The following is a 72,089-nucleotide window of genomic DNA, read 5'->3' as shown; positions in this document are numbered from 1 at the left end:
CTTCCTGGAACAGGTCACCTGACACATCGCTACAGTCTAGCACCAGGACCAGCTGGAGCTGCTGGAGGTCAAAGGGGTCCCTGTCCTGATTCTGTGCCCAGGTAGAGGACAGGATTTGGGCCACGGTGGTCTTCCCACTGCCCGGCTGCCCCTCCAGGAGGGAAGTTTCCCTGGTGACTGGAAGCAGAGTGTTGACCCTGACAGGAAGGCCCTCTCTGAAACAAAAACACACACACGTTTATCAGAATGACTCCCTCTATTTCCTCTGACCTATTACAAAATCTAAATTTCCAGTTTACAGTTCACACCCACACCCGGTTCTTGACAACTCACTTGTTTTGCAACCTATGTGGTAACACCTCCTCATAGAATGTAGCGCAGCGCTGCCTCACGTCCTTGTTTAGGGGGAGTGCAGCATAGCGCGCTCTTACAACCTCCCTCAGGTTCTCTGTGCTTTCTCTATGCACTGTAAGCACAGTAGAAACACTTGACTATGAGTCACAACGACTGAGAAACCATGTTGCATGTTTATGCACATTGCCAAGTTTCCGTGGTTGTGCTGACACCAACACCGTGCATCAGCAAAAGTCGCTGCGCTGTCTGAAAACGGTTGAATATGTGAGGAACATTGCATGCGAGCAACATACACTACCCTTTAAAGGAATGCTACACTCCAGAATTTACATTCCTGTGAACTTGGCCATTTTAGGATGATATCTAACATGCTACATTGCACCTCTCTGGAGATACAGTAGGAAATAACATGGATACATATTTTTTAGATGCTTCATGAAAAAGACCTGGAAACCCGATCTGAGCCAAATATGAAGACATTCAGACATTTACTGTACATGTTCATGACAAAGTATACAGTATATTCTGCTGACATGTGCTCAAACTAAACAGTGTTCCTTCTTATTGAGTTAAGTTTATCCTTCAACTCCCACTGTGCATTGCGTACTGTAGTTGCTTCCGGGCCCCAAAGAGAGAGCATTGCATTGTGGATTTGGAGTCACCATGAGCTCCAACAGATTTCCACAGAAATGGTCACATGTTGCTTCCTAAATTATTATAGTGATAACATGCAACATTAGTTCATCAATAATATTGTTCTCACATATTAGCATTATTTAACAAGGTAGATCTTAGAAATGTGTTGTTTTGAGTGTAGTATTCCTTTAACCGTACAGACAAAATGGGTGGCTAACTGGCGATGATAACACTATTACACCATATCATCTCATCTCTTCTTGTCTTCCCGTGAGAGATAAATCAACAGCTGCGTGCGGTGCCTCTACACAGTGTGTAGTTGTGTGCACATTTGCAGAACTATACTGTTCAACTTGGTTGAACGCAATTGGGCTATTCTTCATTACACTAAATATAGACTTACTTAACACTAGGAAAATGTGAAATGTGAGGTCTAAACACAGGCTGTTGACAGTCTTGCAGTTAGTTACCTTCAGATATATAAATAGCTGTCTGCTAAATGAACACTGTTATTGTACATGGTGTGGAGTAGTTAAAGATGACAGAGAAATATCAATAGACCAATCAATCAACCAATATCTATTATGTTTGGCTAATTGGACATATGGAGCTAATCAGGCTGATGCTCCTCTCATTACTGAACAGTGTGGATTTCATGAACCAGACTTACATGCGGTGGTAGCTAAATCACTCCCCACCAGGAGGTTCTTCGTGCTTGGGGTGCCCGAAGCCCTTGACCCTGTGATCACAGTTAACAGTCAGAGTTAGAGTTGACAGATGTTGTTGCACAAGTATGTTTGCTGAACTTGCTATTTTTCACTGTTTGGTAACTTGGAAAGAGGGGCTTCCCTTGCCCTCTATTCTTCTTTTTATAAACCCACTTCTCATAATACTGTACCTAATAATACTGTACTAACCACACTAAAGGGGATTCACAAATAGTTTTTACAAAAATGTTACTTAACTTTTTACTGAACTTTTACTAAAATTAGAGATTGATACAGAATTGTGGATGGTTCCTCAATATAGCAATTCTCCTTTTTTTTTGCATTAATTCTGTATCACATCTCTAATTTTAATAAAAGTTTAGTAAAAAGTATATAAACATTTTAGTAAAAAACCTATTTGTGAATCCCCTTTAGTAGGGTTAGTGGGGTGTTTCCACAGTAGGCGGTAAACACTTTTAAATAATAAAATAAAAATGCACAATCATGCCATCACATGCTACATGTATCATGTGACTGAGTAAAATCCCTCTGAAAACTCCTGTGTCATCACCATTCTGGTCTCAACAACATACCTGTAGAGTATGTCATTCTGGAGGTTACATACTTCCTCTTTTAAAGTGTCTATCTTAGGCAACATGAAACAGCGGAAAGCCCTCAGTGCAAATAATATTTGTGTGCAAATCCAAACATGGAGTATCAAGATGCAGTATCAGTGAGAAACAATAAACACCATACAGAGATGTCATCTTTCTGAGGAAAGTAGCCCCCCGCCCCCATTCAAACCCTGATGCCAAAGAATCTAAAAAGATAAACAGAGTGGAAGTAAAAAAGACATAATCCAGAATAGAATACCTTTGCGTCTTCGATAACAGAAGATGGCAGAAAAGATGATCCCGGTGAGTACCAGTGATATGCTGAGTGTTATAGCAAGGCCATTAGATGATGTCACATGAATAGCAGGTATGTCATCTGTGAAAAGATTGAGGAGAGAGAAACACTTTCATTTTTGCTTCAAAGGAATTGCCATAATTGGCATTTGTACAGTATTCATAATTCTCTGCTAAGATGTCCACGTTATGTGTATTTACATTTGGGAAATAACCAGATACTACATTGGTGCAAAGAACACTGGTGCAAAGAACCCAAAATTGGTCAAGTTTAAAAACAACCATTGACACAGAACATGAGTAATTCTGGCAGAAATGTATTAATTAAGTCGTTTTTGTTTATAAATAGCTGCCACAGATGTCACTTTGGCAGCTATTTATCCACTTAATTGCCATCTTAACAATCTAATTCCCTTATGAAATCAATAGCTATCTCAATGAAATGATGAACAACCTCCTGTCCAATAACAATCTAAATCTGAAAGTCAAAATGTTGTTTTATCAAGAGCTGTCCATATTTATGTTCAATGATTCTCTCATTTTATTACGTGGGCTTATCCAAGAGAGATGTTTCACTGAACAGAGAGGGAAATTTCCAAGTATCCATGCTGTGGGTGATTGAGGAAATCAACAGTTTCATAAAACCTTTGATCGGCTAAATAGCACTCCTACATAACAGAATATGAGGGCGAAGCCACAACCCCCAGTTTCCATCGAGAGATGAAATAGACCTTGTTGTGTTTGTTGTCTCATCACATTGGTGTAAAGGGGATGTTTCAACGCTCAGCAGAGGCTGTGACTCAAGACTTGGCAAGTGGTCTTATGGAAGGTTTTACTTACGATGACTGTTATATCGTGACTTTATATCTCCATTTTTGTCAAAATTTAGTTTTTTACATAATCTGATCCATTAGATGTTTATTAATGCCTGTGTGGTGTTCTTTTTTTAAATGTTGACATTTTGGAGTTAGTAATTCATAAAATACAATGGTTCCATCTCACAAAACATAATGGAATGTAAAAACGTTGACGCTCAATATCTCTGAACTACCCTAAATGGAGATAGAACCTTATCATTCTAAGCTCACCATGGTGGATCACTTACTTAGACAAATGTACTTATTGTAAGTTGCTTTGGGTAAAAGCGTCTGCTAAATGACTTAAATGTAAAATTGGGGAATACTGTACATTCATTGGATATTATTATACCTGGGATGGAGAACCTGGCTGATGAACCGTACCGACCCTCCCCCTCCTCCATGAAGACACAGGTGTAGTTGTCCTTCTCAGAGGCTTTGACCTTTATCTTGCTAGAGACATGGAAGAGTTGGTCTGGAGTTCTTGCAGTGGTGATGTTGGCCGTGAGACTCCCGAGTCTCCCGTCTGTCCAGCGGACAGAGGCAAGGGGGTAGCCCTGCGATTCACAGGCCAGCTCCACTTCATCCCCAACAGGCCTCTCCATGCGTTTACTCACGGGCTTATAAGTGGCTAAGGAGAGATGAGAAAGAACTGTAAATATTCATTCAGGCACTTAATGACTTACTGCAGAGTTTCAGGATGAATTCACATCTACAATGACTGGAAATGACATTAGGCCTGGAGGGACGTTCTGTGATAGTGAAACCAAGCGAGATGCAATGCAATGAGCCCATCCTCCCATTTCTTCCTCAACCAGCCTCCACTGAGTGAAACCCCCATAACCCCCATACCTCTAACAGCCAAGGTCATCTGTTTGTGATCAGCTCCTCCCATTTCTACAAGGCATTGGTATGTCCCAGAGTCGGTTATCCTTAGGTCATACACCTCTAGGTTGGCCATCCCCCTGGCCAGCTCCTCTGAGTCCAGTCGTACCCGGCCTCGGTACTGTGGATCCTGGGAGGTGAGGTCTTCGCGTCCGTTCTCCAGAGTGTACACCTCGACAGAAGGAGCGGGTACGACACGATGCCACCTCACTGACAGGTTAGAGCTGGAGTCCACTGGTTGGAATCTGCACTGCATTGTGACGTTACCGTGGAACTCTGCTACGTGGACCAGGCGGTCTACCTCTACTGTGAACACGGCTATGGAGAGTCCAGAAAGACACACATGTACAAACATAGACAATCAGATATCCCATACTAACCAAACTCTGGAGGTCAAATGAGTATGTTAGGCCTAAATAGTAAATGACACAAACATCTACACTTAGTATATAAAAAATTACTTGAATAACATACCTGAAAGAGTTGGCCATGTGACAACTTGTAAAATCAAAAGGAAGGACCAGTCCATTTGACCTAGAAATAAATAATACATACAGTATATCATTTTGGGAAATACTGCATCATTGGCGGGAATGACATGTAGCATGTAAGTAAGTGGAGGTATGAGTAGTTTACTAAAGAAGAGCAAATACATCAACATACTAAATCTGGTCAGAACTGGTTTTCTGTTGACTTTCTTTTTTTTAATTAAAAAAATAATATGATCAGCATGACCCAGCTATAACTCTGCATGAGTCAGCTGGGATAAATATAGTATTTCTACTTCCTTATACTGTAGCTTTACCTCGTGGTAATGATTATGTAAACACACACCCCGACACACACGCACATTCCGGTATGCACACAGACACACTCACAATCAGAAATTAATCTGAAGTTAATATACAAACAAATATAATTATTAATAATTATACATATTAGAGCTCAGCATAGGTCAATGTGTTTCATATGATCAGCTTTGAATCAATAAATCCATAAAATATAATAGATTTAGAATAGATTTATCCCTCAAGAGGCATTATGTTCTAATCTATGCTATGAGTCTCAACAGGCTGTTGACATCTTAAATTAGAGCTCTGCTTGTGGACCTCTGCAAAACACCCACTGTCCTATGAGTCTACTGGGAGCATTCAGACTACACAGTGCATGGGAGATTCTATAGGCTACCTCAAACAAACCTAAAAAAAAAAAACTCCATAAACAATGAGTGAAATGCAAGATCGATAATACAGAAAACAATCACAGTCTCCTAACACATAAGGTCAAGTTATTTTCAAATTAATTGTACATTTTTGCTTGCATTTCTTACATATCCTAATAATGCAACAACATTAAACCCTGTCTCTATTGTTCAAACAATACTAAATCATGTTTTACAGCACACAATTAAACTGCAGCCGCCAGCTACCTTCTCAGATGTCTTCCTTTCCTTGTTCTAACTGATGTTTCCCATCAGAGTGGCCGACAGTAATAACTCTACTCCTCCCTGACGTACAGTAGGCTATATCTCCTCCCACGTTTGTCTGGGAACTCCACCTCTCCGTTTACAGTGTTGATGAATCTAGCCTATTCGAGGAAGTAATCAAATTGTATTAGATGTACAACGGTTACAGTTACAGTTAGCGCTACTTTGTGTTACTGGTAATATACAGTATGAAGAATTTTCCAGTTCCAATTGTGTGAATGATGTAAGCCAAACACTTACCAAGCACGTAACAACAAACAGGCAATGTCATGCTCAATAAGCATCAATAATGACTGCAAAGAGATGTCTTTATTGTTCTCTTTCTATTTCTTTTACCAATCATCATAAAATTAAAATATTAAAATAAAAATATAAATTAGACACTATTACACACACACACACACACACACACACACACACACACACACACACACACACACACACACACACACACACACACGCGCGCGCGCGCATACACCCACACACACTATTACACACACACACACACACACACACACAAATCTACTTGAAATCAACTTAATGTATATAATATAATGTATAATCACACAATCACACTTTTAAAAGCACATAATCACCAGGTCTCAAAGCAAGGCAAGTTTATTTGTATAGCACATTTCATACAACAGGGGCAATTCAAAGTGCTTTTACATACATCTCATTGTAACCTAATGAGTTCAGTGAGTTACTTTACTTTGCAGAAACATGGGATTCTAATGACAATGTTTAAGGTTACCATATAACCTGTATTGCTTTGCCTCACGCAACTCAAAGTTTATGGAAAACTGGAAATTTGGATAGCATACCAAAAACGCACTATATAATACTTTAGAGCCATTGAGGATGACACATTGTGGGGCTTCCCAACAGACAATGAACCATCCCGGTCCCGCAGAAACTGTTTCCTTGTAGTTTCTGCGAGAGTCCACCATGCAAAGTGTTTGTATTACGAATGGAAATATGAATGTGTATTATAGGCAATGTTTATCGTCTCTAATCATGGGACATTTTCTGGGTCTGCCCAGGAAATGTGTTGGTACACGTTCATGCATCTAGTTACTAGTTACAGTTACAAGTTACAGTTCAAGGAAACACATTCAACCGTTTACAGTAAACACAGAGTTAAATGCATTTCCCCACTAACATGTTTATGAGTAGACTATAAGTGGCAATATGATAAGTTGGTAAAAGTAGTAGGCTATTAATGTCACTCAGGACAACATGACTTCCATAATACCGTATAGTAAAAATTGGACATATATAAATGGTCAAATAAAGGCGAATAGATACAGAATGTAAAATCAAAGGTTGCCTACATGTCAGTTTGCGTAGTGTTTGGAAATGTGAAGCCGTGATATGGGATAGCTTGGCTTGTGTTTGAGCGATATGGCCATACTTTTAATTAATAATTTATACTTATGCTTTTCTATGCACAACCATGACCGTTACCACAGATCACTGAAATTCACACTGCATCACTGATTGGACTTTATATAAACAATTAAATGATCATATTACAGTACTGCATGAAAGATGTCAACAGGACAACATCGCCCAGGACAGTAATAGCAGACTGTCCACTAGAGGGGGTAAAGCTCAAGAATAAAAACAGTTTATAGAGATGTTACGGGATAGCCTACTCAACTAGGTCCGGCTGGTCAATGTTAGTTCATACAAGTGTAATTTATAATCTGGATCACTGTTTTACCTCATTCAGCCACGTCATCCCTATTTTTTATTATTATTATTATTTGATTTGATTTATTGACAAAAAAATACAAATACATAGGCCAAGCAATGATCCTACTAGTAATTTGATGGCAGCTACTAGATTAAACATAAAGTGCAATATTGAAATACAACTGTGAACATTCTAAACCTGCTAACTGCGACACTTTAATGAATGTGCAACAAATATTATGTGCAATATGACAACCCATGTGTACATAAGGTTCAGATATAGGAAAAGTTAGGATATTTCATAGCATAGCATAGAGTACAGCACGGTGTTTTATTGTATAGTATAGTAGTATAGTATAGTAGATAGTGTACTGTACATAGCCTTTATTTATGTCAAACCAGCTCTTTTCTCTTCTTTATTTTACCCTCGGCTCTCTTGTTTTTAGTCTTTTTCACTCCTAAATTTCGTTGTATGGTACCTGTACTGTATTAATGACAATAAAGACCATTCATTCATTCATTCATTCGTAATTGTCAGGGATAGAGCGATAAAGTCTGTGACTTGTTTCCGTCGCAGAAGGTCCACGAGGGGAAGGGGCCGTACAGCCACTCCCATACAGTACAACAGAACAGACAGACAAACAGGTCATTGATGTGCGAAGACGAAGCGCATCAAAAACAACAAACAAGTAAGACAATAAAACAATACAAACTTCCTACAAACAAGTAAAACAATAAAACACTTTCTAGACATACTGCATGCATAATTTAGCATGGAAGTGCTTCTCCTGTCCTATAACTCCATTTGGTCCAGCTGTATTCTGATTTTAGCCTTGAAAGCTTCTGTACTGTCAGTTTCTTTGATGCTTAAAGGAAACCTGTTTCATTCCACTGCACCTGTAACTGAATGAAACTTCTCCTTTTTTTTTTCTTTTTTTTACTGTGCCTACAGGCAGGCCCGGGGTGGCTAATCGGGAGGATCTGGAGTTTTCCCGGTGGGCCGGTCTGTACGGAAGGGTATACGGGGCCGTTGTTTTTTTCTTCTTTATTTAACCAGGCAGGCTGTTTTTGCAGACGAATGAATGAAGACGGCGACAAGTATTAAGCACAGACATTTGTTTCCCTTGACGAGGTAGGAGGAGAATGTACCTGTTATGATGATGGTAGATGGAGATGCCTGCCTTGCTTGTGTGTATAAACTCAGCATAGTTTTTTTTCTACCCTAGGTGTTAAGATGGAGGGAGAGGCGGGCCTCAATGTAGCAAGTCGCAGTCAGAGAGAGAAGAAGAGATCTTACAAAGAGTTCCTACGGGAGGAAGAAGACATGATGAAGGAAGAACTGGAGGAAGAGGAGCATCCAACCAACACACCAAACGATGTATGGCTGCTTCACGCAGAACTGTAGACACAATGCGTTATGTTTTACATTTCTGATGTAGCCTAGCCTACTATATTATCTTAGATTTTCTGTCATTGCCTATGTTTCTTATATATTCATGTCAGTAAGTTATATCCTTGTAGGCCTACTCTGGTTTTGTGATTGTACCCACCGCTGGACTGATCTTTCTGCCCGCTGGCAGATGGGCCGCGCTAGTTTTGGGCCGGTCGGGCCGCCTGACCCCCCCCCCCAAAAAAAAAAAAAAAAAAAAAAAAAACTAGCTCGGCCCAAAATAGCACGGCATCAACTAGCGCTGAATCAAGCGGCGGCCCTCGTTTATACTAACACATGGGCTGGCCCAATCACATGCTTAGGCCCTGCTGTCCATCGGCCCCCTCCCCCACTCTGATCCCTCGGCCGACAACCCAAGTACAGTGTCATGTTCGTAGATAAGATAGTGAAAGGGGGTGCCCAGAAAATTAGGGAGAAAAAAAGGAAGAAGCTAGCAGAGGATGCCTCAAAATGTCAGAAACTGACAGATATGTTCTCTGCATCGACTGTGGGGGCTAGGCCTACTACAGCTGCGGCTGCCACAGCAACATCTTTACCGCTAACTAACGTTAGCACTGATGTGCCGTTAGCAATTGAGGAGGAGACAGAGGACACAGCTAGAGAGGTAAGCAATGTTGTTACTTGGTTTTACAAAAGCAAAGTTATGTTAGTCGCTTGCATTGGCCAGATTAAGGGAGCAGCAGCAGAGAATGTCTTATGACTTATGCTAACCCGTACAGGCAGTATGATTGCATTGCGCTTCACCAGGACTTGGCTGGAATTCATGCACACACAGTGATCTCTCTCGTGGTGTAACGTTAGTGCTGCTTGGCTGTGGACTCTATAGCTAACGTTAGATGGGGGTGTTCTGCATTTTGTTGCTAGCTAGCAAGTTGAGGTATCACTGTCACTGACATAAATGCAATACCAACAATGGGTGTTAATAATACTTTTTATTTGGAAAAAAAAGATATAAAAAAAATCTACACTAGCCTAGTTCAGAACTAATGAATGCTTTTTATTGCATGGAGAAATAAAACTCATGCAGTCTGCAACCCAATAATGTTGTCTTGCAACCTTCCATTTGAAATGACTGGGCTTCTGGTGTAACATAATGCAATCATGCAGCCTGTGTGTACATGTAAATGAGAACTTTGCTGATTTTGACAACCAGTTAGTTTACTTCTCTGTCCATGTCTTGTTGAACCAGGTTGAGCTGCTGCTGCCCTCCCCAGAAAAGCAGAGTGTCAGGGAAAGAGAGGAAAATGAGAGAGAAAAAGATGAAACAGAGGAAACAGAGTGCCACGTTCAGGACTTCAATTACTTTGCCTGTCCTGAGCCTTCCATGCTAGATCACTTTTTAGATTAGGTCGATAGATTTTTAGATTATTAGTCTTTCAGACTGCCAGCATGTTGATCGGCGGTGTCGGACCGATTGTGTTGGGCCGGTCTGAGCCACATGGCAGGGCCTAATTTTTGTCCCAGTCCAGCCCTGAGTACCTAACAGCTTTGCTATCAACTGAGACCCCAAGATAATGTTTATCTCTGTTTCTCTCCCCCCCCCACAGGAACAACAGGGCTTACACAGGAAAAAGAGGAGACACTCAGGTAAAGAGCATTTCTACATAATGAGTTAGAATGACTGCACGAACTGTTTCTCTCTAGCTTTTTCTCAATCGTTAGGAACACGACTTCTTCCGCCCTCTCTGCTTCCATCGTGCGTTCCGTAGGACGTGAGTGGAGGAAGGAGAAGAGGATGTGAGGACTTGTGTTCCTAACAATAGAGAAAAAAAAAGTTATTGTGTCTGATCGCATTACCACTTACACACACACACACACACACACACACACACACACACACGCAGGTGGCATCCCTCTCTCTACAGGTAACCAACCCCTCACCCTGACTAATAGCAGCGCTGGACTAGAGTATAAGAAGAAGTTGTATAAGATGTTCCCCCCAGGCCTCTTCCACCAGTATCAGATGGGTGATTCACTGGACGAACGGTCAGAGAGGGAGAACAGTGATGAGGTGAGGAACAGATGGATCTCTCTCTCTCTCTCTCTCTCTCTCTCTCTCTCTCTCTCTCTCTCTCTCTCTCTCTCTCTCTCTCTCTCTGTGTTACTAGAAGTTGCATGAAATCCAAGGTCAGTTAGAAGTATCCCCTCTTATGAGTACGCAGAGCTCAGGGAATCAAGTGAAAAAATTGCTTTCTCTGTTAGTGTGCCAATACACCAGCAGAGGGCAGTGTTGCTGTTTACTTTGAGAGTCATAGGGCCCTATTATGCACTTCATAAGTCTTAAGCAATAAGACGAGGCGGTAGATCTAAACTTAAGACGTGGAGGCGTGGTCAAGGCCACTTTGCTATTATGCGTGCGGTAGTGGGCGCCTAAGACCCGGCGCTAAGCCCAGAAATTAGTCATGGGTGTGTTTTGGGCGTCTTCTCAATCAACCCAATCAGCGTGCCAGGTGCCATTCCCTTTAAGAACCGGCTGCGTTAAGTCATAAGCGCTATGCTATTATGCAGTTCATAGGCGCTAGACTTCATGCACGTTTTGAAACACGAGCGCGCCTCCGCGGTTTGCGCACGCGCGCTGAAGTCGGTCGGCGCGCATGCGCAAACCGCGGAGGCGCGCTCGTGTTTCAAAACGTGCATGAAGTCTAGCGCCTAAGAACTTTTCAAACCACTTCTTAGCGCTAGGCGCAAAGTCAGATCGCATAATAGCAGGGGCGCCTAGCGCACTTCATTAACATATGAACACTCCCACAATGAGTAATATATGCACGGGAGTCTTACGTCTTATGTGTGGGCGCCTAGCGACACCTGCATAATAGCAGTAGCGCGTATGAAGCGCATAATAAGGGTGGCGGTAGGTCTTAACCTGGCGGTGCGTCTTAATTAAGACTTAAGACGGCAAGTTAAGAAGTGCATAATAGGGCCCATAGTTTCCTTTGTTTTCTCTCTCCCCTCCCCCCACCCCTCCCCTCCCCTCTCAGGCTCAGGAGGAGCCAGTCATGCCGGTGGACCCCCCCATGCTGAGGGAAGCTGTGGTCGCCCCCGTGGAGGTGGCAGCCCACCTGCAGCTGCTGGGAGAGTCTCTCTCTGTCATTGGCCACAGGCTGCAGGGAACTAAGGTGGGCTGGACACACCTTAGGTAGACCACTGTTGACTCAATAAAGCCCTTTACACACGCAGTTCCCTGTAAAGTACATGAAATCCCAACCCGGGACCGCCAGCGATTTTAATTTTCACCGTTCATACATGAGCTAAAGGCCCTAACATTCCTGTGTTGCGCCTTTACAAACATGCACAAAAAGGCATTCCCGGGTTAGCACATGGTCCAGTAGTGCAGCAGATGGAGCTGATATAATAAAGTAATATATTAAGTACCGTAATAATATTTCTTAACCAGGGAAATAGTCTGAGCAGAATTCCATTCACACATGCCCCTTACCAGGTAAATTCCATGGAATTGAATGGGAAAGCTCTTATGTGAATAAGGTTTAAGACACACACACAGGTTCTGTGTGTCTCATGGTGGGTGGGCAGCTTTTAAAGGGATAGTTCACAGAAATTGTTAATGTTATTGAGAGGCAAAAAGCCATGGAAGTACTCTTCTCTTCTCTTCTCTTCTCTTCTCTTGCGTGTCTAATCGGTGAACTCGTGGGTTTCAGAAGAAGAGATTCAGATTGCAGATAAAGATTGTTGTTTATTCAGCCACCTTTCAGTTCAGTGGAAATGTTTGTCTTCTCTCTGTCTCTCTCTCTCTCTGTCTCCCTCTCCCTCCCTCTCTCTGTCTTTCTCTGTGTGTGTGTGTCTCTCTCTCTCCCTCTCCCTCCCTCTCTCTCTCTCTCCCCCCCCTCTCTCTCTCTCTCACTCTGTCTCTCTCTCTCACTCTGTCTCTCTCTCTCTCTCTCTCTCTCTCTGTCTCACTCTCTTTGTGTCTTTCTCTCTGTGTGTGTGTGTGTCTCTCTCTCTCCCTCCCTCCCTCTCTCTCTCTCTCTCTCTCTCTCTCTCTCTCTCTCTCTCTCCCTCCCTCTCTCTCTCTCTCTCTCTGTGTTAGGAGATGATGGCTGTGTCTGGCAGTATGTCTGTCCTGCTGGATGCTCTCCTCTGTGCCCTGGCTCCCCTGATCTGCCTCACCACCCAAGTGCCAGAGCTCCACAGCTGTCCCCCACACTCACTGGTGAGACTATACACACACACGCGCGCGCGCACACACACACGTGATCCACCAATGCTAAGGTATTGACATATTAGGAAGTCGAAGGCCACAGCCTGGTCCATGTCTCATGGCCTTCCCTTCTGTATCCATCGCAGGCCAAAACTCTGGACAACATTGCCTATGTGATGCCTGGCTTGTGAAGGCCTGACCAGAAAACACACATCGAGAACAAGCAAGGAAGTTGAGCCATTTTGAAAGGAAATTCCTGTCTTTCTATCCCCTGTTGCCCTGTTGTGGTGGAGGATAAAGGTTTATGTTTTAGGAGCTTTTATTTGGTTATGGTTACAAGTGTTGTAAGTAGCCAGATGTTGTTGTTTGCAGCAAACGACACAGGCGACAGACCACTGATGGTTTTGTGAATCTTGGTTCATGTTGAATTTTGAAGGTCAACAGTTTTGTTGTTGTTGTTGTTGTTTGTTCAATTAAAACTGGTTTTATGTATGAACATGTGTGACCCTTTTTCTAACTGCATGGCATAATGCCACTAACATGGCCTTCTTGCTCAAAGATTATTGGAGCCAATTCAGCCCATTTTTGTGCAGCGTTGAAGACAACCATTTCCTCTTCTTGATCTTGACATGGCAGAACCCATCAGTTCTGCATTTAACCCACCCCCCCACCCCCCCATGCAGATTCTGACCGGCATTAGTTGACAGAGTTCCACTTTTTTTCCGGTTCTAGCTCCATTACTGTGAATGTACTGAAACACAGTGCTGAGCTTTACATTTACATTTACCACGTTTACATTTACCACGTTTTTGGCGTAAAATCGTTCTAAATCAAGGTGTTTTTTAGGTGACCCAGTCTCAGCTCTACACTGTGGAGACTGTACTTTCTTACTGTCTGTGCAGGATTATCTCTGTTTGAAGAAATTGGAGAATAGGAGAAAAGTGTTGACATGACTATAATCAAGTGTAAAGTGAGAACAGGCCCGGGGTGGCTAATCGGGAGGATCTGGAGTTTTCCCGGTGGGCCGGTCTGGTTTTGGGCCGGTCTTTTTTTTTTTCTTTTTTTTTTTCCTTCCCTTTATTTAACCAGGCAGGCCAATAAGAACTAATAATTGTGGTAGTACTTGGAAGTGGTTCTGGGCGGCTGGGCCGGTATAATTCTGGGCTGGGCCGGTACGATTCTGGGCCGGCCTGGGCCGTTCTGCGAGTCTGCAGGTGCATCCATGGATCCTTCTCCGTGGTAGGCTACTGGATTGAACTAGCCGGCCCATGACGTAGTGCATGACGTACTATATCCAACCGTCGTCTGTGTCAGTCCTCTGTCAGTGCTCGACACGTATACACTTGACTTACACTTGACTTGTTAATGCGATTGTGTGAGCAAAATGGACAGAAAGAGAAAAGGCGGCGCCGAAAAAGCAAGACTTAAAAAAAGAAAGGCTCTTGAAGCTAATGCGGCCAAATATGTAAAACTGAGCTCGCTCTTTGGTAAAAAAAGCTCCCAAAATTATGATGACGACGACGAGGCTGGTAAGCTAGCCTCGCACTAAGCGAACTAGGACGTGCAAGCATAACAAAATACAACGTTGCCTACAAACCACCGTTCAAGTTTATTAAGTAAATTGTGTGGCTTTATAACGTAACGTTATAACTAGTAACTGTGAGAAACTGTTTTGTAGCAGAAGCACCTCAGCAGCAGACTGCTGCAGACAGTGAAGAGCTAGCCAGCACCAGCCAGGCGCCCATAATAACTCCGTTGGAGTCGGCAGGTAGGATTGCTCATTGAATGATGAGAAGAAGAGTATGGTGTAGACCTGCTGCTCTATGAAAAATGTCCTGAGATAATGATGCCAGATGATTCGGCTCTGCATTAATGAAACTGACTTGACTTGATCAGAAGCTTTGTAAAAAGTTTGTGCTGAGAATTATGGTAATTTTCTCAGAAGCAGAGCCAGGACCAAGTGGTGTCCAGCAACAGCAAGGGATTGCTGCTATCACAGAAGGCACAGGTGAGCTGTTGTACCAGTGTAGGCACAAAGAAGCAAACACAATCTGATTAGTTTCAATGCAACCACTTTCTATGACTAAAGTAAATGGTACTTGTTGTGACCCATTATGCTTGTTATCATTACTTTAATAGCTAGTAGGATCATAATAAATATACAAAGCCCACAATTGAAAGGGAATATGATGGAAATAATATGAAATAAGCCAAATCTTAATTTGTTCTGTCAAAACGTGTTTTCCATGTCAAATTTGCTAAAGCTTTATACATTTTTTGTGTGATTAATAACAGAGGTAACAGCTCAGCAGAATCCTGAACCACAGGCTAGCAACAAGCCAGATGAAGAGGAGCCTGTTGAAATTAGATTACAAAATTTGATTACTTTGCTCACCCTCAGTCACAGGACACCGATTTTTTATTTTATTTTCATCCTCAACAAACCCCACATGTTCCTATTCCAAAGGTTTTCAGTAGTAAAGATGGAATCAACCGCAAGTGGCTTACTTACTGTAAAAAAAAAACAATCTCTGTACTGTTCTGTTTGCCTGGCATTTGCACCTTTGATTAGTGAGGGCCCTTTCATTAAGGGAGGCATGACAGACTGGAAACACGTTCACCAGAGAATAGAGGAACATGAAAAAAGTAAGACGCATAGAGATAGTGCAGATGTTTACTTTCTTAATGTAAAAAAGGCAGATGTAAAAAGCCTGTTGACAGGCAACCAACTATCATTACATGCCGAGCAAGTGAAAAAGAAACGTCAGGTGATGGAGCGCATCGTGGATGTGATTAAGGTCATAGGCAAATGTGGCCTTAGCTACAGGGGAGATGAAGAGGCAGGTTACAGCCTATAAACGTTGCTGTTAATCATGGCAACGTCCTTGAGTTGATTCTACTCTTGAGTAAATATGACTTGTGCCTCCAACAGCATGTTAACACTTGCATAGAAAGCAGCAAGAAGCATCATGAAACTGGTGCAAAAGGCAGAGGTGCTCTAATAACCCTGCTATCAAAAGACACGATCAATAAAATTGTGGATGTCATCAGCCAGCTGATAAAGGTTACTATAGCCAAAGAAGTTAGACAAGCTGGCATGTTTTCAGTTCAAATTGACACAACACAGGACATCAGCTCCAAAGACCAGTGTTCCATCATATTAAGATATGTGACAGACAGTGGCGGACTCAGGGTGTTTGAAGGGCAGGGGCGAAAACATGGGACCGGATCAGTGCACACAAGTTTAGACCATTGGAAGGGCAGCCAATAGGGCACATCCTCTAATTTTGCCACTCAAAAGGGCACTTTAGGCACGTTTTTTCAACTGTGGGGGCACATGGTCAAGTTTAGACCATTGGAGGGGCACCAATAGGGTACGTCCTCTCATTTTCGCCACTCAAAAGGGCTTTTTTGCCACTCAAAAGGGCACTTAAGAGAGACGTTTTTCAACCGTGGGGGCACCAGGAGGGGCGGTCGCCCCCCCCTGCCCCCCCCCCTGAGTCCGCCAGTGGTGACAGATGTAGTTAATGAAAGACTGATTGCTGTGGTCGACTGTGAGTCATCTACAGGGTGGTACTTTACAGAGCTCCTGAAAGAAGTGCTACTGAAACTTAATATTGACATTGGCACATGTGTGGGCAACTCAACAGATGGTGCAGCTAATATGCAGGGACAATATCGGGGGTTTTCTACACTCCTCTCTGAGCATTCCCCCAATCAGATTCATATATGGTGTTATGCACATATTTTGAATATTTTGTACTGGCAGACACAACAGGCAGTGTTGTGGAAAGTGCGTCCCTCTTTTCCCTGCTTAATGACATAGCAGTTTTCTTAAGCGGGGGAGGAGCTTTGTTATGCAGAATTGTTGTGTTGTGTGAGTGTGCTTGTTGTGCTTGTCTACCTGAGACTGTCTACCTGTCTACCTGACACTGTCTACCTGAGACTGTCTACCTGACTACCTGTCTACCTGACACGGTCTACCTGTCTACCTGACACGGTCTACCTGTCTACCTGACACTGTCTACCTGACACGGTCTACCTGTCTACCTGACACGGTTTACCTGTCTACCTGACACTGTCTACCTGACACGGTTTACCTGTCTACCTGACACTGTCTACCTGACACTGTCTACCTGTCTACCTGACACTGTCTACCTGACACGGTTTACCTGTCTACCTGACACTGTCTACCTGACACTGTCTACCTGTCTACCTGAGACTGTCTACCTGTCTACCTGACACGGTCTACCTGTCTACCTGACACTGTCTACCTGACACGGTTTACCTGTCTACCTGACACTGTCTACCTGAGACTGTCTACCTGTCTACCTGACACTGTCTACCTGTCTACCTGACACTGTCTACCTGTCTACCTGACACTGTCTACCTGAGACTGTCTACCTGTCTACCTAACTAAAATAATAAGAAGAAGATTGAGTCTCATTACTGTGTATTTGGGGGCATTTTTATGTCAAGGCTTTGGCGACAGTGTAAACGGTGTGTGTGTAGGCCTAGGTGAGTAGGTTGGGTTTGTCCTTCCATTAGAGACACAGCGTCGTGTGGGAGTTCACGGAGAAACCAAGCATTATGTTCTGAAAGCTTTTCTATCAAGCTTTTTTCAGATAATAAGAAAATATGCCTTAGCATCGACATGTCTACTGTTTATCTGTTAGAACTGTCTGTGACCCTTTTCCACGGTCATGTCCGGGCCACATTAAGAGCAAGAACAAGCACCAAGCACGCGGACATACCGCACTTCAGGCACACGACGGGGACCAGTTTTGGCTCCTGAGAGTGCTACTTTTTGAATTAGGCTGCAATTCTAGAAATGATCACGTATCAATTTAAATGAAAACCCTTCTGCCACTACAAATATAAATAAATGTGCTATGCTTTTGGAAAATTGCATGATCTGTCATCTCTCTTCTTTTTCAGGCAGTCCGTTTGTATGTGTAGGCCTACAACATGTTTGTATAGCTCTCTGGACTCTCCATACCCTTGTTCACAGAAGTTGTAGACTTCTGACCTGTTCCATGTACAATAATATTAAAGACAGTTTAATGTGCAACCTATACCCAAAGCAATACATAATCACCGTAAACTTGATTTAAGAAGACATCTAAATTCTAGCCCCGTCAAGAGCTTAAATGTTTTGGGAGCCACTGCGCATGCGCACCCTCGGTAGACGAGCATGCCCTTGGAACTTCAGTGGCACATGAATCTAGCTCGCGATCATAACGAATTATACATTATTCACAAGGTAAAACAAAGGTACGTTCTTAACCACTCTAACATGTCAATATCAACCATTTTCAGTTGCTTACCAGTAATGTTGAAGCATTGTTTGTGTTACAGCTGATCAGCGTAGCTAGCTAGCTTCAATGAGTCACAACACAACTTTACAAGTTATTGACATGGTTCAATAGTGAGCTAGCCATAGTCAAGCAGGGGTTGCTAACCTAACCATTCCGTTTTTCTTCAACGAATGACCGTCATCTTACTGATCTGCAAGGATCAATGCCAATAACGGTAGCGTATATAGCTAACAATGGATTTGGTCATATCTGTATTGATAAAAGATAATTGAATTTGACAACTGTGTTTAATGGCTAGCCTTGAACCTTACTTAAGCCTTTCGTTAGCTGAATCCTCGGCAACATCGGGTTCATGCTGTCTAAATACATGTGTTTAATGCAAATGGTTCTAGCCTAGAGCCTTAATGATCGACGTTTTCTTTCATTAGCTAAATCCTCGTCGGCAGCACAATGGGGTTCATGTTGTCTAAATCCATGGAGCAGAACTTCAAAAAGCAGCAGGAGTTCATGCTGCATAACGGACGACTCCAGGTGAGACCAGGCTACTTGTGTACTGGGTTCAATCAGTCAACACACCTACACATGTTGTTATGGGAGGAAGAGGGTATCTACACATGTTGTTATGGGAGGAAGAGGGTATCTACACAGGTTGTTATGGGAGGAAGAGGGTATCTACACATGTTGTTATGGGAGGAAGAGGGTATCTACACAGGTTGTTATGGGAGGAAGAGGGTATCTACACAGGTTGTTATGGGAGGAAGAGGGTATCTACACAGGTTGTTATGGGAGGAAGAGGGTATCTACACAGGTTGTTATGGGAGGAAGAGGGTATCTACACATGTTGTTATGGGAGGAAGAGGGTATCTACACAGGTTGTTATGGGAGGAAGAGGGTATCTACACATGTTGTTATGGGAGGAAGAGGGTATCTACACATGTTGTTATGGGAGGAAGAGGGTACGTACACAGGTTGTTATGAGAGGAAGAGGGTATCTACACATGTTGTTATGGGAGGAAGAGGGTATCTACACAGGTTGTTATGGGAGGAAGAGGGTATCTACACCAGGGTTTCCGTTAGAAAAATTTGCCGTCGGACATCGTGTCCGGGAAGAATTCGATTTACCGGACAAACGTGATATATTCCGGTCATCATATTAAAATATAATATTTTTTTTTTTTTCCAAAATCATATATTTTTTTCCTCCAAATCTAATGTTTGTCGCGGTGATTACTGTTGTGTAGCGGCCTATATATGCCATTTAATGTCTATTTCTCATCCGATACGATTAGATGCGAGCTATATAATATATAATAATATAACATGATTTGACGCATGCGCGCTATGCCATGCGTCAAATCCAGCGCTGAACGGGTCCAGCGCTGAACGGGCGCCTCACTGGGAACTGAACAGACAGCATCGATCAATGAACGGACTCCACATTACGTTAACTGAAGTTTGTTAAATTGTTTGGGATTAATGTGAGTTTTCTATTTTCTCTTTACAGTTTTACCCTTCTTTTTTTTTTTTAATCAATAAAACAACGTCATTTCTATAAGTCTCGCTGGTTGGGAAGGCATTTCGTTTAGCTCGGGAGTATGGCAATGGGAAGAACATAACTGTTTATTGAGAAACAATTGATAGGCAGTCTGGGATACGTATATAAAGAAATACCACAATGTCTAGATGTATAACATTTTATTGAACAGTAACAGTGCAAGCATGTAGGCTACGGGGAACAGGGATTTTGGTCAGTAGGTCCTTTGTACAGAGGGCGTTTCTCTCCGACAACGCGTTCCCAGGTACCATGGAAGTCATAGGTAGTCCAGCACACTGACAGAGAGACAGACAGACAGACAGACAGACAGACAGACAGACAGACAGACAGGCAGACAGACAGACAGACAGATAGACAGACAGACAGACAGACAGACAGACAGACAGACAGACAGACAGACAGTCAGCTTACTTCTACCCTTTTGAGTGGAATTACTCCTTTAATTAGCTGTTAGCCATCTCAAAGCCCCCTGAGTTGCTCGTCAACACTGAGAATAGACCACATTATAGAAACCAAAACACCGTTTTTTTAAATCCACAGGGAATAACCGAGAGTGTAAGGAAAGGCACACCCAGCGCTGTCAGTGGTGGGGAGACTTGAAGTGGCTTTGCTTGATTTCCATCACAGATTCAAGGATTGAAACACTGATGAAAATAGGGAGTAATAGTGATGGGATTATTTTAGATTATTTTAGATTAGATTAGATTAGATTAGGTGAGATTCAACTTTATTGTCATTGCAGAGTACAAGTACCAGACAACAAAATGCAGTTTAGCATCTAACCAGAAGTGCAAATAGTGATATAAAAACAAACACTTAACTTTCGGGGAAACTGCTAAAATAAAATAAATTAAATAAATTAAAAAAGAAAGCGACTATTAGCACCGCCGAATGACAACAAACGTATGAGTAATGAGTAAAACAATGTCACTTTTATAGTATGTTGTTTAACTTGCCGTTCGGTCGCCATGGCTCTGGTGTGTGTAGCAGCTTCAGCTAGCTGGCTGGAAACTTCTAGGGGTGCGTTCGTAAACACGCTCAGAGAGCGCCGGAGCGCACGCTGGCTTCGATGTCACAGAGCGACCGAGTCGTTCGATTGGACGAGAGGCGTTCCGCGAGTGCTGATCGGATTTCCAGAGCGTGTTTACGAACGCACCCAGCCAGCTTTAGCGAATTGTATTCAAAGGGAATTATTTTCACCGGACAATATGTCCGACGACTTTTCAATTTGTCGGACTTCACCAAATTTTACCGGACAAAGACCGGCAATTGCCGGTTAACGGAAACCCAGATCTACACATGTTGTTATGGGAGGAAGAGGGTATCTACACAGGTTGTTATGGGAGGAAGAGGGTACCTACACAGGTTGTTATGGGAGGAAGAGGGTATCTACACATGTGGTTATGAGAGGAAGAGGGTGAGTGGTAAGTGTGGTAAATGACACTGTACTTGTACAGGTTGATACAGTACTGATGATACAGTACTAGCATACCAGGGACCATATAACAACAGCCACTGCCACTTTTAATTACCCAGTAGTAGCGGTAGTGATAGCAGCAGTAGTAGTAGTAGTAGTAGGCCTAGTAGCAGCAGTAGTACAGTAGTAGTAGCAACAGCAGTAGTAGCAACATAACACCGTTCTTATTACTTTATCAATGTAGGGTTACTTTTTTTTTTACTTACTTATGTTAGGCCTACTTATTATTGTGTTTTTGTACCTGAATGCTGCCGTGTCATTGTTGAGGAACCAAAGCCAAAGATTAGAAACGTTTACTCTTGTGTACTTAGATGTAATACATTTCTGATTCTGATTCTGATAGTAGTAGTAGCAAGAGTAGGAGTAGTATACAACTTTCATAAAACATCAGAGACATTGACTCACACAACACAATACACATGATATACAAAAACATGAAGACGGGTAAAGATGACAAGTCCTAGGAGGGCAGCGCCTGAAATGTTTACTTAGCATGAGTAAGGGGAGTTGTAGCCTAAACCATTTAGCAGGAACCTAATGAAGAGCTTATTGATTCCAGTATATTAGGGCAACAGAACATTGATAGCTACTGTGGGCACTGGGCAGGCATAAAATGCAGAAGAATGTTGGTTTGCTAAATGACAACAAATTGTAAAACCCAACTCACCCTAATTGTCTGTTGTCCCCTTGATCAATGCAGGTTACTAATTTGATCGTATACCTTTTGTAATGTTTTATTTAGATTGACATCATTTAACCACTAACAATTGATTTGGCTCATCAATTTTGAAAAGTGCACTTTTCAGTTTTTGAAGGCTTACACCTCTGGCCTTTCATCCTGCCTGCAGGAGTCGAAGCCATAATCTTTCTAGGTTATCTCGGTGGAAATGAGGTAGAAGTTTCAGTTGTAGCTAATTCATTTTATTGATGTTCAGTTTCCTCTAGAATATCACAACACCAGCCTGAAGACAGAGTGAAGTGCTTCCGTCTGCTCGGAGCTAGTCAGAGGGTGTAGGTTTTATTGCAATCGTTAAAAGAGGTGCTTTTGCAACAAGCAATGGCTTTTTTTTTCTTCTTCATTTTCTTCAATACGTTTTTGATTTATTTTTGGCTGTCAGGCACTCAACGCCTGAGATCAGTGCTGGGGCCAGACCAATGTCCTTATCAGACATGGGGCCCATAGGGGTTGACAGACTTATTAAGCACACTTTAAAATATTGTTCTGTTTTTCGCTTTCTCCCCACTGTAAATGTAATAAATGATGACTAACGATGGCTTCATTGATCACAAAGAATACAAGATTAAGTCTCGGCATGCCCTAGTAAAGGTCATTTGGATGGCTCAAAGGTACATTTTTGTAGTAGGATTTCTTTTTGTGCAATCTGGCCAGATTTGGGGTATTCAGGTACTCTGTTGTTTACAACAACCTAGGTTGTTTTAAAGCCCATGTCATGTGTAATGCACTTTTTGTATATTCTTCATCAGGGAAAAACCAAAATACCTTTCCTTCACATTTATTTTTAATTAACTGATGCTACATTTTGTATTTCATGGCCATTTTGTTATGCTCAGTACTAGTAACTTGATTTACCGGTAGTTCATTTAATGTGTATTATGAATTCACAACCCTCGCACAGATTGTGTTTTTTTTTAGGACAAAACGGATTATTTAAAATGGGACAACACTGTAGCCAACTCATTGACAATGTAAATTGCTATCTGACTAAGGATGGCAATTAATAGTATTGACCTGACAATTTGAAAGGGTATCTGTGGTGCATCTATGCTTTTTCCCCCTGCATTAAGATGTCAAACAGATTGTACACCAAGACCATTTTTTCTGTCAAAGCAAATTACTCTTTGCATGCACTGCATGCTAATATCACTGCCCACGGTGGTGGAATCATGATATGTTTTACATTATTGTCTATAATTTAATGGAAATAGCCGTGTTGTATAGGCACATCTTGTGCATAATTTGACATCAAAACACAGGAAAATGTAGCCTACAAATTATAGGGGTTGTCTGAACGTCAAGAGCAACATCACATTGGTTGATGAACACTCACTCATGACCCCTCATGACTCATCACTCGTGACCCCAAATGGTGACCCCTAATAGGTCACCATTTGCTATTGCAATCTTCATTGAAGACCATGAGCCTCTCAGGAGCTGAAACCTGGGTAGTCTAGTCTAATAGGTCGTGCCTTTGCGGGCTGGATGAGGTGACCTCTGACCCCTAGAGTCAGATTTGCTCTGAATAACTTTGCCACATTGGTTCAGGGGTTCCGATTTTGAGAGGATCTTTCTGAAAGATGATCTCTGACTTCTGGCAGCAGTGTCCGTTTGCCGCTCTCTCAAGAAAATATCCTTCCACATGGCCTTTAGGAAATGTCAGTGAACTTCCCAGAGGATTCTGCTCGGCTTCCGCTTTGTCACCTCCATACTCCTCTCTGTCCCTCAACTCTCCTAGCTCTCCTATTCTCCCCTCACATCACCCCCACTCTCCCACCCACCCACCCACCCACCCACCTGCCTGAGGATTGGGAGCAGACTTGAGGAACTACCTCTCTGAAGTGTGACGCTGCCTGAGCGTGACTTGGAGTGATCACAGGGTCGGTGGCTGTAGTTGAGTGAGAGCCAATATTTTGGAGTGAATATTGTCCTAATGATCCACTCCTTCAAGACAACACAACAAATCAAGACAGCAAAGTTGTGAACGAGTTTCTGAATGAGTAGGCCTAAGAGATGAATCACAGGTGTGATTCAGTGCAGTTCCGGACAATCACAATGATTGTAGATTGAGCAGCTGAATCTTCCCCATCTGTGAGAATGTTCCTATGACCTCCTATGTACTTCAGAAAGTAGTTAAACACTTAGGAGGGGCTACTTTATGTGGTACCTAATGAAAATACATTACTCTCCGGAAATCTTAAAATACATTATACTTTATCTAAACTGCAGATCTTCGCTCTCTCTGCTTTGGTGTTTCTTTTTTTTTCCTTTCTTTTTTTCTATCTCCAGAGAGATGACGCAGCGGTGCAAAAACGGACCCTAAAATCAATGTCAGGCCCATTTAAAATTACTGCAGATGAGAATTCTCACCTGCCAGATGGTTATCAGAGAAATAGCAGCGTAGGCGGTGTCCGCCATGCCTCGACCTAGCCGGGGGAGTGGGGCCCTGACTGGAGGAGAGGTGATCTATTCGGGAGAGATCTACCAATCAGCTTCCTGCCCACGTGACACAACCACATTCATACAGTATCTATTAGTGGCACCAACTCTCTTATTATTCAAATATTTGTATTGGTTTTTACATCACAAAAAAACAATGGTTCTCGACACTCCAATAGAACAACAGAAATATACAAAATACAAAAATGCCTTATCATTAGGCCTTACAAACTGAATGAAAATATTGCTGCAATATTATCATGTAAACATTGAAAGAAAGAGAAAAACAAAGGCAAAGATACATACAAACAAAAAAGAGGGGAGAGAGGGAGGGGGGGGCATTGACATTATATATATATATATATATATATATATATATATATATATATATATATATATATACAGCATAGCATTCAGGCAATCAGATTTGTGGCTTTTAGGCTCAATGTGTCATGTACCCTGATCACTGTTGAGAATGTGAATACAGCACTAAAACACCCCAACTCTCCATATAATAATCAGGGATGTGATCTTTCCTGATTAAACTGGATTTTCTGCTTTTCTGACCTGATTGACTAGACTTCACTGCTGTGTTTTTATTCTTGTGTCGTATAATTTCTCTTAGGACAGCCCTGTTCTGCTCCATCATCAGTGAGGCATAGGCTACTCAATGGTCACTCTTGAAGAGCTTCAGTGTTCCTGTGCATAGATGGGAGAATCTGACGGAAGGCCTACCATCTCTGCAGCTCTGTCTATCTCCAGTCCAGAGTCCAGTCAGGCAAATGACACTCTGACGGTAACAGAAGTTCATCATACCACTCTGGTCTAATGAGTTGACACGTTTTCGTTGCCAGTTGGGCTTTGGCTTCTGTCTAGCCATGAAGGCCTGATTGGTGGAGGGCTGGAGAGATGGTTGTCCTTCTGCCAGATTCTCCCATATCTGCACAGGAACTCTGAAGCTCTTTTACAGTGACCATTAAGTAGCCTAACTCACTGATGGTGAAGCAGAAAAGTGCTGTCCACCTGAGGTGAAGGGTCCTGTGTTGATGTCGTCATCAGATCTAAGAGAAATTCTAAAACACAAGAATAAAAACACAGCAGCGAAGTGATAGTCTGGCCACCAGAACTACTACAGACAGCTGTCATTATGATAAAGTAGGCCTAGGCTAGTGCAAATATAAACTATTCCTAAAAACACACTCACGTATGCACACACACACACACACACACACACACACACACACACACACACACACACACACACACACACACACACACACACACACACACACACACACACACACACACACACACACACATATTTAGCCATATAAAATGATAATATGATTAAATAAACTTGCATGTCCTCACATGCTCTGCACTCACATGTGGCACTGTATATTTTCCTATTTTTCTGTCCTTGCCAATCACATGCCTGAATAATATACAGTACATACACAATAAGATCATCAGTATCTGACCCATGTACCATATTATAGAACAAAGGCTCTTGATTGGAGTGTTTTTCGAAACAATTGTCCTAAGCTAATGCTTCCGTCACCAACTGATCTTCTGATGCTCAACTAAAAAGCAGGTTATTGTATGGAAAGTCAAGTGCTTTCTAATGACTGCATCCAAGGTTTTGAAATTAATCCATCCACATGAACAAGGTTCTGAAATTATTTTAGTCCTGTGTGATTAAAATAATGGAACTAGTGAGTCATCCAATCACTTGCGCCATAAAGTCATTCATATCACCACAGGGAATGCATACTATCCTGTTTTAGGTACTCATTTGACTGTGTACAGTGACAACTTTTCATAAAAACTGTTGATATTGGAAGTATTTTCTGTGTTTAAATGCTAGTAGAACCTTAATGTTGTGTTGGCAGGACATGATACACTGAGTATAATAATACTTTTAATTATTATACTCTTTATTTTGGTGTGACGTATTGTATTCCCCATTACCATTCAAAAGATTCAATGTATTGCCCCAATGAGAAGGATTTTTTTTTCTCCATTGTAATGATCTTCAATATGACACACTATAATTTGCCTCTCTTATTCATATCTGAATGTCATTGGAGTCTTTAACCTAATCAGCTACCACAGCCCTTCACGACATATTACTTAGAGAGTCATCTTTGACACCTGACTTTTATGTGAATAAAGAGCTCTGATAGAGAATGCCATTTATTCTCCCCCTGGTATAATAGCAGCTTGAGAGAAGGAAGGCTGTGTCTGCCGTAAACAGGAAGCGGCAGAGACAAAAGCCCTGTTGACCTACCGCCTGCCACAGGTTGACCCTGACATGACCGTCAGTGTGACAGTCACGTGACTGTGAGCGTCACGGCGCCAGTCTCTCGACCCTCCTGAGACTCCGGCCGTCCACTTCCTCACAGAAATGGCCTCAAAGGACTATGTCCACAAAGTCCACAGAATGGGTTTATATTGATGTTATTGAGTGATTAAGGGCAGAGGTCGTGAGTGGATTGGATAACGACATCCGGCGTGTGGAGTATGGGATGCAGCTCAGTCTCATAGCTGTTATGATGATGATGACGATTAATACAAAAGCCTGATTGGCCGTGGTGACTCACGGTTCTCACCAAGGCGTGGCCACACAGACTGCTGTTTCTGGTCCTGCAACACTGTGGGGTATCAATATGTGGACTTGAATCAATGCCTATGATCCTTTACTCTGACCACAAGACCTATCCCCCACCAATTACTTCAGTTTTCACAGAGCACGAGCCCCCGGGGGGCTGGGGGGGAGTGGGGGAGGGGGGAGGGGGGAGGGGGAGTCACACCAGTAGAGGCAGTGTGCATAGATGCCTCCCCCCACACCTCTATAATTATAATAATAATAATGATGATAATAATGCATTTATTTTGTAAAGTGCTTTTCTCAGTACTCAGACACATTTAGATTTCCGGAGTGAGTATAATGTATTTTCATTAGGTACCACATAAAGTATCCCCTCCTATGTGTTTATTTACCTTCTGAAGTTCTTAGGAACATTCTCACAGATGGGGGACTACATGGAGAGAACAACAATAATCATAATAATAATAATAATAATAATAATGAGAAGAAGAACAATAAGAATGTGTTGTTCCTCTGTTCCTCCAGATGGAGAGGCAGATCCTGATGCAGAACCAGATGAGAGAGAGACAGATGGCCATGCAGCTGGCCTGGTCCAGAGAGTTCCTCAACTACTTTGGTGCCTTCTTCAGCCTTGCCACCGTGGGCCTCACCATCGGGTGGGTGACCCTCACGGGTTGACTGTCATCACAACATCACACCCAGGGTTCTCCCCACAATGTTTGAACAGGGTGGCGCATTGTCAAAGCCGAAAAAAATACTGCTTAAAATTCTGAATTCACTGAGGAACGTCTTAACGCTTTCACTTTAGCTTTCGTTTTTAAAAACGATATCATTGATGATCAAAGATAGTAACTTCAATCATTACAAAATATATTGTTTAATTTGCCTTGTAATGCAGCGCCACTCTTCCATTCTTTGGGGGGAACCCTGACGTCAACAGTGGGATCCTGTGGGATTATTGATTAATTAATTGATTAATTGATTGATTAATCCTGTGGGATTATTGAGTAAAACAGGAGATATATGATTGATAATGTAATTTGATATTACCAATTCATTACATGATTTGAATACTCACTATGAGAATTTCTAAAAAAAGAATGAAGAGTCCATAAAATCGAAAAACAAATAGTTTATTTTAATGCTCTGATGGGTACTGTGGCTGTCAAACCTGCAAAGGTGAATGTCATACCTCGGAAGTGTGAGGTGATGTAAACCTTCAGGTGTTAAATGAATTATAACTTACGAGCAGTGGCCTTTAGATCACGTCACTCTGTGTGTGTGCATGCGTGCGTCCACTTGAAGTGTAATATTACGATCATCTCCCCATGACACGTAGAGACACCTAATAGCCTCTCATCGACCTATTATATTACATATGGTTGGTGTTGGTAGTAATATATCTCTGTGCTTCATCCTTGCAGTGCCATTAAGAGGAGGAGGCCTGTTCTGTTCGCTCCTGTTGTCCCTCTCAGTTTCATCCTGGCCTATCAGGTGGACATGGCCTATGGAACACTAGTCTACCGTATGAGGGGTAAGTCTCTCTCTGACACTTAAACTCAATTCACTCTACAGAGCCGAACCGAGCAGAGCCGAGCTGGGCTGTATTGGGCCGGCCTGGCTCCCAATCCCAAAAAGTTATTTTCATGGAAAAGTTCATTATTGATATCCCATAATGAGGCCCCCCTCAGGGGAAGGTGGTTACCTTAACGTCGCCCCTCACAAGACCTTCTTTTGCATATAGTGAATGTATCCTATGGCCAAGCAGAAAGCACCTCCTCTCTGTCAAGTCTTATCTTGAGGACACATCTAGTCAGCAGGAGACTTTTGGAACAAATACCATAATTTATACATAATTACATACTTTTCAGCCATAGCTATCTCTATTTATAATCTCACTTTGCCTAATTGCTTGGTTTACTCTTTTCCGGAGTCGTCTTCCTGCCATATCCGCCCCAATCTTATTCACTGTAGGACAACTTTAATGAAGTAAATTATGTTCCAATTATGTCTATAATACTGTCACTACAGGAAGAGAGGTCCATTATTATAGTTACAGTAGGTAGTTTTATTTAGGTAATTTATTGATGTCACCTCTGTGTTGGTCTCCAGGGGAGGCGGAGAGCATCATGGCCTCTGAGCACGATCGTTTAGCCCTGCCGTGCGGTACTCCCAACTTCGAGAGCATTGAGAAGGAACGCCGAGCCAAGAGCTCTCTCACCTCCCTCCTGGAGAAATGACACCACCCTGCCGGTCGTGGTCGCTGAGTCAGTCGTCCAATCAACACCGCCCCCAAGATCAATGGTCAAGACTTGGAAAGCTTCAGATCTTGACTGTATACTCCTTTGGTATACAATCATGCATGCACATAACATACATAACATACCAAAAATTCTACTTAGAATCAAAAAGAGTTCTTCGGCTCGTCCCTGTAGATTAGAAGAACCCTTTCAATAACAGTTTTTGGTGCTTTGTAGAAGATGTTTTGGTGCCATTTAGAACCCTCTTTTTGGCAAGGGTTCTATGTGAAACTAAAAAAGGTTCTTGAACGGCTTCTACGGTCCAAAGAACAATTTTCTTTCTAAGAGTGTAAACTTGTACGCTGACCTATGAGCGGCTGTGATGAGAATCTGCATAGTTACATTCAGAATAGTACTACATTTGTTGACTCATATAGATACAGAGCACAATAGTTCCAGTTTCCAACTGTATCAAGACAAGTTATTTACTGGAAAAGGGATATCCATTTGAACCTTAGAATGTTTACCTTAAGTGCTCATTAGATGTGGATTATGAGCAATCATGCACTAGAAAATCTAACTATTGATAGAATTATTGATGATATTAATGTTTGTTCTTATAAAACAACGATTTGCACTAATTGTATCATGTAAAAAAAGAAAGAAAGAAAGAAAACAATTGCCAAAAGATTGAATGTTTTTTTGTTTTTGTCAGTTTTATAGTGTTTACTGTCTAAGGTATAATTGTATTTCATTGTGGAGAAGTAACTAAATGAACAGATTAATTTATTGCGCTTCAGTTAAATTGAGATATGTACATTGTACACTGTATGATTACTGCTAAAACTCTATGTTAAATAAACACTGTCGTCACCAAGACTATTACAATGAATATATATTGTCTTGGCATCTGTAATCTGTTCTATAATTCTTATTTAATCAAACACCTACACAAGTTAAGCACTTACTTTATTGACCCTGACCTATCGATGGTTATATATATATATTGAAGATGCCCCAAACTTTTGTTTATTCTGAAAAGGCTTTGATTGTTATATTGGAAGCGGTCTCAGGTGGTTGGATGCAGCTCGAAGCTATTTGTAGTTGCATTCGCCCACCAAGCGAACAGTGATCTTTCACTGGAATTCTGCTACACTAAATAAATTACTCAAAGTGCGTCAAAACCAGAGAAAAAAGATGTGTGTGTGTGTGTGTGTGTGTGTGTGTGTGTGTGTGTGTGTGTGTGAGAGAGAGAGGGAGAGAATGAGAGATAGGGAGGGGGTTGGCCAGGTTTGAGACCAGATATGACTCAGAGGGTGATGAGGTTTGGGCTACAGTATATAAGGTGGACCTGTAGCAACAGACCAGGAGAAGCATCAAAGAGTTGTGAGCTCAGGTGTGTAGTGATATCTGATTGATGTCCATAGAGCACTGAGAAGTTGGCCTCCTAGAACAGCATAGCATCTCAGGAAACTTCAACACGCATCTGCAACGCATAGGCTACTAGGGCGACTGTCATTCAAACTTCTGCACAGTGAAAACTGCTATATTATTTCAAATGACAATGCTGAGGCTGACGTATGTTATCTTTGTGTGTGTTGCTAGTATGTGCGTGTGTGTGAGTGGTCAAAGTCTCTCAAGAGACTACGGAGTCAAATTGTGCGGTAGGGAGTTTATAAGAGCTGTTATCTTCACTTGCGGTGGTTCCCGTTGGAAACGGTCTTTGGATGAAGACTTAGGTAAGTACCTTTGCATTAGCGATGTTTTTCAGTAATAATAACAATAATAATAATAATAATAATAATAATATTATAACCTTTATTTGTATAGCACTTTTCCTGCAAACGTTGCCGCTCAATAACATGCAGGCAAATAACCGTTGGTCATAGAGAACGTCAAGTTAACTCAAACTTTCCCTCGCGACCCCTGCGTCTGGTTTGGTACTATCCCGTGTATATCTATGTGGTCTAGATCGAAACAATTTAGAAATACTATATAAACAATAAAATCTGTTTACCGTAAGTTGTTTTTGGTGAATTGCCTTTGAAAACGGTGAAAGGTGATTAGGCGCAGCTATTCAGAACCAGGGACAGCTCCCTGCTTCAATTAAATATTGTCCAGTGATCCAACAATATTCATCTGATTTGGAATGTCCCTTAAAAGCAGTTTTTACAAACGTACATCTCCAGCATCAGCTCCCAGCATGTTCAGTTATGTCTTTCAAACTTACTACATGATTTAGATTCAAGAAACTGTCTTAACTATGTATCTAGTTAAATGTAGTTTAGACTTTTCACTTTAATTGTTAGTGTATTTTGAATGACATGGTGAAAATGTTGCAACTTGGTAAATCTCCCCTTCTCAACCCTGAGTCCTTCATATTCATTTTGCTGCCATTTTGTGTGCATTTCTCATGCTTGTGTCTCACTGTCCTACTCAGACCCCTTCCAGCTCAGCTCCTACAGTGACATCAAAGAGGGCGAGGACAGCCTCAGTTGGAAACAAGGTCTGGAGCTGTCAGCAGCTGAGCCCCTTCTCCAGCTCTCTTCCTCCTCCTCCTCCTCCTCCCTGGCAGACCTCCTCTCTCTGCTGGGCGGGCTGGGCGACCACAGGCAGGCGGCGGTGGACACGGACCCCAGCGAGGGGTTCCGCCGGCCCCTCAACCTGGCGGGCGACCAGACCAGGATCCCAACCATCAATTGGCCGCGCCCCAACGATAACAGAAGAAAAAGGAACTTTTCCATGGGTGTAGCCGGCATGTGCTGCAATCAGGGCTGCACTAAGAATGACATTGGACGGCTGTGCTGAGAGTGACCGGCCCATGCTGGGGGAGAAACACCTATTCTATGTTCCATTTTCTACACTAGCATCACACTTAGAGGGAATGGCCAATGCCCTCAGACTAATCCTATGCTTTTAAATCATGTAGGGGAGTGGATAAGTGTACACTACGTTCAGGGATAGGGAACTGAGATGCAGGGTTAGTGTACAGTATACTACTGGGGATTCTGGAACTTAGTGGGTGTGAGAGAGAGACAACTTTGTTCCACCTTTTCAACAGTATTATGATTTTGAGGGGTGGGGTATTACTGGGGGACATTTTAAGAGGATAACTGTTGTTTTTGTACACTTTGCAGTATTGTGTGAAGGGCCAATAGATACACCCATGTTGCAATTAATGACCATAATGTAATCTATAATTTATCTCTTTTTTTCCATTCTGAAATGGATTACGGCATTGCTGAAGCAAGAGCTTTGATCGCCAAAATTGTCTGAATGGAATGAAAAATGTGTCACCTCTAACATCCGCCAAGAATATGTCATTGAAATACTATGTACATATCAAACAAAAAGCACTGGTGAAAATATGTTGTGTGTATGAAATCTATCTATTAAATATAAATATCAAATATAATTTGTGGAATATCACATATTTTCCATGGCATATAACAAAAGAAAAGAAGAGACATTTAATGTCTGGGAAAGGTGAAAATGAAACAAAAACAATTATTTTGATGATGATTCATGGGATAAATGGCTGTTCTAATAATTAAAAAAAAATGTTTTCCGCCGACCACCTCAGGAAACCTGCAATATGAGTTATTACTCACCACAGGAGCTGTAACAGAGTTAGTGCTCCTGATCGCCAGTTGTATTTAGACATTAGTATTCATCAGGCACAGGGCAGTAATTGCTATTACAATTATTTCTATTCCTCCACACCAGCAAAATGGATTCAATAAAAATGATTTGCCATCAATCAACACTCTATTACAATAAAAAGAAAAATATGAGTGGGACTGCCCACTGTTACTGCCCCGTAACAAATTACTCAATAAGTTGAATTGAGTCCATCTTAATGCTGGATAAGGATAATAGGTCATGTAATTGGAATCAATATCTTTGTTTTTATAGGGTCTCTGGTTTGCATGGGAATCAATTGAACACTGTGTAGATTAGGATGTCACAACCAACTCTGAATCTCTGGTCTGAATACTTATGTACATGAGGTATTTCTGTATTTCAATTTGAAATTCTAAAACCATGTTTTCATTTCATTCTGGGGTATTGTGTGTGGATTGATGGCAAATTATTTGGATTCAATCCATTTTAAATTGAGTCACACAATATATACATATATACTTTTTAGGGAGAAATAGCAGGGATACTTTGACTCTTCATTGTAACTCAAATCAAAAGAAACAGCGCAAACACAAAAAGCCATCTCTGACCAGGTCTGAAATACCTTATCCTTTAATAAGACAGGCTTGATATAAAACAGTTGATACAAACAATGAAGCCTTATCATATTAAATTCTCTGGCAGCACATTTGCAATCAATCTGCAAACACAGGTAACAGTGGCTTGTAAAAATGAAAGAAGAAGAAACAATGAACCATGTTTCTCTTCATGATCATATATTATCTCTTTTTTAAAGAAAAATAGCATGTTCACTTAAAACATTTGTACTTCCTCGCACTGACAGAGTAAGTCAAAGTGCTTCTGCCAGCACTGCTGACAAAAACAACAACATACAACAAAGGAAGACAAGACAAATAACAACAAACAAAACAATAATTGTCATACTACTGTTCCAGCAGAAGTGACAATGTTTCAATGATCAGTCAGATGGTGAGATGGCACATTCAGATATGGAGAGTGAAACAAAAGGTTGCCCGGTAATGTTTCAAAGAACATATTCTCCACAGACTTGTGTGGACAAGTCAAAGCACATGAGTCTTTTTCTGACAGGAGGAGCCTTGCATAGGAGCGCAAACGTCCTTCAACTTTCAGAAACTTCCGATTCAACCTTGGTGTCGGCCATTTTCTGTTGATGCTTTCAAACATGACATTGAGCCATTCCAACTCATTCCAAACATTGTAGGAATGGCAATGTGTCGTAGCATGCATGTTTGATTTTGTACGCCTTGCTATGAACAGCAAACTAGGAACTCAAAGTTTAGATTTTATTGAGGTTTAGAAGATTCAGAGAAAAAACAAAACAGCCTCAACAAATGCACCTGTATGTTTACAACACAATTTGACATGTCTTTGTATTCCTAAAAGCAACATAGTGCATTCCAGTTCTTCCCTTTGATGGAAAAGATACATGTGAATGTTGGTACATCAGTCTTTGTTGTACACATTCAGTATTGCTTTCCCTGGCAAACCTCCATTCCTACAGTTAGCATAGTCATGGCCAGTGTGCAGGAGTCAGTCTGTAAGGCCAAGCCATGGGGAGGGGGAGGGATGCTCAGTGAATCATCCCAGAGGAGTGGTCAGGTCACGTTCCTCTGAATGTCCCCATGAATGCCAGTGGTAATCCCAGTTGTTCCTTTCTGCTCCAAAGGAGCATTGGATCAGGTGACGTGGTCCTCCAGAGTTGCAGTCAGGTGAGGCTGTGAGTCCAGGGTGGGTGAGGGCCTCAGCCTTCCTTACTGTCCCGAATGGTGTCCACAGTCTGGGCTAACTTCTTGAAGGTGGGCCGCAGAGCGGGATCAGTGTTCCAGCACTCTGTCATCATCCTCTGGATCTGAGCGTTCACACAGAGAGAAGCCCAGGTTTAGAAAACACAGAGAGAAGTCTGCCTCTGAGGTTAGGAAATCTTAAAGGGGAGCTAGTTAGTCATTAAAGTGGTCTTTCATATTTTGCGACAATGTTGAATTGTCTGAGTTCTTATTTAATCCTGCGTAATGCTTCTACTGTATCTATTCACTAGTATTAGTATGTAGATTGCCCTGCGTCAGGCAGTTAGTGCATGCAAAGGATTGTCCACCAAATACTAAACATGAGTGCTTAATTTGCACATTTGATGAATCTTTCCCATTACTTTTGGGTACCCTGATATAAGGGGACTATGCATAAAGTGGTGCAATTTCTAAATGGTGTAACCAATACACAAATACCATCAAATAAAATCAGATAATCTCTACTCCATAGTAATCGTTTGAAATCCAAACTTTCGGAGTGGGGAGCTAAAAGAAGAAAAAATGCTTCATATATAATAATATAATATATATGCCATTTAGTTGACGCTTTTATCCAAAGCGACTTACATTGCAGTGAGTGCATACATTTCAGTATATAAGGTCCCAGCGGGAGTCGAACCCACAACCTATGCATTGTTAGCACCATGCTCTACCAACTGAGCCACGGAGGACCACTTCACTGTCCATTACTTACACAGGGCAGTGTATGTGAGTGATGTATAAAGGGTGGTCTCTCACCTCGTCAGGGCAGCCAGGGGGGGCAGGTAGCCTGTAGCCTCGTTTGAGGAGATCACTGAGGTGATAGACGATCATCTGACCCTGCTTGTCACTGCCCATCTGCTCCATGAACACCTGGTGGAGATGGGACCGGGACACTGACAGCATCACATGCTATACTAATGTATAATCATAATAATAATAAATAATCATCATCATCATCATCATCATCATAAATAATAATAATAGAATCATCTCAATGTGCATAAAACAAACGATAAAATTGTAAAAAAATAAATAAATAATAATATATAAAACCATATCATAAAAGCAGAAAACAAAGTCTAGGAGTATTACATATATTGTATAAGTAAAAGAACAGCAACAGAACATCAGGGGATGGCTGAAAATAAGTATGTTTTTAGTTATCCACTTTAGTTAGCCATTGACCACATGGGACAAGACTACTGATGTTAATAACTTTTAAAAGAGGCTTTTAAAAGAGAGAGAGAGAGAGAGAGAGAGAGAGAGAGAGAGAGAGAGAACGAGGGAAAGAGAGGGACGTACAAGTAGGAGGGCTGAAGAGACAGAGAGAGATAGAGAGAGACAGACAGACAGAGAGGGAGATGTGGGAGGGAGAGTGACGTACAGCAGGAGGACTATAGTTCTTGTCGCTGTGGGTGAAGAGTTCGTAGAGGACCACTCCAAAGCTCCACACGTCAGAACCCACAGAGAACTTGCTCTCTGTCAGGGACTCAGGTGCGTACCTTTAACACACACAACACATCAGCACACACACACACACACAAAAACATCAGCACACACATCAACACATCAGCACACACACAACACATCAACACACACACACAACACATCCACACACACACACACACACACCACACACCACACACCACACACACACACACACACACACACACACACACACACACACACAGCAGTCATTCAAATGGATACAACATTTGAGGGATATTGTCAGATAACACAAAATGACAGATTCTCCCTTCCATAGAAAAATAACTTCTTTCTATTTATTTTTTCCCCTCCTAAATCTCTTTAACAGGGGTGCCTTTATCAGACAGTATGTACTGCCAGTGCTGTGACGTTTTGCGTCTCACCAGAAGATGGGGCTCTCTCCTGGCTCTCTGACTGTGTAGTACTCCTTGTCCTGAGGCAGCACCTTGGTCAGCCCAAAGTCCCCGATCTTCACCCTCAGCTCACTCTCCACTAGGATGTTCCTGGTCGCCAGGTCTCTGTGGATGTAACGCTTGGTGGCCAGGTAGTCCATACCCTGCACTCACACACACACACACACACACACACACACAGACACACACACAGACACAGACACGGACACAGACACACACACACACACACACACACGCCTAGGTCTTACAACTGGCTCTGGGTACAGTACATCTCAATAATCAAATCTAGCTTTCCAGAAAAATCTCTTTTGTTTTTAAATGTACTTTATACTTTTTCAAATACCTAAAGCAGATGGTAGTATCAACGCTTAAGAGGCAACAGCTTTTCTTTTGATCAGTAATAATCCGATGCAGCGATAACCTATGCTAACATATGCTATCCTATGTGATAACCTATGAGATTACCTATGATAACCTATGAGATAACCTATGAGATAACCTGAGATAACCTATGAGATAACTTATGCTAAGCTATGAGATAACCTATGCTAAGCTATGAGATAACCTATGAGATAACCTGAGATAACCTATGAGATAACCGATGCAGCTCTGGCGAAGCAGTAGTCTTCTGGATGTACCTTGCAGATCTGGGAGGAGTAGTGCAGCAGCTTCTTGTAGTCGAACCTGTCCTTGTTCTTGATGAGGTAGTCCCTCAGGCTGCCGTAGGGCAGGTACTCCATGATGAGACGCAGGTTCCTCCTGCCTGGGGAGGGAGAGGAGGGGGTAAGGAGGAGGGAGGGACGGAGGAGTGTGAGGCAGAGAGGGGGATGGAGGAGGGGGGGGGGGGGGGGCGTAAGAGGAGGAGGGGGGTGATCATTATGATTTGATTTCACCCGAACAGTACTTTCGAATACGCTGTGGAGCGAGTGCGTCGTTTGTTTAACACACGACACGTCGAACACGCGTCGTTTACAGAGATCAAACGTGGTACAGTGATGTCTCCCGGGTCTCACCGGCGCTGTAGCAGACTCCCTTGTACTTGACGATGTTGTCGTGCTGCAGGGACTTGAGGATCTCAATCTCCCTCTCAAAGTCCCTCATGTGCTCGGCGGTGCTGTGCTGCAGCTTCTTCACCGCCACCACCTCCCCCGTGCTGTCCTGCAGGGGGTCGTAACGACACATCTCCACGCTGCCAAAGTTACCCTGGGGGAGGGGGGCGGGCGGGTGGGAGGGAGAGAGAGAGGCGGGGAGAGAGAAAGAGGGAGGGATGGGGTTGAGAGAGGGGGGGGTGGGTGGGAGAGAAGGATGGGGGAGAGAGAGGAGTGAGTGGTAGAAAATAAGGAAATAAAGGTAGAAAAGACAATAAGTTAAAGGAGGAAGACTGTAATCACAGACGCTACGTGTAGAGGGGTGGACGGAGCGTGAGAGCGGGTAAGAAAGAAGGGATGAAATACTGATAGGAGGAGAGTGAGAGGGAGAGATGGTAGGAGGTTGTACTATATCTATATCAATACAGTACCTGTCTATCCATCTCATCTATCTGTATCCTACCTTGCCCAGCTGCTTGAGGAAGATGAGGTGTCTCTCCTCAAACTGGGCTGGCTCCTGGCTCTCAAACGCCCCCGGGAACCCAAAGGTCCTGGTCCTGTTGGGCACCATGTCACTCTCCGCCAGCAGCTCATAGTCTGACACAGGAACACACACACACACACACAGACACAGACACACACACACACACACACACACACACACACACACACACACACACACACACACACGTTGAAGTGACTAATCCACACTTTCTTCTTCCATTTTGTCACCTGTGGTTAGGTGGAGAGTTACCGACATACACTCTTCATAAAGCAATATCGAACTCAGGATTCAAGATTTCAATACAGGCAATGTGCGGGCGGATAACTGTTGCTCTCCGCCACCTAAACTACCAACAAACATTTCAATCACCTGGCTTAAAGGCTGCCTACCGGCAAGAGGATAACACAGTTATCAGGTAAGTATCAGGTAGGTGACCAATCTCTATATCCTTTAAGGTACACAATCAAAACGTTAAACAAACACATTTCATATTATCATGTTTCATAAGTCATAAAATCATGATCTAACTCAAAATATCTCACTTAAAGGTTTTCTTAAACTCAAAAGATCGCAATATGGCTCCAACACACGTCAAGACCAACGCACACACTACACTCTACACACTACACACACTACACTCTACACACACTACACACACTACACTCTCCATCAAATACCGTATGCATCTCCGGGTGTGTACAGTATGTGAGGGGGATTGAGAAACATCATATCTGAGAAGAAAGTTCCACCTGTTAAAACCATGGTAAATGACTGAACCACACCAGAGAGCAGTGGTCTGACTGACCTGGCGTGAACAGGCTGTTGAGGTCGCGGATCACGGCTCTGAAGGAGGGTCGGTTGGACGGCTCGTAGTCCATACAGCTGTTAATCAGGTTGGCCAACTCGGTCCACTTGGGGGCCGGGAGCTGGTGGCGGTCCTCATAGAACAGATTTTTCTACCAAGAGAAGAGACCGGGTCAACTGTGGGCCCGTGTAGTATAACAGAGAAGAACAGGAGAAAAACCCAGCAGAGCTTTTAGAAGCATCATAAAGTCATTGGGAATCTTTAGTGTTTCACCTTCATAGGATTGTTCACATATTCGTTACATTTAACACAATTTTACATTTAAGTCATTTAGCAGAAGCTTTAATCCACAGAGACTTTGTCTAAGTAAGTGAATCGACTATACGCCAGTCATTGTAAGTAAAAACCTTAGATAAGAACATGTGCCATCGGCAGTGACAGTGCTGGAGAAAGGAGGAAAAAAGTTAGGTTATTTACATAACCCCGGTTCTCTGAGTAGTATTCATTTCGTGTCTCACTATGGGAACGCCCCCTGCGTGACCTCATCAGAAGCTGAACTACTGATGAGGTCACGTAGGGGGCGTTCCCATAGTGAGACACGAAACGAATACTATGAAAGAGAATTTGAAAGAGAAATGAAAATTAAGCCGTATGATTTGTGTGTTTCCGGTGAATAATGTAATTCTTGGCACTCTAGAATGTTCACAATCTGGGCAACTTTATTCACCCGTGGCACTAAACTACAGTTAACATGATTCCTTCCAAAGCGACTTACAGTAAGTGCAATTGTCTGTGTAAGTGTACATCAGTCATCGTAAGAACATAAGAACAAGTGCCACGGGCAGTCACAGTGCTAGAGAGAGGAAGAAAATGTCATCAGTCATCATAAGTGAAACCTAATGTTCCTTCCCCTGCCTCCTACCTTGGAGCAGTCCAGGGTGCTGAGTGGCTTCTCCCCCCCGCTGCAGATCTCCCATAGGGTGGTCCCGAAGCCCCACCTGTCTGTGGCCAGACTCAGGCTCAGGGGGTCCTCGATGCACTCTGGAGGCACCCAGGGGATACGCTCCATCAGGACTGGAGGGAGAGGGGGGGCGTTAGCATGATAGCTTAGCTTAATAAGAGAACAATGAGTTTGGAACACTAAACTGTAACTGTGGGCTCCCTGAGGGCTAACTCTGCCATATTTACATTGTTGTGCCAACTGAAATATCAGTCATTGTGTACTGTTCCTGTCAGCCATATCATTGTGTACTGTTCCTGTCAGCCATATCATTGTGTACTGTTCCTGTCAGCCATATCGCTACATTATTTTTTATTAGACCCCTATACTTTCTTTTCTTTCTTTTTTGTTTCTTTTTATTTTAGTACTCGATCTTTTCAGTTTGTAAAGCGTCTTTGAGTGTCTAGAAAAGCACTATATAAGTCTAATGTATTATTATTATTGTTATTATTCATTTGGGAGAATCTCTCCAGGGGTGCTCTTTCACCATCTTTGGGCAGCACCGTGATGCTGATTCCTGGATCGCTGAGCTTGATGAAGGGGGGGTTCCCGGTTTTCCGGTCCTCCTCGCGGATCAGCAGGACGTTCTTGGCACAGACGTTCCCGTGGGTGAGGTTCTTATCCTCCTGTCAGACACAGAACACAGCAGACATGTTGAACCGGGTTCACATAAAAACACATCAACTATGCTGGTGCCCAGTCCTGGCTTCTGAAACCGGGGAGGGACATACTGTAGCAAGAGATGACGTCATACGCCATGGTCAATACTGCATTAATAATATATATTATGATTACTTGATCACTACCTACTTGAACTCTGTACTGCTACATATCATATATGTTACATCTCACTGCAACCCGCACAGCATTTTTGCACAACCTGACTTGTACTTGAACGTACCGTAATGTTGATTACATTAATGATGTTGATATGCTGATTTGCATTCTGCTGCTATTACTTTACTCTTGTTGATTGCTGATTGATGTTTTATATACTGTTTATTTTTGATTAATGATTGTGTATTGTGCTGCAACGCCAATGTCTAATGAACCTGAACCCAAGAATTTTACTCTGTATATCCGTACATTGATGTAATAAAAGCTATTCTGATTCTGATTCAATATGATGTGTATGTCTATGGTAAATAATTATAATATTTAGGGTTAGGGTTAGAGTTATTTTGTATAGCACTTTTCCCATTACTCAAAGACACTACATTTCATGGAGAAAACAAGAATATGATGATTATGATGTATATGGGGGAGGGGAGGAGGGTCTTACCAGGTATGATGTATATGGGGGAGGGGAGGAGGGTCTTACCAGGTAGTGCATGGCCCAGGCCAGCTGCTTCGCCACCTCCAGCTTCCAGGTGATGTTCACAGAGCCCTTGTTCTTCTTCAGGTAGGTGTCCAGGGACCCAAACTTCACGTACTCCTGCACCATCATGTCTGGAAACCACACAACACAACATCCAATGCTGAATGAGACCATTTCAATTTATTGACATCCACACAAAGAATATATATAACTTGAGAGAAAATAAGAAAATAAAGAGAATAGTGGACATGGATGAGGAACGAGCATTTTCCTCCTTCTTCCTGACTGTGGTTATGGGCGAACTGTTGTCCGTCTGACCATCTCTGTGACTGCTGTGAGAGGGCTCTGAGGTGAGTGAAGGCAGTGGGGTCAGCGTGGACCGGTGGTGAAATGTCAGCCTGACCCTCTCACTATATCAGTACGCACTCATTTCCCAATATAAAGGGAAATTAAAAATACCCCCCCGAAAAACTTTTGGGTGGCGAAAAAACACACGGTTCCAGGAAGAATACAATTAAAAACAAAATATCCCTGTGTTCCCCACAAAACAAGGAATCCAAAACCATTTCAATGGAAATAAGACGGATAGTAGCAGACGGATAAACACGGCGGGGGAAATGTTCGACACAGCTCCCAATGAGACCCAATTGACGACGTACCAAAGACATGGAAAACCTGAATGGCTTGTTGAATCACCTGTTTTCTGAAATACGCAACCCGCAAAAGCTGCGTCAATCCCTCCTGCCCAAAGACCTGCCATCTCACTAGCTACTTCCTTTCTGAGGAAGTCTTTACTCATCCATCCATCCATCCATCCATCCATCCATTCATTCCTCCGTTAATACTCTATCCATTTACTGTTGACAGAACAGTTTCTAGTCTATAACACACCTCGGATCATTGCCAATAGGAAATGAGGAGGATGGATGTCATGCTCTCCTTATCTCACTAACTGCCAATGAATACCTGAAGACTCCCCATCTAGAGAGCCAAGTGTTTTATGTGGCATTGACCTACAGTAGCAACAATACTTTGATTGGTCAAGAGTACCGTAGTCTCCTAAACCTGACCAGTGACCTGCTGTCGGTGTCAGTGGTATCAATCCACTAACACTAACCTACATAGGATACACACTGGAGGTTGGATAAAACACTGCATCCCTGATTAAGCCAATCAGACACGGATCCCATGCTTGGCTGAGTCAGCAGCTCCGTGATGTAGGTTAACTGCTCTGTATGTCAGAGGATTACCCCCAGCTGGGAAGGTGTTGTACCCCCTGCTGGTGATGTAGGTTAACTGCTCTGTATGTCAGAGGATTACCCCCTGCTGGTGATGTAGGTTAACTGCTCTGTATGTCAGAGGATTACCCCCAGCTGGGAAGGTGTTGTACCCCCTGCCGGTCTGAGCTGCAATAACACTGCTGTTACCTCACCACAGCCAACTGATTCACAGGGTGAATAAAGTCACCCAGAGGGTCAACATTCTCGAGGGCCACGGGTGACTTTATTCACAAGAAATGTATAAATGATGATGCTTCATTTTGCAGCCAAATGTATTGGTAGTAAATACCACACAAAACACTCTAGCTGGGGAGTGTTCTGAAATTGTTGGTGAGTTAAAACCCTGTGTGCTGGCAGGCAGACGTCATCTGAGGCATGTGCACGTGCTGGGCTCCGTGCCTCTGATCTCCGGAGAAGCATAGGCCAAGCTGCCTGCCTGCCTGCCTACCTGTATACCTGCCTGTATACCTGTCTGTATACCTGTCTGTATACCTGTCTGTATACCTGTCTGTATACCTGTCTGTATACCTGTCTGTATACCTGTCTGTATACCTGTCTGTATATCTGTCTGTATACCTGTCTGTATATCTGTCTGTATACCTGTCTGTATACCTGTCTGTCTGCCTGCCTGTCTGTATACCTGTCTGTATACCTGTCTGTATACCTGTCTGTATACCTGTCTGTATACCTGTCTGTATACCTGTCTGTATACCTGTCTGCCTGCCTGTATACCTGTCTGTATACCTGTCTGTATACCTGTCTGTATACCTGTCTGTATACCTGTCTGCCTGCCTGCCTGTATACCTGTCTGTATACCTGTCTGTCTGCCTGCCTGTATACCTGTCTGTATACCTGTCTGTATACCTGTCTGTATACCTGTCTGTATACCTGCCTGTATACCTGTCTGTCTGGGGCACGGCTGCTCTCTGTAATCCAGCAGCCACAGCACGCCTCCTTCCAAAATACACCCCTATCCCATTACTCAAAGACATTTTCAATGAGCCTCAGACAACAATGGGGGCTAGGGAGGGGGGAGGGGAGGGGAGGGGAGGGGAGGGAGGGAGGGGGGAGGGGAGGGGAGGGAGGGAGGGGGGAGGGGAGGGGAGGGAGGGAGGGGGGAGGGGAGGGGAGGGAGGGAGGGGGGAGGGGAGGGGAGGGAGGGAGGGGGGAGGGGAGGGGAGGGAGGGAGGGGGGAGGGGAGGGGAGGGAGGGAGGGGGGAGGGGAGGGAGGGGGGAGGGAGGGAGGGGGGAGGGAGGGAGGGGGGAGGGGAGGGGAGGGAGGGAAGAGGGAGGTGGGGTGAGCTTAAGGGAGAGAGAGAGAAGAGGTGAGGCCCCTCAAGGAGGTGAGAGAGGTACAGGTAAAGGTATGCTGATGGTGGAGAGAGAGAGAGAGAGAGAGAGAGAGTAATATATTGAGTAGGGTGCTGATGTGGAGCTGCAGACTTACTTTCCTCACCGCAGACACACACGCCGTATGTCAGCAGCAGGTGCTTATGGGAGAGCTGGCTCATCATACTGGCTGCTTCAAAAAACGACTGTGGGGAAAACAGAGACACAGCAGGGGATCAGGGGATAGCTTAACGACAAAACCTTTGGATGAAATGGGGCAGTTAACTCACTAACTGCCGAAGAATTCCTGAACACTCACCACCTTGAGTGCCCAGTGTTTTATGTGGTATTTACCTAGCAACAATACTTTGGTACAAAATAAAGAATCACAATCTATGAATTTTTGGTGAATAAAGTCACCCGTGGCACTCTAGTATGTTGACAAATGAGCAACTTTTTTCACCCTCAAAATGGTTCCCAAACGGTGTACAGATGTGCCGTGGGATTTTGTGAGAACCATAGATTATTATAGCAATATACAACAATACAAAAGAGAAAAGGAAAGAATGATTTTTTAAATTTACTGTGTTAATTCACTATATCAGTACTTTGTACTCTCATGTACACTCATTTCCTAATAGAAAGGGAAATTATATACCCCCCCAACAGTTCGCAGTTGACGTTGGGAATTATTAGAGTGTGACACATCACAGGCCCTGATTGACAGCCAGTGTGGAGGATAACAACAAACGTTAAAACAGAGAAATCTGAGGAGGGAAATGGATCGCATTCCTCTCTAGATGAAGATTTAGTGAAGCTTTTTGGTGCTATGGTGCTGGTGGTTTGGTGAACACACCTCAGAGTAGGTACGATGGGCCTTGTCCAGGATCTTCACGATGACGTCCATCTGGTGCACTTCGCCGTAGTCTCCCAGCTCCTTCCGGACACCACAGAAGATCTTGGTGAACGTTCCCTGGCCCAAGCTCTCCTTCTGCAACCCAGAAGTCACATGGGACAAACACTAAGCAAGGGCCCGAAAGTCTCCATAACTATTACTCATTATCATCCATATACCATTTACCATCTTCAACAACAAGGCTTTCTGAAGTAGAGAGTCAAGATGGAGTCAAGTGAAGTCGGTCTGTGTTTGTATCAGTTCAGGTTGGAAAGAATAAGTCACAGTCTCTGGTCAAGCACAATGACATTGTGAAACCCAATAAATCACACAGGCGTCGTGAAAACGTAGGGCTCTGACCAGAGGGCTACATATATTGTGTATTGTGTCCATGACTCTCTCATGACTCAGCATATTGAACCACACCTGACCCTGGGCTGAGGTAGTGGCTGGGTTTTAAGCCTTTACATGAGAGGTGAACGCTTCTCAAGATCTCTTGACGCATGAACCCGGGTCGGCTGTGGTTCAGGAGGTAGAGTCGCCGTCTAATGATCACAAGGTTGGCAGATCAGCGGTTCGAGCCCCGGCTGGCCACATGTCGAACTGTCCTTGGGCAAGACACTGAACCCCAAAATTGCTCCCAGTGAGCGGGCCAGCGCCTTGCATGGCATTGGTGTGTGAATGTGTGTGTGAATGGGTGAACAACAGGGATGTGATTCTGTTTCATTTGGGCTTAAAAAATGTACCTGAGAGGCCACTGATTAAGTAAACTTAGGGCCGTGGCCTGGGGTGGTCCAGTGGTCTAGCACCGTGATCTACAGTGCACTCATATGCCCATGTCGGCATGGGTTTGAATCCGGCTCGTGCCCTGCTGACATGCCCTCTTCTCCTTATTTTCCTGTCTGTCTTCATTATCTCTATCCAATAAAATGGAAACTATGAGTGGGACTGCCCCACTCAGGAAAAAAAGAAAGAAACTTAGGGCCAGAGCCAAACCAACTCAGTGACCTCAGCTGTCAGTAGATCTCTAGGCACTGTCAGAAAGCCACGGGTCTTTAACCCTCTGAACGTGACGTCAATCTAGTGCTGGCTCAAACAGCCAATGAGTGGTCAGAGCGCGGTGGGTGAAATGAAGACATCCCGGTTCCTAACCCTAATGATGAGGATTCTAAAACAAGAGCTCATCGACAAGAGCTATTATTTAGTGAGGAGGACACATACATTCAATCAGAGGAACTGAATTTAACTTGACTCACTAACTGCCAAAGAATACCGGAACACTCACCACCTGGAGTGCCATGTGTTTTTTACCTAGTGACAATACTTTGATTGGCTACAAAATGATTGCATGTCTTTTTGGGGAATAAAGTCGCCCGTGGTGGCACTCTAGAAAGGTGACTATTTGGGCAACTTTATTCACCCTCCACACTAAATGGGTTAACCAAGGCTTTAACGGTCCCCATCAAACCAGACTCCAGTGAGGAGGAAAGAAGGTAAGAGAACTCACAATGGTGAGGTCCTCCTTACGGATCTTGTGGAAGACCATCTGGCTGATGTTGTGTCTGTGGAGCGAGGGGGTCAGAGGTACCTCCGCCCCCTGGTTGCTCCTACACACCAGCAGGTTAGACTTATCTGCAGAGGTCAGCGAGAGAGAGAGAGAGAGAGAGAGAGAGAGAGAGAGAGAGAGAGAGAGAGAGAGAGAGAGAGAGAGAGAGAGAGAGAGAGAGAGAGAGAGAAACATGAGACAACTCACTAATTGCCAAACAATTCCAGAACACTCACCACCTAGAGTGGCAAAGTGTTTTTATGTGGCAACTAGCAACTATACTTTGATTGGATACAAAATTGAAGCATCGTCATTCATGCATTTTTGGGTGAATAAATCACACTGAGTTAAACAAAATATGAATGATCAATTCAACAAAATCTATCATGTTGCAGTTGAACACATAAACAACAGACAGAGCCGTGACAAGTGTTGACCTTCCCCTGACCTTTGGCCTTGGGCGGGCAGCACCTGGTGAACTGGAAGATGTGTCCGTCGGAGCGCAGCGCCTCCTTCTGGTAGCGGTGGAGAAGTTCCCTCAGGCTGCCGAAGCTCTTCTTGGCTCCGCTCAGGATGTACTCTCCTGACTCCATCTTCACTATCTGGCAGTGCTTGTACTCCACCACGTTGTCCCACTGACCAGAGAGAAGAAAACCACTAATGTAAAAAGGGTAGGCGCATTAATATAGTTTTTTGTTTGGTACTTTTGAGTTTTCTGTTAAGATGCGCAAGTGAAATTTAGTTGTTGTTGTTTTTGATTATGCACTCATGGGAAAAAAAAGAAGAAAAAAAAGTAAACATGCATGTAACAAGGGTAGGCGCAATAAGCCATGGCTTCAGCCTACACCTTTTTGGTCCTGGTACGCATTGTGACTGTACATTTTTTTATATGTATGTATTGTGAATTAAACATTCTCAATCAATCAAGGAAGGAGGATTAAAAAAAGAGAGAAAGACATCAAATACACGTACACATGTTGGTACATGAACGAGAGGAAAGACATCCTGCCCGCCCTTCAGCTGGGCTGAACACAGATGAAGAGACAACATCCGTCCTATGAGCAGCAGTGCACCGCCATAAGCAGAGTAACGCTGCATGACTGAAATGCAATGAGCTGTGAACCTGCTTAGTTGGATCACATAACAACGTATGTCTTTGAGGCTAAGCTTGTAGAGCCTTGCTTGTAAGTGAAAGGCTCGTAAAGCTGTTTACTTCCTGCAAAAACAGGCTGTCCATCACCTCCTTGCAACAGTATGACTCACCCCGACAACAAAGGACAGGAAGTACTTGTTGTAGTCCTTGGGGCTGCTGCGGAGGATGTACAGACCCCTGTGATTCCCCGACCGACGCAGCCTGCTGATGGCAAACTCCATCCTGTGGCCAAAGAGGGACAGTACAGCTGAGTGAGTCCTAACACTGCGTGTGTGTATTACTGTGTGTGTGTGTGTGTGTGTGTGTGTGTGTGTGTGTGTGTGTGTGTGTACAGTATGTCAGCACTACCTTAATTATACTTTCTTTTATTTATTTTCTTAGGTCTTTTCACTTTGTAAAGTGTTTTTGAGTCTCTAGAAAAGCGCTATATAAGTCTGATGTATTATGTCTGTCTGTCTGTCTGTCTGTCTGTGCGTGTGTATGTATGTGTGTGCGTGTGGTGTAAGTTGTGTGTACACACAATACTTCACTTACGAGACCGGGCCATGGCAGTAGCTCTGAATGCTCTCCAGCAGCCTAGGAGGTGCCACCTCTTTACACAGGTAGTGGTGGGCGTCGGCTATCAGCCTGTAATAGCCGTCAACTAGAGACACAAAGGACAGGGCCTCTGGCAGGGAATGGAACTCCAGCTCCTGTAATCAAGAAGAGAGAGAGAGAGAGAGAGAGAGAGAGAGAGAGAGAGAGAGAGAGAGAGAGAGAGAGAGAGAGAGAGAGAGAGAGAGAGAGAGATGGATCAGTCGTCTTCATATTCCAGTATAAGATACCGCTGAGTCTGTATCAGTGTAACAGTGTGAGAGTTGTGTAACATTTCATACCAGCGTCTGGTTGTCCTGCCTGTTGATGGTGACGATGCGGCTCTCGATGGAGCCGTCTTTGTTGGCCTGCTTGATGCTGATGTCTATGACTTCAGGGAAGTCACAGTATGTCTGGAGGTCCTGGAGGGAGACCGACAGAGTCAGACCACGTTGCAGTGACACTCAGTGACAGTCTAAAACAGTCTCACTCTGGTTGGCCGCGCAAGAGTGACAGTGGCATTATTGCTCAAGACAAATTCATGCCTGAGACATACTGTAATTGTGTATACCACTGTAACACATTCAATGATGCAATTCAATGATGTACAGTGAAATAGGAGTAAAATCTCTTTCCCATTGCAATAAACGTGCTTCATTTACACATGTAAACTTGCACTTCACATCATGGATGTCCTCAGTGATTATTCTGTTCTGCATAATTGTATTCGTATATATTTAATTTTGTCAATTGCGACTCCAGATTGCAAGCCAAGTTTCCCATAACAACAAAGTAAACTGAACTGGACAAATTAAAAATCCTCTCATATCATACCAGTGTTTGGATCAGAGCATCTCCAACACGTCAGCAAGCCTGCGTACATTCTATGCATGGAGCCTCAGAGGTTTTACAGGTAGAGGAGCACCCTCTATTGGTGAAATAGTACAGAAAGCTGCAGCACAGTGTATTAACTCTACACAGGGGGTAGGAACCTACCAGTGAGACTAAAAGACATCCAAACCCCTGACCCTGACACAGAGATATACAACGCGGACAGGCGGCCTCTGAAACGGCCACCGCACACCAATCTGTCACCAGGACAGATGGTTCTCCATCTCTCACTCAACAATCTGTCAACAACATTCAATATCTGTCAACATCCTGTCGTCGTTGTTTTCCTGAGAGACAGAGTGACAGAGAGACAGATTGAGAGAGAAAGAGAAAGAGAAAGAGAGAGAGAGAGAGAGAGAGAGAGAGAGAGAGAGAGAGAGAGAGAGAGAGAGAGAGAGAGAGAGAGAGAGAGAGAAAGAGAGAGAAAGAGAGAGTTCACACTACATACCTGGTCCGTCTCCACATCCTTGGCCTGCGACCACTGGATGCCGCCGTTGCCTGTGACGACGATGGTGACGTCCCCGGTGACGCGCTCCGTGGCGTGGTAGCGCTCGGCGTAGAGGTCGGGCTGCAGCGTCTCCAGGTTCACCAGGTACTTCAGCTTGAGGTCGCGCGCCGTGGCCTTGCACTGGCTGAACTGCTGGATAAACTTCCTGAAGCGGTGGCGGATCCGCTTCCGGGTGACAAAGTTGTAATCCTGGATGTGAGCGCGCATGTCCTTAGGCAGGAACGATTTGTAGCTAAAAGGGGTATACAGGGTGGAGAAGGAGAGGGGGGGGGGGAAGGATACGTGAGGAAAGTACAGTAGAGAATGTGTGATAGACTTAACGGTCACATGGCCTGGTGAAAGGATTTCATAAGCACGTTTCTCCAATTCTGACAATCTCTCACACACTGAGAGCTAATGTTTTCATTGAGTTGCACGGCCACAGACACTCTGTATGCAGCCACTCTACATTATAGATCGTGTCTGCTCTGTCACGCCGGCCACACAGCATGCGCTCATGTCTCAAGCTGGAGCGGGAGAGAGACACAGACATCATCGCACAGTTGTGTCTCAAAGTCTAACTTAGCCACACAGCTAGGTCTCCTTAAACAGACTACTTCATACATTTACATTTTACATTTCTGACATTTAGCAGACGCTTTTAGCCAAAGTGACTTAAGTTAGTCCAAGTACATTTTTGTCTAAAGTAAGTGAATCATTACATCAGGTCATCATAAGAAAGCATCTATGCTAGGACCAGGTGCCATTGGCAGTCACCATGAAGAAGGAAGGATTACTATTAATCCTTAAAACATTTTTTTTTATTATTATTAACAGTAGAGGAACTGTACAGGGGGGTAGTGGGGGGCGAAGCGGTCTTTAGGAGGGACAGTCAAGGTAGGTAGGGACTCTGCAGTCCTGACAGCGGTGGGAAGCTCATTCCACCACCGGGGAGCCAAGACAGTGAAAGAACAATGAGAACAGAGGAGAGGGAGGAAACCTGAGCGGAGTGGAGGGTCTCTGTGACAGCAAGGAGAGCAGTCAAAGTGGAGTGCCCAGCCTTTAAAGCCGGATTAGGGACAGGGTCAAGGAGTTGTGTGTCGCAGACAGAGATGAAACAACTGGTCTGCCCCCACCCCCCGACTCAGAGTACGCTTCCAATGGAGCCACCGCAAGAGATTAGTGCCAATCTGCTATAAGAGCTTTGGTTTACACCGTGGCCTACATGACTAACCTCATCATAGGCTTTTTCACTCTGGTTCCTTTCAGGACAGGCCTCTCTCTCCCCCACTCCCCATCCCCCTCCCTCGGTGTGCAGCTCCACATGATCACCCAACACAATCTTCTCTCCCCGTCCCCCCCCAGTCCCCGTCCTCCCTCTCTCTAGATTGTCCCCCTGTGAGTGTCCCTCTCGTCCCTCTGACCTGGTGTCATTGTAGATGTCCACTGGGGACAGGTTGTTCTCCTTGGCCAGCCTCATCATGTCCAACACAGCCATGCCCAGACACTCCTCCTGGGCCTCATGACTGACAGGGATACTTACCCTGCCACTCACAAAGTCACTCCTCCACTGGGAAGGGGGGGGGGGGGGGGGGGGGGGAGAGAGAGAGAGAAAGAGAGAAGTGACAAGAGTGAGAGGAAAGGGACAAGAGAGATGGAGAGAAGGAAGACAAAGGGGGTGCAGGTGGGTAAAAACAGAGGGCATATTTGGGATGGGGTGAAGACAGACATGAAAGGGGGAAGCGACAAAGGGAGATAAGGATAAGTTGTGTGTTGATGACATGAGGTTTTACATGATGTGAGGAAGGCCTGGCACACATCAGTAACACAGGTCTGACAAGGCAGGCAGCAGCGAGGCCTCCAATCAGCCTCCAATCAGCCGCTCCTCCCATTTCCACCTCCAGACGCTTTTTCAATTGTTGGCATTTAGCAGACGCCTTTATCCAAACCAACTTACAACAAATACATTTGTCTAAGTAAGTGAATCATCTATCATCAGTCATCGTAAGAAAAAGTCATCTATGCTATGACCAGGGGCCATTGGCAGTTACCTTGCTAGAAGGATTATTATTATTTAAAAAGTATTATTATTTATTTAAATCAGTCTAGCGCCATTCTCTCTATGACCTCGATGCCCTCCCTGGCAGGGCTACAGCCTGCCCAAGAAATATCATGGGTTGCCGTGACGACCGCTAACTAGCATTGTGCAATATGTGTGGGAGAACAGATCTTGAGAGGCAGATTACATAACTTTCGAAGAATGAAAAAAAAAAAAAAAAAAAAAAAAAGTCAAACAGGACATGGGTTCATATCAGGAAATAGGTGTCTACATTTCTCTCTGAATGTAGACTCGAACCATTTCCTGTACCAGAAACACCTCGTCCTCACTGTAGACGACTACAATGACACCAGGTCACCGTGGTAACGAACACAGGGTGGTAATCTCTCAACTAATATCTTTTGTTTCAATGTGTATGTGAAGATAAAGACAAAAAGGGCCTCTTGGTTAACACATGAACACTGTGTGCACACACAGACACACACAACTGTGCCTCCCAAACCACTTCCTTTCTCTTCTGTACATACTGGGGTCAGTGGGTGAATTAGACAGTTGCACTCCTGGCTAACAGCCTGACTGATTGGCTTATGAAGCGAATGAAGCCCCGAAATTGATTTTTTTACAGTCGCTACAGTCTTAATACACAAGAGGTTAAACTAAAGAGCTCTGGTGGCTTTGCTACATTCGATTACAGTTAGGAAACCTTAGGTACATACAGTAACCAGACTATGTTAGTTTTCAAAAGTCAGAAATGAAACCAGTAAGACTAACCTGGGCGAAGAGGTAGGACATAGCACAGTCGTCAAAGACAGGACTCTCCATACTATCAGACGCCACATACCGGTGGGCGCAGGAGGCCCCACTACTGTACCAGCCAGGGAAGTAATACCTGAGGAGAGAGAGAGAGGGGGGGGGCAAGGGAGAACAGGGTGAGACAGGTGGTCAGAGTCAGAGAACAGGAGAGAGGGAGAGGTGTGGCACATCGTCTTTAAACATTACCGTTAGCCTACGTAGCTTCAAGACCGTCGAAACATCATTCTACACCACTCCAGCCTCACACTATCCCACTCTGTTTTATCATAAGAATAACCGTCTAACTCCCATGTTCCTAATAATAACAACATTTGTTTTTCTGTCTCCGCAGTGTCCCCGTATCACTACCTCACCTGACTCTGAAGAGGAGGCTCTCATTGGCCGATTCGTCCAGCTTGAGGACGTGATTGGGTGGGAACCATGTGTGGTCACCCTCTCTCATCAGTCCAAAGAGTTTGCAGTACATTGGTGACAGCCCTGGGGGGGGGGGGGGGAGAAGAGAGGAGAGAAACAACAACAAAAAATAAACAACAGTTTATGGCCAACTAAATATCCACAAGTATAAAGACACCATGGACACCTTGCTTGGTGGAGTCCTTTGACTCATTTTAAATCCGTTAGGGGTTAGGGTTAAGGTCAGGGTGTAGAGTGAAGGCACATTTCTGGAGCTCAGTAGAGAATAGACACGCAACAACTTCAATCTCACAGCGTTCTACCTAACGTTACGCTACATCAAGTCATAGCGGCAGCTCGTTGCTATTGAGCAGCGACCTTATATGGGGCTCTGAAAGCTAGCTTTGTGGCCTGATCAATTGTATGACATTAGAAGATGGTGCCCAGAATACCTGAGACCAGCAACCTGACAGTTGCAGGTTTAATTAGCACTTTCAAGCACAAGATTTGAAACGATAGCCTTCCGGCAACTGATCCGCCACCTCTCCAATCTAATCAAATGCACACTGAACACGTTCCCTCAAAAGAAACACTTTACTCCCTCATCCCACTCAAGAGCTGAACTGAGGCGGGCCGACCTGAGAGGCTGTACTGTGCTGGTGTGGTTTCACATCCACCATAGCTGCAGTGACAACTGGACTGGATATGACGGTGCGAAAATATCACATGTACTTCCCAAAGAATGGAAGGGGGGGGGGGGCAGGCCTCTGATACAGCAGGGTTGGGGGGGGGGGGGGCTCTGATACAGCAGGGTTGGGGGGGGGCAGGCCTCTGATACAGCAGGGTTGGGGGGGGGCAGGCCTCTGATACAGCAGGGTTGGGGGGGGGGCAGGCCTCTGATACAGCAGGGTTGGGGGGGGGCAGGCCTCTGATACAGCAGGGTTGGGGGGGCCTCTGATACAGCAGGGTTGGGGGGGGCAGGCCTCTGATACAGCAAGGTTGGGAGGGGGGGGCTCTAATACAGCAGGGTTGGGGGGGGCGGGCAGGCCTCTGATACAGCAGGGTTGGGGGGGGGCAGGCCTCTGATACAGCAAGGTTGGGAGGGGGGGGCTCTAATACAGCAGGGTTGGGGGGGGCGGGCAGGCCTCTGATACAGCAGGGTTGGGGGGGGCAGGCCTCTGATACAGCAGGGTTGGGGGGGGCGGGCAGGCCTCTGATACAGCAGGGTTGGGAGGGGGGGCAGGCCTCTGATACAGCAGGGTTGGGGGGGGGCAGGCCTCTGATACAGCAGGGTTGGGGGGGGGCAGGCCTCTGATACAGCAGGGTTGAGAGGGGGGGGCTCTAATACAGCAGGGTTGGGGGGGGCGGGCAGGCCTCTGATACAGCAGGGTTGGGGGGGGGCAGGCCTCTGATACAGCAGGGTTGGGGGGGGGGGCAGGCCTCTGATACAGCAGGGTTGGGGGGGGGCAGGCCTCTGATACAGCAGGGTTGGGGGGGGGCAGGCCTCTGATACAGCAGGGTTGGGGGGGGGCTCTGATACAGCAGGGTTGGGGGGGGCAGGCCTCTAATACAGCAGGGTTGGGAGGGGGCTCTGATACAGCAGGGTTGGGGGGGGCAGGCCTCTGATACAGCAGGGTTGGGGGGACCAGGCCTATGCAGGAGGCCAGTCAGATTGGCTTGTAGAGGGTTAGAGATAGACAGTGATAGTGGATGACAGCTGCATGTGCATTGGGTAGTAAATCCGATTAACTTGCAAAGGGCATCTTTAACATACCACACATTCAAATAGCCCTGGCACTGTAAAAAGACACAGCTGCATTTTGCTAGCGTCACTGTGACTGTACGCCCTCTGACACTGTAGCCCACCAGGTTTGATCAACTACAGTGCCCTGTGTAAGTAATGGGGCAGTGACACATTTGTTCTTCTTTTGGCTCTTCACACCAAAAGCTGGGCTTTGAAATAAAAACAATTACTATGACATTAACGTAGAGATTCTCAGCTTTTATTGCATGGTATTTGTGTCCATATTAGTTTCACCATTTAGAAATGTAACACTTTTTACACATAGTCCCCCCCCCCATTTCAGGGCATCAAAAGTAATGGAGTGCAGTGAGACAGATATGCTTCATTGGCCCATTACTTACGCAGGGCATGTCAACAGTTTTCACGTGTCAAAGCATTCTGAAATGTACTCTTCTTAGTAGACTGTGTCAGCGTCACAGTGGGCTAGTTAGACATCATATTCCAGCCTTATCAATTAATTCTCTCCCGAAACATTTCTTCACAGATCTCAGTCAACATCATCATTTGCCTGTTGATATCATCAATGCAGGTATTATGCAGTGTTTGTTGAAGTACGGTATGCCAGACAGTTGCTTAAGAAAAGGCAGTGTTCTAGAGTTGTCACCAGGGGGCGATGTTTCAGCTGGGTTTTTGTTGCGGAGTGGGGGCCTCCCTGACAACCCTGGCTCCTCCTAAACTCGACAGAAGAAGAAGAGGAAGAACAAGTAGAACAGCAAACAGGAAGTGAGGACAGGAAGAGAGAGTGCAGTGTGTAGTGTGTTAGGGTGAAAACTCTTGCTAATGCATTATTTACGATCCTGTTTGTCTGAGCCGGCTTGGTTCCCAAGGAAATTGACAAGGGTCCTAGACCTCCGGGTGCTAGGCCAAGACCCTTGCGTGCATGTTCAACAGGTGTACTATGTGTTTCTTTGTGACAACCATCTATAAAGACAGTAACTTTCCTTTGTCATTTTCTCATTCAATGTTGTGCAGGCCAGGATTCAACTTTCCATTGAGCATCAACTTTATTCATCACCCACTTGGATTTTATACTTCGATATCAGAAATCATCATGACATAGTGGAACTTGGTGTTGCGTCCGGGGAGCCTGATGAGAAGACCAGCGAGAGAAGTCCCCAGCAGAGCCGTAGTCCCTCTACTGCTGAAAAGAACCTCCCGGTCCTCCATCATCACGTCTACTCTGATGGGACCATAGCCTACTCCCCATGCCTTACTGCCAACTATGCTGGGGTAGTGAAACGTGAGGGGGGAAAGGGGAACAGGAAGGGAGGGAGAGAGGTGGAGAGGGCTCCTTATCTGTGAGAGGGGCCGAGCATGGCTGAGAGAGATAGAGCAGAGAGAGAACAGAAGAGAGAAGAGAAGTCTTGACGAGACATCTTGACAATAAAACAATGTTTCCTGGGTGGGACTGAAAGGAAAACAGGGTGCTTTGAATTCAACGTAGTTCATTTGGTTGGCAGAGACCTTTAGAAGAGCAAGACGAGTCTAGATGAAACAGCCTTGATCTGCTCTGCACTGAGGTCTCCAGTACGCTACAAATGAAGTTAAAATGGCCTCCTAGAGTATCAAATACCTCTACTAAAGTATGCTCTGTTCTACTGTTCTATTCTCAGAGCACACCAACCCACTTCATCTAGTTCCCAGATACTTCCACCCGATATGCTCAGAATGTCTGGGGGACCAATGGGTCAAACTAGGCCTTCATTTACCCAATCAATTTACCCAACAAATATTGGTAAAAACTCATATATTGGTAATAACACATATTAGGCCGAGCCATTGGCTGTACCTTGCATGAATCATCAAATGCTTTATAATTGCCATACAATCAGATTGTTAAGAATGTGTTATTTTGATTGTAATCCCCTCCCCCCAACACCCACCCACCCACCCACAAATCCACACACGGAGGTCAGAGCACAGGGTCAGCCATAGTTTGGCACCCCTGGAGCAATTAGGGGTTAAGTGCCTTGCTCAAGGGCACAGCAGCAGTGGTAAGTACCTTAGACTTCAGTCCCTCCCTTCGCCCCTTCATTTAGAGAGTGTGATTTGCTCAAATCAAATAATGACAAATACTTTACAGTAAATTCACTCCCACCAAGGCCAGTTTTCGGTCATATCCAAGAATATATGCGGCAATACCCTGGGGTCGAGGTTACACTACACTTAAATGACTCAAGTCAATTGTTGTTGCAAGATTTTCGCGGTGGTGGAAGATTTCCAACAAACCTTCTCCTTGACTCGCTCTGTTAATTTAGCAGTCCAATAAAACACAAGCCTCCAACCTCCCTGCCAAGCACGTGCCTCGAACTACCCAAATACTCCAGCCTTCTCTGACACTGATCTAAGGATATAACTCATTAACTCATTCATTGATTAATCTCTCGTGTTTACTTTCCCTTTCAGGTCTAGATTAGTCCGGCAGTCACAACGAGGTCTACGGAGGAGGCCTTAATCCCGGGACCGCTCACTCCAGTAGGGAGGAGGGGTGGATATAACACCTTATCAATATTGTCCCCATATGCTGCTCCTTCACGTTGTAGGAAGTATGACTATTAATACAGCATGTCATAATTAGCACATATAACACCAATACACACTCCATTATTACACAGCACACGTGCGCACACACACACACTTACAGACTCCATTAAATAACAAACAACGGGTTTGCATTGCAACTTCACATTTTTGCACTTCAAAATAATGAAAACATGAGCATGTACTGCAGCAATGAAGGGTTAATCTGTGCCTGTTATGGGTTGGGTATACTGGGGATTTTTTAACGCCAATAAAACAAGAACATTGTGATGTCAACAGCAGTGAGTCACGGGACAGGGGGGTTGGTCTGCCTGCTCTATGTGTGTGTGTGTGTGTGTGTGTGTGTGTGACACGTGTTTGTGTGGGGGCAATGAACACTGCGGGCTAAACTTTCATTGACCCTCTGTGTGAACAGCAAACTTGAACCCCTCCCCTAAAGCCTGCCACGCTACAGTCAGACTCACCGCATGCCTTCGCTGCATCGATGCACAACTCCTCCACCACGTAGTCCCCGGGAGGGTAGGAGAGGGTGCCGCCGTCGCCCCCGCTGCCCCCCCGCCCCTGGTGGTAGAGCTGCACCCTCAGACAGGGTGGGGGCGTTTCCTGTTTGGGGTTGTGGGCCGATACGCAGCCGTTCTGCTGCGAAGACGGACATGCAGGCGAATCCATGTCCATCACTGCAACACAGGCTATGTGAGGCTCAGCGTATACATCCACCTGCGGAGGGAGGGAGGGAGTGAGGGAGAGAGGAGACGAGAGAGAGTCTTCGTTAGCATGTATGAGTGTAAAAAGAGAGAGATGGAGAGAGGCTAACTTTAGAACTGCTCTGTTTATGGTTAACACTTGACCCGCTCAGACAAGCAGTAACAGTAACCTTCTCTGTGACCAGGCCTCTCAGACTGTAAACCCACTGTTCATCCGCCCAGATATAAAATTCTGTCGGCGTTTCAATGGCAAAGGTTCCTCAATGAGGCACTGTGGCTTGAGACGGTTGGTTTTCAGAAAGCAAAAAGGTCAGAGCTGTGACTCACTTGACTAAGGTACTTCACTTCTGAAACTCTGAACGTAGGATGACGATAACACACTCAGGGAACTGATAACACTCAAGTCAGTTACCCCTTAGTAGGCTCAACGTCACCCGAAATATCTGATGGCCTGGTATCGGCAGGCGGTATAATAATTATGATAATGACAAATGTTCATCGGACATGAGCTAAGCCTACGTCGACCAGTGTTTCCAACAGGATTTTGTGAGACTGTGGGCGGGGAGGGTGTACCACGTATTTTTAAAAATTACCTCAGTGTAATCTCACTGGTAACGGTAACGTTCTCAATGCTGTAACCACATGACACAAAGCGTAGGAGAATGATACCGGCCGCAGGGGCATTACGGCTGGGACACACTGGAGACCTCTACGCTTCTATGGTAGAGGCATCTAGTGTGGCCTTAGGGTTGAGCTCTACCCTATTTAGACTTCACACACACTCGAGTGTCCTTAGCTTCGGTGGAGAAAAAAAACATACAATGTCCTTTTGAGCATTCTGTTTGTACGGATGACATCCAAAAACATCCAAAAACAACCAAAATAACTGCATGTTAACTGCATATGTAGAATATAGACTCTATGCGAAGCTCCTATATTTGAATGGTGACCTCAGCCCAACCATATGTTTTGTAAATCATGTGATGATGGTACTACGATGGTAGGCTCCTACTTCCCCCCCCTCTGTCTACTATCCGCAGTGCAGGGCCAGGGAGAGCCTTGTTACAGTTGCCCAAACTTGTGACTGAGCTTTGTGCTGAATAAAAGGCACATTCATAAGTCACCCCATGCAAATCCAGGTCTCTCTTTGTAGAAGACAAAGATCACTATCCTGCTCTGAGAAGTTCCTCACAAAGGTCTGGTTTGTCTGGGCTTGGGGTCCTGACATGGTCGAGGGGGGCTACTGGGTCAACTGTAGGCCAGGCGAGGCCAGGTGAGGCTGGTGGAAGCAGAAATCTGAGGACGGGCTCATTGAAATGCATTACAATACCGTTCCTCACTCGTTTCCATGCATTACAGAGCCCATCCTCCAATGTTCTGCCTCCACCAACCTCCACTGCTGTAGGCCACAGGAACGACCAAACACAAAGAGTGACACATCAAGTTAGCATCCTCAGCCGTCGGGAATGAGGTTTCATCTCTGTGGACTTAAGAACATGGTCACTGGACTGAAATGAGCAAGAAAGCCTGAGGCACAGACATATCTACAGAATTAACCAAAACATGTGACTAAATCGCTCTAAATCAGATTATGTTACAACCGTTCTTTTGACGTCGTATTCACATGACAGACTTTATAGGCCAGACCTCAGATTTGTTCCATTTATCCACTTTTCATTTGGACGTCGCCAACATTGTATTGCTTTCACCAACTTCCTACAGTTTTCAGACTACTGTGGCCTACAGGGTGGCCAAGTCTACAGTACGCCGGTCGTGTGGCCAGCCCCCACCAGTCCAATGACACCTCACACATCAAACAAGTGAAACTTACAACAGCAGCCTACATTTATTTAGTGCAGGGGTGAATAAAGTCACCCAAATTGTCAACATTCTAGAGTGCCAAGGGTGACTTTATTCACCAAAAATGCATAGATTATTAGGATTCATTTTCCAAGCAAAGTATTGTTGAAACACAAAAAAACACTTGGCACTGTGCGGTGAATGTTCCGTAATTCTTTGGCAGTTAGTGAGTTATGGAACACGATTTTACATATAAATCTACTTCATAAACCTTCTAATGCAAGTTTGATGGAATAGCAGCCTAACTGTGGCTAAGGTATCTATCCCCTGCAGCTCAGTGATGGTATTGACAATATTGTACCCCACCCTAAAACATGGTGACCTAGTCAACATGGCTAATTGATTAATGACCAATACCCCCCAGCCTAAACCCCCGATCAGACACCAGCTGAAACAAGTGCAAAAAGCAGAAAACGATTTTTAGGTTTAATGCACTTTATTTGCATTTAGGCCATTTGACACATTATGCATGTCATAGCAAGCAAACAAAATGAGTGTGGATATGGTGCTACCTCCAGAGTCAGGCACTTTGTGTTCCAAACCTGATTTATTAGCCTACTGGAAGCTGTGGGCCAAAAGCAGAGGGTTGGAAAAGTACTGGGGAATTTCCAGCAAACATGAGTAACAGCCCCAGCAGGGAGACGACACCACCACCTCAGCCCATATCTCCTCTCCTGCACTGCACACGGCCAATGCCAATAGCACCACGACTGCCAATGGCCCCTGGCTTGAGCATAGATTACTTTTTCCTGCTAGGACTGGTGGATAGATGATTCACATAGTCAAATGTGTTTGTTGTCGCTTTGGAATAAGGGGTAGTGGTGGCCTCGCCTAGTGGATAGTGAGTTGGACTGGTTATCAGAAAGTCACGAGTTCAAATCCCACTTGGGAACACCACCACTAGTGTGCCCTTGAGTAAGGCACTCAAGTAATCACCCTGTAATCTCTAATTGTAAGTCGCTTTGGTTAAAAGCGTCTGCTAAATGGTTAAACGGTAAATCATTGAAATCATCATTGGCTGATCATTCAAATCATCATCTTTTATCTGATTGTGCATCAAAATGTCCTCATACAGTACTTACCAACATAACCATTACAAATGAAAGTGAAAGTCGTGTAGAGGCAAAGGAAGACGTACATCTTCCTCTTACAGCTCCAACACACCACCGACCTCTACCTCAGCACTGTGCTACCGGCGCCCATGTTAACGGGTTAGAGCAGCCATACAGCGCGAGTGTGTGTCTCACGCTGGCATGCCATCTAGAGATTAGGACTCTCACCTATTTTTTCTGCACGTTTAAAGGCAAAACTCAATGTACAAAGATTGGGCTGGCAGTACCAGCTCCGCAGTTAGAGCCACAGCAGACACGCAGCCGGTATGGAAGCCGCAAGCGTGAGAGAGCAGCAGCAGCTCCGCCACGCACACGCAACTGCTGAGGTACAGGTCGGCGGTGTGTTTGTAGCGTTAGACACCTAGGACGTGTGACACATATCGCTGTTACATGTCTGTTACATGTTTCTCTGAAACTGAAAAAAGGTTGACACAGAACAGGTTGTTACACCGCTGAGAACACAATATCACACATCTCCACAGACAGAGCTGCCAGACGTCTAGATGAGACAGAGGTCATGTGCAAGAGGAAATCCTACTGTACATTAAGCAATAAAGTGATATCAGATAGATTTTTAAGGTATACTTAGGCCTAACTAATTTAAGGTGAATACAGTTGCCCAAACATTGTCAACATTCTACAGTGCAAAGGGCAACTTTGTTTACCAAAAATGGCACTCTAGGTGGTATGTGTTAACTTGCGGTAGTGTTCTGGCAGTTAGTGAGTTAAGAGTGAGATGAAAGAAGAAGAAGAAGAAGAAGAAGAAGAAGAACTTGAACAAGAACTTGAACAAGAAGAAGAAGAACAACAACAACAACAACAACAACAACGTTCTCAAGTGGACACCAGTGTACTGGAACTGAGAAGTCATAGGCTCCCCTGTCACCAGGCAGAACAGCTTTAAAACACCCTGAGGGCTTTAAAACATCACTCTCTCCCAGACACCTATGCACGTTCACTCAGGCTGACACCCAGGCACGGCAGTAATTAAACACCTTGGTTCAGCCACTACTGTTGTCTAATCTGATCTAGAAGAAGTCTGTGCTGTAAAATTACCTCCACTGAAATGACCTAAACTGAAATGACCTAAACTGAAATGACCTACACTGAAATGACCTAAATGGAAGCTGTAAAATGACCTAAACTGAAATGACCTACACTGAAATGACCTAAATGGAAGCTGTAAAATTACCTAAACTGAAGACGTCTGCACACAAGTCTGAGCACTGATGCAACATGTTGAGGTTACACCAAAGAGTCTTTCAATCAGTCTAAAGTGGGTCAACTAGTCTACATGTAAAGCACCACTGCAACAATACAACGCCTGTGCAACATACTGTAGGCAGCCTAGTAGAAGATAATGACAAAAGAAAGGCCAACCTATTTCTGCCGTAGTGCTTGTTCAACATTCTGCTGCTGTTCTGCAGTGTTCTAGTGTGTTCTGCACTCTTCCGCATTGTTGAGTGTTCTGCAGTGTTCTTCTACAGTGACAGATGCACAACTGATGGATGCACCTCCCAGGAGCAAAATGTTCTCAACCTGGCATCTCCATCACGTCTGACAGAGAAATCTATACTGAGTTACAGCTGCTGGCTCGTCTTCTCTCTGCACAGTCAGGATGACAACTTAGGTGATTTAAGGAGCTGTTAGTTCCAGCTGTTAGTTCCAGCTGTTAGTACTGTGATGCTGAACTAAGCACTGTCCATGTAAACCAGTCAGAGTAAAACAACACTTCTCAGGGCATTGTCAAAAACTTTTTATTATTATTATTTTTTAAAGTGCTTCACTTAATATCCGCTGTGGCACTGGTGGTGTTTCTGCAAACTGTGAAAACAAGTAAGCATAATGAAACCGTGTGAGTAGGTCCTATGAGGCACACTTCCTCTAGAAAGCTCCTCTGCGGTATGAACAGCGGCACCCATCACCTAGGTCCTAAGGTGACACAGAGGTGTACCTAGGTACCACACATGCACAGACTTAACTCACTAAAACTGACAAAGAATTCTGGAACACTCACCACCTGGAGTGACTGACAAGTGTTTTATGTGGTGTTTACCTAGCAACAATACTTTGATTGGCTACAAAATGAAGCATCATCATGTATGCATTTTTGGTGAATAAAGTCACCCGTGGCACTCCAGAATGTTGACAATTTGGGCAAATGTATTCACCCCCCGGCACTAAATGTATGGGAAAATACCTGAGGTGAATTGATTGATGAGATCAATTGATGATGCTATTGCGCCGAAGTTCACTGATAAACGATTAGTGAATCCATCTATGTGGCTGTTTGAACTCCCACAGGTTGCTCACTGCATTCGTACTAAAGCTATAAGCCATACCATACTTTGTCGCTATTCAAAAACCCACTGGGGCTTTCCCGTATATCCCCCCCACCCCCGCCAGACACCGAGATTCCTCCCCTCTCTACTACCGGAACGAACAAACACATGAGCACGCACACACTAGTAATCTCCCCATGTGTACAGTGTACACACACATACACACACACATAGCCTCCCCTTGCTAGAGCACACATTCTCCACACTGCTGGTTTGGTTGTGGGGGTGTTATCATCCAGCAGGCAGAAGAGAGAGTTACTTGTTCCAGGCTTATCTGGGCTGAGGAGCGGGCTGGGGGCCTCTACTATCAGAGCTGCCAGACGGTGTCCTGTCCACTCTGCCTTTACCACACACAGCTTCCTTCGTATCATTGGGCTTCATAACCGCTCCTGTCTGCTAACAACCGGAATGCGCAGAGCAACATGCAGCAGGCAGCTGGGTGTCAGCTATCACCTTACAGAAAACCCTACTCTCAACTTTTCCAACCATTCCAGTACCTGTTTAGTACAGCTATTCAATGTTCAACATATCAAGGAAAGTTGTCAGTTGTCTCCCAAACAAGCGACTCATGTATGAGTTAGCGGGACACACAAAAACCACCGGTAGTCAAGTCACTGTGACACAGGCCTACCTTTCTGCCAACCTTTTGTTGTATAAAAAACAATATATCAAAACAGCTCACTGCAGTAGGTCTAAATGTTACACCAGCAACCCCATCCAGCTTCTAGCTTGTACTGCAAACAGCATACTGCACAATAAAGCAGGTGTACTTGCTGGCCTAGGCAGTGGCCAGTAGAACTTATTAGTTCTTAGTAAACTTACCTTTGCTGAGATACATCATCATCTTTGATTGATTGAAAACTTTATTAGAAGATTTGCAGAAGTAGGTACATGAAAGTACATATTACATACAAGGTCAACTAACAGGATAAAAACCCAAGAAAGCCACTGGCTTATTTCAATTGGGGTCCTTGATTCTCAATTCATCGTTACATGTAAGACAGACAAAAAAAAAAAAGTACTATCTACAAGATAATACAGACAAATAACTAGTACTATCTACAAGATAAATATACATCCATCATGGGAAGAACAATACAACAAAACATTAGGTATGTACAGCGGGTAGGACAGGTGGGGACATACACCACAGGTGGGGGCGGGGGACAAAACACAAAGTATGTACAGTGGGTAGTTCGGGTCTTTTAATCTGATTTTTGATTTAGAGGGTCCAGTTACGGATTGCAGCCTCCTGTAAATGTTTTTTGAGAGTGGTTTTGAAGGTGGGCAGTGTTTTGCACTCCTTTAAGATTATAGGAAGGGCGTTCCACATTTTTACTGCATAGTTTGCAAACGAGTTTAACCCCTTGTTTGTGGTGCAACGCGGTTGAACGTGGTTCGTGGAGCTTCCTCTGGTATTGTATGTGTGGACGTTGTTCACTTTTTGGAAGTATGTTGACAGGTACTTGGGTGTCTTTGTGGTGTAGCGTATCTTGAAGACCAGGCCCAGTGCAAGCTGCTGCACTCTGTCAACTACTCGTAGCCAATCACGGCTCAAAAAATTAGCAGCGGTTAGATGTGTCCTAGGGTTGAGGCCTAGCAGAAGCCTAACCAGTTTATTTTGGGCTGTCTGGAGTCTTGTTTTATGGGCCTTTGTGGTTCTATAGTACCATGATGTTACGGCATAGTCGAAGTGACATTGAATGAGAGCTCCTGATAGGGTCCTCAGTGTGTTTTTACTGACAAGTGAGGATATCCTGTACAAGAATCTAGTTCTATGGTTCACTTTTTTGATTACTTTTGCTGCCATTTTATCTCCGGAAAGATTTGCCTCTAAGATGGAGCCCAGGTATGTAATATCCTCTTTTCTTGTGATATTAATGTTACCCACTTTTATTTTAAAATGTTCAGCCTTTCTGAGTTTAGATGGGGATCCGTATAGGATGGTTTCAGTTTTACCTAGGTGTATTGATAGTTTATTGTCAGCTAGCCAGATGCAGATTCTACTCAGTTCAGTGCTTAGCGCTTTTTCCACCTGCAATATGTCCCTGTCAGAGACCAGCAGAGCGACATCTTAAAGTTTGATGTCGCTGGTTTGGTGCAGCCGTAACCACCGTAAGATCAGTAACACTGGAATGCATTGGCTAAACTACATCACCCACAATAATTCACCAACCATTCCAAATGATTAAACTTAACTTCATCTGGACTTGAGCCCAAGTAGCCTACTTTTATTTCAATTTGAGTGGTAGCCCACTAGTCTGGTCTGGTGACACTGGACTCTGTGAAGACGCAAGGGACTCTAAGCTCATTACTTAGACTTAGGGTTGCATTTAAATAAATTAATACTATATATATACCAGTATATATATAGACACACACACACACACACACACACACACACACACACACACACACTATAATCACATGAGAACAGGACAGAGGTTTCATCCTCTTTCAAACAATCCCTCAAAACCCATCTTTTAAACAGTTTTTTTATTGTTGTTTCTACTGACTGTGCTTTTGTTTAAAAAAAAATTGTACATTTTCCATCTATTCTTGTTCTCTCTATGGAATGCAGTGTCTTTGAGTACTGAGAAAAGCACCATAGAAAATAAATGCATTATTATAATTATTCAAGCATTCTAACCCTCCATCTATGGAGGCTTTTTGTGACATCAAAGAGCAGGGACTAAGATCCCTGGCCAGGCATAGCCTCACACAGGGGCAGCCGCGGCTCAGGAGGTAGAGTCGGCATCTAATGATCGCAAGGTTAGCGGTTCGGAGGTTCGATCCGCAGCTGGCCACATGTCGAGGTGTCAAGATACTGAACCCCAAACTGCTTCCAATGAGCGGGGCTGGCGCCTTGTATGGTAGCTTGTGAATGTTTGTGTTGTGTGAATGTGTGTGTGTTGTAGAGAACATTGTTGCTTTGGAATCAGTCCATTCACCACAGGACTGAGTGTCCTCCAGTCCATTTACCACAGGACTGAGTGTCCTCCAGTCCCTGCCAGCTATGAAATCCTGAAGAGTTCATGCACCACACCACACACACCAATTATGTTGCATTCTGGCAGAAACATATTTGCTGTTTGCAGCCAGCCAAGGCTTGGTGGGTTTGGGTGTGGTGGGGGCCAGGCCAGGGACGATGATTACTCCTGTCATCCAGAGAGACAGATAGACCTGAGTTGACCTGGAATTCTCAATTCTTTTACCTGGATTATCCTCTCATAGAGCTAAGCCAGTTTTTTTGTCCAACAAATGCTGCAGCTCCTCTATATTGTTGACTCGCGGAAGTCAACAAAGCCGATCAGACGTACAACAGTGCTGGCTGGCCAGGCACAGCAAGTATGGAGAGATGAATGGTAAAACTTGCGGTAAAAAACGATGACGTGTTACTTCTTTGAAAACAACAAGGGGAAATGAGCACCAGTACCAAAACATAACACCGCCCAAAAGTAACTGTCCAGGAGGCATTTCAGTGAGACTAAGTATTCAGAGCAGTAAAGCCCCATGATTAAAAACAACCCTTTCAAGATAATAATAATAAAAAATAAAATAATGTTGAATGAGTCATGATCATCACTCGATCAGAAGCCAGTGACTCTCCCACCTGATGCAGTGGAGCACATTGTTATTGTCAAGGTGTTGCCAGAGCCAAAGTCTAGAACTCGGTAGTAACTTCGTGACGTTAGAATTATAAGGTTCTATCTCCATTTTTGTCAAAATTGAGTTTTTTTTACATAATCTGATCCATTGGGTGTTTATTAATGCCTGTGTAGTGTTATTTTTTTTAAATGTTGACATTTTTGAGTTAGTAATTCATAAAATACAAAGGTTTCATCTCACAAAACATAATGGAATGTAAAAACTTTGACGCTCAATATCTCTGAACTGCCCTAAACGGAGATAGAACCTTATAATTCTAAACTCACGAATTGTTATCACAGGTATGAGGCGTGGCAGCCTAAGTTAGTTATGTGGCCATGTGCAATTGTTATTGAAATCAGCATTACTGACTAACACCATGTCAACCCCGCGGTACAACACCTGACATCTACTGACCGGTTCAAACGGTTAGCTGTGTTAAGTTGTTGCATTACCAGCCACCTGACCATAAACACTGGTTACATGAGCTATTGGCAATGACACAATGATCATAATAATAAGATGATGTTTTGGTTCCTATTACAGGTATGTTTGCTCCCCTGCGTACGTGCATCCGTCTAGAGTAGCAAGATTAGCTAAAGCAACTGTTCATCTTACTTACTTACGTGACTGGTCACCGACAGTTCCTCCGGTCCGAATGGAAATGCCAGAGAGAATGAGGATGGATGAGGATTAGAAGCCAAGAAAGTTATTCGTGTGCTTCGCGTAATAATGGACTCGGTTCCTTCTCTCTTGTCGCTGGATGGCTAGAGAAGTCCATGTAGCACCGCTAGCTTTGACTGACAGATCGCTGCCTCGCTCCCCTCCAGGCGAACTTCCAGATGTTCCCTTCCAAGACAACAACTGACCTCTTTTTTTTACACTTCCCAAATATGATAATTTCGAGATGAACGAGCTAAAACACGTCTCTATGTATAGTATGTCTGCAGACCAGACAACACAACAATAACTAATATAGTACTGCTGCCTAGCTGATCCTTCCGGAGTCCTCCTGGTGCTTTGGCTCTGCGGCAGTTGCCACTCTAACGAGGGCGGAGACTTCGCTTTGGAATCAGAAGAAAGTTGACACACTACTGTATTTGTCTAGATCTGGCGCCGCCGTGTGGTTGTTTATCGCCACTGCACCTACCGTCTTCAGCCACTGATAGACTTTAAACGTCATGGCAAGCACGTTATTTTCCTCACGTAACGCTATACATACATGGTAGAAGTGTGTGTAACCGCATCACGTTAGATATTGTGTAAACGGGGTAGGCTATAGCGTTACATGTCTAATTTGACAAGTGCCTCAATTCAGAACATAAATAATAGTAAATGCATAACTGTCTTTTACAGTAGGCCTAGTCTTACTGTAGGCTACATTACAAACAACATTCGGCATTCATTAAATCATTTTCTGTTAGACGATCCAACTTCAGTTGCTCAACAAGTGTCAGCTATTTTTTTTTAAACGACTCCAAATCCAACAAACTTTTAGCTATTTCAACTTTCCTCAAAGTCAGTCCTAAGGTGGCTGAAAAGGCCATGGCAGAACAGTGAGGATAGGTCTCAATAATCAAAATGGCTTCTCCTGCATCTGTATGATAGTATGAAAGCTAATGCATGCCTTAAAGGGGAAGCCACTCCAGACTGTTTATTGATATGATATGAATCATCAGTTTCATCTCACTACCATCCACATATCCCACTGCGTGGGTCAGCGGGTTCGTGGCAGTGGAGTGGAGGTCTCTGACGTGATCCGTCCCCCCTGCAGACAACTGCAGACAAACAACTGAAACGTGCAGTAAATGATCCCAACTGGAAAAATCACTGTGAATAGCCTACATTAATAGAGTACAAGACAGCTAGATGCAGCTAGACTCAAGAGGGAGGAATAGATATATTATGGTATTCATCATTTAGTAAGAGTATGACAAGCCATTTAAGTGCTTGGCCATGACTGGACCGCAAAGTATTTACCAGATCATCAACATTGTTAGGATCAGTCACATCCAACACCCCTTAGGTTTTAATCAAAAGTGACAAGGCAAAACAAACCATCTTTGTGATATAAAAAAATAAGTCTTTATTTGATTGATTTGCTAATGTTGGTATAGCCGGCTCCAACGCAGGTCATCAGAACTTTCTCTCCCCCTTTCCTCTCGTCCTCTAGAGGTTTCTGTGTCTCGATCTTGAACATGATCTGGAAGAAGTCTCGCACATGCCTGAGGAACTCGATCCTAGAAGAGAGAGGGAGAGAGACACACACACAGAAAGAGAGACAGGGGGGCAGGGGGGGAGAGAGAGAGAGAGAGGATTGGTGTCAAGACTGTCGGATACAAAAAAACACCAAAGCATCATAACAAAACAGCTCCTACAGTCAGAGGAGACAGCAAACACTGCAGACTGGTAATACTGAGAAGCACGGTGACCTCTGACCCTGTGTGACGCCAGAGATGACGGGGAAGAGCGCTGACCCGGGACAATGTGTGCTCTGGGACGCCTTCGGCACAGCTCAAAGGTCAGGCTACCGCGCACGCACCCACGGAAATGGATCATCCACATTGTACATGGTAAGTGGATGGTGAGGTCTGCAGGTCTGCTCTGAGGAGAACCATTGCGATGGCACTGCCAATCTTCAGTTATCATAGTACTGTACTTTAGAGGGACACAGCACCGGTACCATGATAACTGAAAATGGACAGTTCATAGTCTGAGGTTCTGAGGGGAGTGGACCGGACACCCCAGGCCTTCTGATAAACGCCAACGCTGTGAAGGTGAGACATTCTAAGAGACGCGCGTCACCATAACAACAGTCATGTAGGATAGAATGACAAGTATTACTTTTTCTTTTTAACGCTTTCCCCCGAAGTTAAACATTTAAATTATAGACATTTAAAAATGATGAAGATATCAATAGGTTAGGTTGCATTCATTTACAAGAGAGGTTAAAATAACACAATAAAAACATAAATCAATGTAAATTGATGTCGAAGTGAATGGAATAAGAAGTCTTCGGAAGGTTGTAGAAGACGACAAAATGTGACCACATTTAGCTAGCTTTGATGCTTGCAAGAATCAGCAAATTAAAAGAGTCTACAGAATAGGGCACAAGGTTGCTCGGAAATGACAAAGACATTTGTTTGTTTTTCCATCCCCATGTAAGGGCTTGTTTTGTTTGATGTCAGTATTATAGCTATAGGAGAGAACTTTGGATCTGTTGTCGTGCCAACTGCTGTGGAAAAATAACTTACGTGTACGTAGAAAGGGGTCCAAGCAGTGCTTTGGAAACATCCTGTTGGCCCAGGGTCATATACAGGAGAGCCAGGCTCTGATTGGCTGAGTCAACACAGCCGCCCTGAAGGTGAACGGAGGGTGGGTCGTCAGAAACAACAACATCAACATCCAACACGTCATACGAGAAGAGGTCTTGAAACAAAGCCCTCTGAAATACATCTATAAAAAGTTAAGAAAAACAACATTTGAATATCAGACCCACTCCCACTATTCTTGATAGCCCAATTAACATTTCTGATGACATGACATGATTATCAAAAACAAACAAACAGACAAAAACCACCAGAATAATATAACCATTGACCATGGACAATGGTGGGAGTATAATAGTAGTGATCCAATATTCAAATGGTTGTTTTCCGCTACTGGCATCATAGTTACCTAAACCTCCTTAATGCTCCACATATTCCACATTTTAAAAGACAGAGAGGGTAGTCTGGATTTGTGCGTCACATGCCACGTTCGCTCCGGAGCATGCATGCCATGTGGGTGTTAATGCACGACATCTGGTCAGCAGGAATTATGATTCAATCACTTAATCATATCAAAGCACTAAGACACACATTCTTCTCAGCCGTCTAACTTTTAGATCACAATTCCAAACCTTCTCTAACTGCAATATCTCAAAGACACCAACCAATGGCCTGAATGTAAAACCATGAAACAGGATTTTATATTAACAATGTTCGACTGATGAATTTTCTCAATTCAAATATTTCAAACACCGTCTGACACAGACAATTTAATTTAAAAAATCTAAATGTCTTCTCGTCAACCCAACAATTACAGTGAGCAGAGAAACAAAGCATTCAGTAGGGCTCAAAATGGGTACTTACAACTTACAACGTTGAAGCAATATCAGGTTTCTGACAGGATCCAGTATCATGATACATACATGGTCTTCAATAGTAGAAGAGCAGCTGTCTGAGGAGTCTCAGAGGAGAGGAAAACCACCGACCATCAGCTTCAACTGCCATAAGCCCTCAGGAAAAGCCCCAAGAACCCCTCACCACAGGAGGGTCACATTCCACATTCTACACCAACAGATACAGTGACCTTCCCGTGCCATTAAATTGCTGTATAATAACAAAAAGGTAATGCCATCTCAATTCACATGATTCAAATCATATTTGGCATATCCTAGTGAAACAAAAATGGTGTAACTCAATCAGTAGGTATTCAAACCCACTGTAAGACCGACAAAACAGTTTGATATACGATTCTACCTTGACATTTGAAGACGGCCAGAGAATAGAGCCATTGAAGGGGACAGACAGTCACAAGACTTCCAGGCTGTTAACTTGTTAACAGAGTACAACACACTTTCTGACATGGCACAAACTCATTCAACTGGAATAAAAAGGATCTAGAAATAGGTAACTTTGTTAACTATTGGCCATTCCATAGGCAAGAGAAATACATAACAGGAAATAGTCAATTCTGTTATCCAAAATGTGTAGTCTAAAGCATGTTAAATATCAACTTGAACTTGAAGATAAATAGTGGAAGTACAAGAGAATAACTGACATAGGTCGACAGTCTACCAACTGGGTTGACCAACAAATGAACCAACACGCAAATACGCCATATACAACCCAGAACATCAAATGGCAGCAGTTTCATTCCAGCTCACCATTTCAGTATATTCAAGCATTTTGTTCGGTTTTTCTTGACTTACTCATTTCCTTTAACTCCTGGTGGCGCAAAGAGCCTCAAAAGTGCTTCTCGAACCAACCTATTTCTCAATTATTTAAAATCTGT

The 72,089-nt window shown here is 44.0% G+C and overlaps 4 protein-coding genes across 6 annotated transcripts in view; 2 read left to right on the top strand and 2 right to left on the bottom strand.

Moving 5' to 3' along the window:
* Window positions 1-18,323: 18,323 nt before the first annotated feature.
* Window positions 18,324-30,458, top strand: plgrkt (plasminogen receptor, C-terminal lysine transmembrane protein). 2 transcript variants are annotated; one of them, XM_080530439.1, is made up of 5 exons: window positions 18,324-18,411; window positions 18,884-18,986; window positions 27,799-27,929; window positions 28,698-28,807; window positions 29,386-30,458. In XM_080530439.1, exons 2-5 carry the CDS (start codon window positions 18,906-18,908, stop codon window positions 29,511-29,513), a joined length of 450 nt encoding a protein of 149 aa, XP_080386565.1. In that variant the 5' UTR covers window positions 18,324-18,411; window positions 18,884-18,905; the 3' UTR covers window positions 29,514-30,458. The 2 variants fall into 2 exon arrangements, with proteins under 2 accessions (XP_080386565.1, XP_080386566.1); XM_080530440.1 differs by having other exon boundaries at window positions 18,334-18,400.
* Window positions 30,459-31,077: 619 nt separating this feature from the next.
* rln1 (relaxin 1) lies at window positions 31,078-32,321 on the top strand (the record flags this gene model as incomplete). The annotated part of the gene is made up of 2 exons (XM_080529606.1): window positions 31,078-31,252; window positions 31,954-32,321. The coding sequence occupies 2 exons, from the start codon at window positions 31,078-31,080 to the stop codon at window positions 32,319-32,321; spliced, it is 543 nt and encodes a 180-aa protein (XP_080385732.1).
* Window positions 32,322-33,757: 1,436 nt separating this feature from the next.
* Window positions 33,758-67,885, bottom strand: jak2a (Janus kinase 2a). 2 transcript variants are annotated; one of them, XM_080530183.1, is made up of 24 exons: window positions 67,654-67,885; window positions 57,830-58,082; window positions 52,981-53,104; window positions 52,586-52,703; window positions 51,180-51,325; window positions 49,717-50,008; window positions 48,680-48,799; window positions 48,339-48,496; window positions 47,915-48,026; window positions 47,100-47,286; window positions 46,613-46,737; window positions 45,067-45,201; window positions 44,329-44,416; window positions 41,605-41,732; window positions 40,771-40,909; window positions 40,206-40,357; window positions 39,284-39,434; window positions 38,437-38,570; window positions 37,899-38,088; window positions 37,524-37,648; window positions 36,856-37,028; window positions 36,369-36,486; window positions 35,741-35,854; window positions 33,758-35,046 (listed from the first exon to the last, which is right to left on the bottom strand). In XM_080530183.1, exons 2-24 carry the CDS (start codon window positions 58,038-58,040, stop codon window positions 34,939-34,941), a joined length of 3,348 nt encoding a protein of 1,115 aa, XP_080386309.1. In that variant the 5' UTR covers window positions 58,041-58,082; window positions 67,654-67,885; the 3' UTR covers window positions 33,758-34,938. The 2 variants fall into 2 exon arrangements, with proteins under 2 accessions (XP_080386309.1, XP_080386308.1); XM_080530182.1 differs by having other exon boundaries at window positions 67,658-67,885.
* A 1,206-nt stretch (window positions 67,886-69,091) lies between these two features.
* The window catches only part of rcl1 (RNA terminal phosphate cyclase-like 1), an 8,872-nt gene continuing 5,874 nt past the window's right edge, over window positions 69,092-72,089 (bottom strand). Inside the window, exons 8-9 of the mRNA XM_080528160.1 lie at window positions 70,286-70,389; window positions 69,092-69,271 (exon numbers count right to left, since the gene is read on the bottom strand). Of these exons, the coding sequence (XP_080384286.1) occupies window positions 69,118-69,271; window positions 70,286-70,389 (258 nt within the window). The 3' untranslated portion in view covers window positions 69,092-69,117. The remainder of the gene's footprint in view (window positions 69,272-70,285; window positions 70,390-72,089) is intronic.

The sequence above is a fragment of the Nansenia antarctica genome (assembly GCF_963989245.1).
Source record: "Nansenia antarctica genome assembly, chromosome: 4".
NCBI lineage: Eukaryota > Metazoa > Chordata > Actinopteri > Argentiniformes > Microstomatidae > Nansenia > Nansenia antarctica.
This window is presented reverse-complemented; position numbering and strand designations above follow the sequence as displayed.

Excerpts from the sequence above, each read along its gene's own strand:
- plgrkt (XM_080530439.1), top strand. The coding sequence starts at position 18,906 with ATGGGGTTCATGTTGTCTAAATCCATGGAGCAGAACTTCAAAAAGCAG. Across the intron at positions 27,930-28,697 it reads ACCGTGGGCCTCACCATCGG|TGCCATTAAGAGGAGGAGGC; the intron begins GTGGGTGACCCT and ends TCATCCTTGCAG. Across the intron at positions 28,808-29,385 it reads ACTAGTCTACCGTATGAGGG|GGGAGGCGGAGAGCATCATG; the intron begins GTAAGTCTCTCT and ends GTTGGTCTCCAG.
- jak2a (XM_080530183.1), bottom strand. The coding sequence starts at position 58,040 with ATGGACATGGATTCGCCTGCATGTCCGTCTTCGCAGCAGAACGGCTGC. Across the intron at positions 48,027-48,338 it reads TACTGCCATGGCCCGGTCTC|GATGGAGTTTGCCATCAGCA; the intron begins GTAAGTGAAGTA and ends CTTTGGCCACAG. Across the intron at positions 38,089-38,436 it reads TCCTCAAGCAGCTGGGCAAG|GGTAACTTTGGCAGCGTGGA; the intron begins GTAGGATACAGA and ends CCCCTCCCCCAG.